The sequence below is a fragment of the Malus domestica genome, chromosome 10 (genome assembly GCF_042453785.1).
Source record: "Malus domestica chromosome 10, GDT2T_hap1".
NCBI classification, from domain to species: domain Eukaryota; kingdom Viridiplantae; phylum Streptophyta; class Magnoliopsida; order Rosales; family Rosaceae; genus Malus; species Malus domestica.
The window spans coordinates 27,118,576-27,179,473 of NC_091670.1; the positions used below are offsets into that span (position 1 = coordinate 27,118,576).

The following is a 60,898-nucleotide window of genomic DNA, read 5'->3' on the forward strand; positions in this document are numbered from 1 at the left end:
CTTGCTCTAATCCCATCTCTTGGTCCTTCAAGAAACAAAATATAATCTCCAAATCTTCAACTAAAGCTGAATATCGAGCTATATCCTCCACAACTGCAGAGATTGACTGGATCAAGTAATTTATGCTATTTCTCAGAGTTGATGTGCCTTGTCTAACTACTTTATTATATGACAATCTCTCTACCATAAAATTAGCTTACAATCCAGTTATGCATCAAAGGACAAAGCACATTGAAGTTGATATACATTTTGTCCAAGAGAGGGTTGCCAAGAAGTTACTTCAGGTGCATTTTGTTACCTCGAATGAACAATTTGATGATATCCTTACCAAGGGTTTGTCTACTCCTTTGTTTCAGACACATTGTTCCAATCTCAGGTTGAGTAAACCTCATCATGCGATTGAAGGGGGATGTTAACAGTGTATCAAGCTTAACAACTTATGATCATATGGTTGTAATTGTGACAAGTGTAAGCATCTTGTAATCCTTGTAATAGCTTAAGGAGTAAGCAACCTTGTTAGGTATATATACCTTTGATAACTGGCATTGTAATCTATTTAGGAAAAATAGTTAATGAAAAACTTCCTTTCTCTCCTTCTCTTTCTCTTATACCATCCACAAAACCCATAATACTATGGCCTTCCAAAAGAAGCTCCATCTGAAAATGCCATGTGAGATAGTTGGATTCATTGAGTTTCACATAAACTGAAGACGAAATTGATGAAATTAAAGAAGTAATAGGGGATTGGAGAATTTGCAATTGTGTAGCAGTCACCATGATCGACTACCAATCAAGATTCTGAAGAAGAATTCTTTGAGGTGTAAGATCAAACACCTGATATGCAAGATTATGAGCACCAAGAACCAGAGAAGAAGAGGGTGATGAGACCCTGAAATCGAATAGCAGAGCGGAAGTATAAGAACCAAGATCAAGAAACTGTTAAGCATGAAGCTCTTCTGGCGAATGATACCATGTAAACATAACAGCAATGGTGGAAAACTATATCTTTGCGGAAGAAGAAAGAGTGTTCGAATGAGAGAGAGAGAGAGAGAGAGAGAGAGAGAGAGAGAGTTTTCCATTAACTGTTTTTCCTTAACATATTACAATGACAGTTATCAAAGGTATACATACCTAACAAGGTTGCTTACTCCTTAATCTATTACAAGGATAACAAGATGCTTACACTAGTCACAGTTACAACCATAAGATCACAAGTTGTTAAGCTTGATACACTATTAACACTCTTAAGGTTCTTCTATTCCTCATTCTTCTTGCATTTGTAGAGATTTTATTGTCTATTATTTAATAGTTTATAATATAGCAGTTGTTCCAAAGTTTTTTTTCCAACAAAACTTATACACACTATGACTATTAATTTTCGTATGTCGACAGATAGATTGATATGGCATTTTCATGAGCGCTTATGGCAACCGGTGCTTGGAGGAAGGAGTGCATTTCGTTTGTATATAGCACACATCGAATTGCTTGTAGTTTGTGAAGGTCTTTGGTTACCAAAGCGTATGAGGGTACAACAGATTATGGTCGAGAGTGATTATACTCATGCTCTTGCTGCGATTAACGACCAGTCTAGGGATATATCTGCTAATGGTATGATTGTGGAGGATGTGGTGCCGGTAGTGGCTGTATTTCAATTAAAATTGTTCATGTATGTCCCTAGAAGTTGTAATAGGGTTGCCCATAGATTAGCTCAGTATGCCGTGTGAATTAGCAATGAATAGTTTGGCTCGAAGATCCACTTGACATTCTTCATTATCTCATCATCCAAGATTTGATATAACTCTCATTTGAAGTCATTATTATATCGTCTCTTTCAAAAAAACAAAAACAAAAAAAAAGAGTTATGATTTGTATACAAAATAATATGTTAAATTTAGTTTAAGATAAGTGTAGTTGGCACTGAAAAGAAAAACAAACCTCTTGTTTAACTACTAGTGAATGGAATTTAAAAGTTTTGTGTAAACTAAAAGAAGTAATACTAAGTTACCAAAAAAATAGATATAATACTAGATTATTTAGAAAAGGGTGAAAGATTGAGGGTAGGCTTGGCCTCCTAGGCCTATGCTGGCCCTATAGTGCCTCCGCCGCTGATCACAAAGTATCTTGATGATGAACTCCTAAAAAGCCATGCTTTTCTCAATTATCAATGTAGTAATATTACTTCTATACCAGTACGAGAACTAGGTGTTGAAAGAGACGGAGCTAGGATTTAAAAATGGACAGGGGTACATGTGCTAGATTATTTTACTTTAGTATAACAATTAGAAAACTCAGATGGTGACTTTCATGTTCTCGCTTTTTCACATGCAGTAGCTTTTTTAATTAGGTGTTGAGTTTAAGTTGGAAAGTGGTGGGCAGTGTTTTAGAATTTGGGTTGACCACAAAGTGTGGAGCGAGAAAATGAAAGATAACATCGAGTTCAAAAAGAGTTTTACATCACCTCTCATCTAAATTTACCATCGTATGAAAAGATGACATAATACTTAAAACATAAGATGATATTCTACACATGGACCACAAATCCTTATTTTGTCCTAAAACCAAAAAAGAAACTTCTATCGTTCATCGTCCCATACCACTTAAGTTCTTACTTTTCTTCGAACTCTTCATTTAATCCAGATTAGGATGGTCAGGCCTTGTCATTCAAAATAATTTCGAGGTATTTGGACTTGTGCTTTTTTGTTTCAAGTCCACGTCAACGCTGAGAAACTCAGGTCGTCCAACGTTTAATACATCGGTTGCTCAATCCCATTTCAAATATGATACGCCTCCTATGTATAATCTCTCTGTCACATCAATTTCGATAGGTTCAGTGTATATAATATTAGATATAATGGTCCATTGCTGGACTGTGATTTTGTAAAAAGAAAACAAAAAGCAACTTTCCCTTGATTTCAGAAAGACGTTTCAAATGCAAATAGCTAAACATGGCTAAAACCAATGCTTATATAGAGACAGTGTGATTAAGGGCTGGTTTGGTATTGCTGTGCTTTTGAAAAAAGCTGCTGTGAGAATAAGCGGTTGTGCTGTGAGAATAAGCGGCTGTGAAATAAATCAGCAGAGTGTTTGGTAAACTTTTTTGTAAAAGTGCTTTTGAAAAAAAAAGCAGTCTGATAGTGGGTCTTTTCATTAAATGAGCACTGTAGTTCTGTGTGCTTTGAAAAAAAACCAGTTTTCCAAAGCTACAAATTGCAGCTTCAGCTTTTTCCTTTGATTTCAGCTTATTCTCACAGCAGCTTCCAAAATAAGCTTTTTTTTTTAAGTTTACCAAACACCAAAAACACTTCCAGCTTTTTTTCATAGGAGTTTTTTTTAAAATCACCTCAACCCCAAACTGGGGCTAAGAATGGACAACCAGCAAAGCCAACTCATACAACTAAGGGAGAAATCAAAGTGATTAACAATATGGGTTGTTTAACGATTTCTTTTTGAGTTTTTGGTTTTTGATTTTCAATTGTCATTGAAAACGAAAACCGAAATCTTATTTAGTAACTATTTTTATTTTTTATTTTTTATTTATTTATTAGTTTATTTTCTTGAAAATTGAAAATTGATGGTAAATATGTAACATCCCACATCATCCAGGGGAGTGATCTTTAAATGTATATTCTTATCCCTACCTAGCACGAGGTCTTTTGGGAGCTCACTGGCTTCGGGTTCCGTAGGAACTCCGAAGTTAAGCGAGAAGGAGGCTAGGTCACTCCCAGGATGGGTGACCCACTGGAAAGTCGCTCGTGACTTCCCAAAAACAAAACCGTCGCTCGTGACTTCCCAAAAACAAAACCGTGAGAGAATGGTAAGCCTAAAGCGGACAACATCGTGCTACGGTGCTGGAACGTGTTCGGGATATGGTGGACCCAGGCCGGGATGTGACAAAATACTTTCAGTTTTTAATTTTGGGTAAATTACATAGTAGCCCCTCAGGTTTGAGCTCTATTGCAATCTCATACAACATCTTTAAAACATTTCACTTTCATACCTCAAGTACTATTTTATTTCAATTTCATACAACCGTTAGATTTTCCATCCATGGATCTGTTAAATGCTGACGTGACTGCCACATATATGACACGTGGCTGCCAAATGTCTGCCACGTGGCAAATAAAATAATTTTTTTATTTTTAAAAAAAAAAAAACATATCTTCCACTTTTTTTTTTCTCTCTTTCTTCTTCTTCTCTCTCTTTCTCTTTCTCTTTCTTCTTCTTCTGGGTTCGGACCTCCTTTTTTTTTTTTTTTTTTTTCTTCTTCTTCTTCTTCTTCTTCTCCCTCCTCCTCCTCTTTCTTCTTCTCTTCTTCTTCTTCCTCCTTCTTCTTCTGGGTTCGGTCCCTTTCTTTTTTTTTCTTTTTTTTTCTCTTTCTTCTTCTTCTTCTTCTTCTCTTTCTTCTGGTTCGGACCTCCTTTTTTTTTTTTCTCTCTCTTTCTTCTTCTTCTCTTTCTCTTTCTTCTTCTTCTTCTTCTTCTCTTTCTTCTGGTTCGGACCTCCTTTTTTTTTTTTCTTTTTTTTTTTTCTTCTTTTTCTTCTTCTCTTCTTCTTCTCCCTCCTCCTCCTCTTTCTCTTTCTTCTTCTTCTTCTTCTGGGTTCGGACCTTTTTTTTTCTTCTTCTTCCTCCTTTTTCTGGGTTCGGTCCCTCTTTTTTTTTTTTTTTTTTTTTTTCTTCTTCTTCTTCTTCTTCTTCTTCCTCCTCCTCCTCCTCTTTCTTCTTCTTCTTCTTCTTTCTCCTCCCTCCTCTTTCTTCTTCTCTTTCTCTTTCTTCTTCTTCTGGGCTCAGACCTTTTTTTTTTTTTTTTTTTTTTTTTCTTCCAATTTCAGGTTTTTAAAAAAAAATTAAAAAATTATTTTATTTACCACGTGGCAGACATTTGGCAGCCACGTGTCATATATGTGGCAGCCACGTCAGCATTTAACAGATCCATGGATGGAAAATCTAACGGTTGTATGAAATTGAAATAAAATAGTACTTGAGGTATGAAAGTGAAATGTTTTAAAGATGTTGTATGAGATTGCAATAGAGCTCAAACCTGAGGGGCTACTATGTAATTTACCCTTTAATTTTTATTGAAAATGAAATGATTAACAAACGACCTCTAAATAAATAAAGGGTGAGCATGACTTAGGGTGATAGACGGAGAAGATCGGATACATTAATAATTAGGACTCTATGTATATCAATGTGACCATTGGATTATTTGGGATTTATTGGGTTTTACGAAAGTGTTCTGTATGGGCACTACTGGTTTTGTGTTTGTAAAGATTTTATGAATCTGATGCACGTGCCTTTAATATGAGATTATTTGATTACTTCGAAAGAGGATTTTCTCCTGATTTTCTTGACGAGGATTCTTGGAATTCTTTAATCGTGTCTATTTATCGTACGCTGTGCGATCAGTAATTATTTGAAAATTTTTTATTTAAAATCGAACACAAATAGTACTTGATAAAAACTGATCGCACGATTTACGATGAATTGTTACAATTAAATGATTATCTAAATCCTCACAAAGAGGATATGGAGAGGATCCTCATTCGATTACTTCATGTATGTTATCAGTATATATGTTGTTTCATTATGTTCTGAAGTGACAATCGTACATTCGATATCGTACCCATCACATGATCCAGCTGTTAGGAATTTTTTACTAGACATTTCATTGTCCCATATTGGTCATCCCCAAAAAGATCTCTCACTTTATAAGATTTTGTCATTATTAAAAATTGATTGAAGTAATAAACCATAAAAAACAAATCTGAGCTCAACCTTAGGTTTGAGTTTTAGAATATGATAATTAATTACTTATTAATATATATTTAATTATTAAAAAAAAAAAGGACCTAGGGCTCGGGCTGAGAGCATATGAAAAGGTCGTAAGACTGAGGTGACAACACTCCAGTGGGAAAAATAGGGACGTGAACATGATTTGTGAGCTTCACTTCAACCTTCTTCCATTGTTTCTCTCCGTCGATGTCAACCTGCGGAGGATTTTTCAAATTAATATTTAATTAGTTTCCTAACTATAATCATACCATGATGGGAAAAAGTACTTTCTAACATTCAAAAGCAATTATAACTATTTTTGGCAAAATGAATTTCAAAAGCACTTAAAAATTATAATAAAAATTCCACTATACATTTCTAATAAAAGCATTTACACATATGTTAGAAAGTGTCTTTTAATACCAGTTTCAAATAGACTTTTAATTTAATGTGACTAATTATTTTATGTAAAGACTCTCGGTTCTTATTTTAGATTTCTATTTATGCATCTTGCGTTTGAAAAACTCTCATTTCAGCTTTCATTAAAAATAATAATAAAAAAACAAAATTTGATAATCGAGATGTTTAAATTTCAACATCTCAAATAAAAGCATATGAACAAAATTGAGTGAGAGAGAGAGAGTACCATGATGGAGTAGAAGCGTGGGTTGATGTGGAGGAAGACATCCTGAAGTAATGACATGATCTTTAGTTCATTGATTGGAACCTCCACGGACAAGGATTGGCTGCCCTCCCTTTTTCCATGCCCTTCCATACTCTTCTGTTTTGTGTTGTCAGGGTTAAGCCACGTTAATATTTTATATTATTTTTTTTATAAAGATAATAAGACAAAAATAAATAGTAATATAAAATGTTGACGTAACTTAACTGTGACCACACAAATAGGAGGGTATGGAAGGGCATGAAAAAAGGGAGGGCGGACAATCCTTGTCCAACCTCCACCACCGGAGCCAAGTTCAAGGCTCCCCCTAGACTATAACGTAGGGAGAGTTTTGGTTTTTAAGTTTAAAAATATTAATCTTTTGGACTATTTTATGATTTTTAATTTTCATATTCCACTTAGTAAATGAAACTAAAATCTAAATAATGTTAAATAAACTCATAACTTTAACCAATATTACAATTTAAAGCAATAAATTAAAACTAAGTTTTGAAGGCTAGAAGGCTAGAAGCCTAGAAAACATAGTATACCTTTCTTGATTCAAATTATTACCTTCAGGTTTACTATAATATAATTTTATGTAAACAACAAATGATTAAAAATTTGATTTCGTAGTAATAATTTTAGTTTAACTCACCCATCAAATAATTCATGACTACGCCATTGAAAATCTCAGACTCCAAAACACCAAGAACTGACATGGATAACACCGAGGTGTTGAGGCATTGCCCAGTAGGATTCGCCGGCTCATTGTAATAATCTCCATCATCAGCCTTAATAAACTCCATCTTTTTTTCTCTCTCTGTCTACGTTAACAACAAATTGTCGTAGTTTAGTTCATCTGGGGTTTCTGCATGCATCTTAATTTATAGGCAATCTCTTACGCATGCATGCATGTGAGTAAAATTGTCATTCGATTCAATTAAGGATTTGGATCCTATTCGAATCTAAATTGTGGGAATTCTACAGATCCTCACATCGTAGTCATTCATCATGCATCATGCAATCATAAATTATTTGATTTTTTTTATTTAAAATTAAACACAAATAGTATTTGACGAAAACTGACTGCACGATATACGATAAACGATTATGATGTGAGATCTCTAGGATCCCTAGATCTGAAGAGGATCCTCTTCCTTCAATTAAGGTACGAGAAACAATAAATTATCAAGCAAAGGGACCCCCTTTTGTTAGTCTAGTTGCTTTATAACCCCATGAGAAATTAAGAACACGATGTACGTAGTTGGTGGCCAATGTTTTAAATGTTTTTTATTTTATCCAAGTTTAAAATGTTTTAATTAATAAAAATTTGCTGTGCATTTTTATCCTTGTTCACACACGTCGAGTACTGTACTGGACTATGCTGCCCAGCCGATGAGAAAGACTTGTATGGACAACCTGTTTGCTCTTAGGCAAGGCAACCCACTAACTGATTAATATATGGGACAACCTGTTTGCTTCAAACATTATGATAATTAGGCACTCATTACTACGGCTTAGTAATATTCCTCTTTACTTGAAAGTGAGAGGTTTTAGATTCGAATCTCATTGATGATGAATTCGATACCAAATTAGATTGCCCATTCTGTGGCTTAGCCGAACTCCTCCTTCCCCTAGTGTAAAAATATCATTGTACTAAAAAAAAATTACGGTCATTAATGTTTTTAGGCAAGCAAAATTTTCAGGAAAAAGAATTGGCTTCTTAAGCCCCTTAGTATCACAGTCTAGTTGTATTCTTATTCACTTGTAAGTGAGAGGTCTTATGTTCGATTTTCACCAAAGACGAATTTGAACCACATTATTGCTAACCCATTGTGAGGCTAAGCTCACCCACTCCCCCCTTAGTGTAGATAATATCGTTTGTTAAAATAAAAAATAAAATTGGCTCCTTAAGGATTTGTTCCACGTCTGTGGAACACAATGTTTTACCATTTTAAGACAAATATACCCCATGTCTTTTTCAAAAATTACACCTTCGTTCCGTCCCGTCCCGTCCCGTTCCGTCCCGTCCCGTCCCGTCCCGTCCCGTCCCGTTCCGTCCCGTCCCGTTCCGTTCCGTCCCGTCTGCGTACCAAACGCACCCTTAAGGATTGAGGAAGCACTACTCTTCAAGACACCTTGTAACCAATTCATAGAACTTTATACTTATAATTGAAACCTTTATATTATAAGCCACCACATACAAATTATATTTGAAATTTTTTTTTTTAAATATGAGATCATTTCGTCATTGAATTGTAGAAAAACAAATGGTCGGCATTAAAGTATTATGAACTGTCTATCTATTTACTATTATGACTAAATGAAAATAGCTTTAATTGATTTTTTGCAGAACTGATCTTTATAGAGTAACTTATAATATGAACGGTTTTAATAATAAACACGAAGTTTCACAAATTGATCATAAACATTGGTGGAACTAGAATTTTACGTGAGGATATGCCTCACATAAATGTTAAAAAAAAATTAAAAAATGGATAATAATTTACAACAGAGTAGAAGTTGTGAGCTAATTAAATTTTTAGGGCGATAAATGTTTTTTTTTTCTTGTTGAAATTAACATTCCAATATCAAGTCGACATAGAATTTTTTTCACATATTATTATGTTATTGACACAGAATTCTATTGTAACAACTAACCAATGCCATGTACAAGTTTTTGCGTGTAAAAACCATTTCTTTGCTGATCAATTCAAAAAACAAACAACAACATTACTAACTTCTCTCTACCGTGAGAATCTGCGATGATTCCCACTGTATCCAAACCTATCCCCCTCATTTGAGTCTCACCACACCCCTCTGTAACCGAGCCTCTCCCTCTCATTAATTCCCACTATATCCCATTTCAGATCCGTTCTCGCTATGACATGTCAACAGTGATGGTGGGTAGGGGAAACTTCAATCCTCAACCACCCATGACTGTTAATGAAGAGGAAGGAGAACCAGCTACCTATAGACCTGGAATTAATGGCAAGAGGAGCACTAATTAAATTTACAAGGAAAAGGTACCTGCAAACTTCAATTTTTTTGTGATTTTTGTGTGCTTACAACAAGAGCTACAGAATGGTGCTGTGCGAAAAAAGAAGGGAGTTTTAACGAAAAGCCAGCGGTACACTTTAACGAAAAACCACATATTTACACTTAAAAGTCAAATCTGGTACTATTCACTTTACCCTTTATTTTGTCCTTATCGTTAAAAGTCAAAGTTTTCAAGCCCTTTTCATTAGTTTTCCTACAAAAGAAAAGTCAAATACCCAAATCCAAAGCTTGGGAGTATAGCAGTAAAGATTCTAAACCAGGTGCCAAGGGCAGTAATGAAACAAAATTTCTCTGTTAAAAGGTGGCCATCGGAACTCGTACTAGAGGAAATCAAGATGGAATTAGTTCCGTTTTGGGTCCAGATCAGGGGTGTCCCTCTGTATCTTAACTCGGAAGCAAATGTCAACCCCCAACAAATGAAATCGGTGAATTTCTGGAGTTTGAAGAGCCTTCCAAAGCTCGTGGCATCCTCCGTGTTAAGGTAACTTTCAACACTTTGAACCCCCTGACCATTGGTTGTTGGCTCCAGGTTCGGCCCAGGCCCAGTGCCACCATGGCGGTTGTTCAGGGCCCAAAATTGAAAAGGGCACAAAAAAAATTCAAATAATTAGGTATAAAAAAAAAAATTGTCCAGAGCCCAAAATAGGGGCTAGAGGGCAAGAGCCCAAGTTTGACAAAAGATAGAACAGCCAAGGTTTTGGGCATTAAATAAAAAAATAACATAAGAGGGACCGCTCGTCCCCCAATTAACCCTAAGTTCCTAACACATCAACCATTTGTCCTGATTCCCCACCCCACTTTGTTTCCCACTTTGCCCGCTGCCCTGCCATCCTTGTTCTTTTCTCCCAATTCCATTGGAAGCAAGTGCAACATTTTAACTCCCAAAACTCATTGTTTCCCAATTCCCAATTGCAAGCTGCTATACTGCAACTTTCAAGCCCGACAGGTCATTCTCAACGTTGCGCCATTCACCATTTAGTGCATTCACCAAACCTTTTGAGTTTTGAGGTAAACTAATTTTTAAAAATTGAATTATTAATTCATAATTTAATATAAAATTTTGCAAGTGACATAGAATTATATGATAATTGATGTATAGAATTGTTGTTGTTGATGAATTGAATTCTTGATTAATTGAATTATTTGATTTCATTTCAAACCCAATTTTTAGGTTCAATTTTATCAATTTTTATATGTTAGACTATGTGTTAGTGCTTTTATAATATATAATACATGCTAGTGTTTTTATAATATATAATATGTGTTGGAATGATAATTTTGATAGGAAATTTTTGTTATATCATGTGTAGGTAATCTTTTCAAACAAATTATCGAAACCATGTCTTTTAGGAAACAACTCTCTGGTAATATGAAAAGGAAAAAAAAAGGTAAAGGATAACGAAATTGCTGAAAGTTTAAGAGGATCGCTTAATTTATTTTTTCTATAAAGAATGAGTCAGTTGAAAATTTGAGAGAAAATGATGTTGGTGAAGAGTCACAAAATGTTGTTGGGGAGTCTCATAATCATGAAATTGGTGGTTATGTGGAGAAAGATGTTAATGACAAGTCTCATGACCATGAAAATGGTGGTGATTTAGAGGACAATGTTGGTGATGAGTATCAAGACCATGAAAATGGTGGTGATGTAGATTTAAATGTTGATGATGATTATATTGGTGTAGAGGAAAATATTGAATCTCTTGAACCTATTTTCCATTTAAACATTTATGATCTAAGAGTTTGGGATGGTCTTAATGCAGAAATGAGAGACTTACTTGTAGAAAAGGGACCAATTCGAGAAACTAATCTCACTTATCCTAAGGACAAACACTCTAGAAAATTTTCCTCACACTATTATGATCGAAAATTACGAACGGGTGAAATTTATGATAGGAAATGGCTCGTGTACTCAAAAGAGTTGGATAAAGTCTTTTGTTTTTGTTGTAAATTGTTTAAAATAATTGCCTCAAGAAGTGAGTTAGCAAAATATGGAACTAGTGATTGGGGACATCTTGGTGAGAAGCTTGACCAACATGAAAAAAGTAAAAAGCATCTCACTAATTCGAGAACTCGGGTTGGGTTGAAAAGTAGATTGACAAAGAATTTCAAATGCGAATCAAGAATGAGACAAATCATTCGAAACAAGTGATGCTTAGATTTATTGTTGTCGTGAAATGTCTTGCCATACGTAATTTAGCATTTCGTGAAACAAATGAAAGACCTTATGAAGACTCTAATGTCAACTTCTTAGGTTTACTTGAAATGATTGCAGAGTTTGATCCAATAATGCAAAAGCATTTTCGAGTCATTGATAATAAAGAGATCCATCATCACTATTTGAGCCACAAAATCCAAAATGAGTTGATAGCTAATTTAGCTTCAAAAGTCAAAACATCATTAAAAGGTAAAAGAAGCCAAATTTTGTTTTCTATCATTCTTGATTGTACTCCTGATGCAAGTTATGTGGAACAAATGACTTTAATTTTGAGATGTGTTGACTTGTCAAGTAGGTCAATAAATATAAGGGAGTATTTCATGGAGTTTTTAAGTGTGGAAGATACATCAGGACAATGACTTTTTAATGAGTTGCAAGATGTCTTAAAGTCTCTTGATCTTGATATTGATAATGTGAGGGGATAAGGTTATGATAATGGATCTAACATAAGAGGAAAACACCAAAGTGTCTAGAAAAGATTGCTAGACATAAATCTCAAAGCCTTTTACATGCCATGTGATTCTCATTGTCTTAATTTAATAGTTTGTGATATGGCAAGTTCATGTCTTAAAGCAAAATATTTTTTTGGAGCATGTCAATGCATATATACGGTGTTTTCCAACTCTACAAAGCGTTGGAATATTTTACTTGAACATATTGATGGTTTAACTTTGAAGTCATTGTTAACTACTCGATGTGAAAGTCACATTGAAAGTGTTACAGCAATTAAATCTCAAGTAGCCCAGGTTAGAAATGCTTTGTTTAAGTTTGGTTATTTGGTATGACATTTTGTTAAAGATTAACACAGTGAGCACAAAATTACAATCTGAAGATATGTGTCTTGATGTTGCTATAAAGGCATTGGAAGCATTTGTTACATTTTTTGAAAACTACAGATAAACTGGTTTTACTTTTGCCATGAGTGATGCTAAAGAAATTGCACTTGATTCGGAAATTGACCATGTTTTTCAAACAAAACGTCATAGACCTAGAAAAAAACATCATGATGAAGTTGATGATAATGAGAGGGAACAACAGTCTGCTGAAGAATAATTTTGAACAGATTATTTTCTTGTTATAGTGGATATTGCTCTTTTTCAACTGAAACACAAGTTTGAACAGTTAAGGCTTTTGAATCTATTTTTGGCTTCTTGTTTGATGCATCGAAGTTAATTTCATTAGATGATCAAGAGCTAAAAGAAAATTATATGAATCTTGAAGCACATTTGAAACAGAGAAATACCATGGATGTAGATGGATCCGACTTATGTTTCGAATTACAAGTTTTGCAAATGATGTTACCTGAAGAAGCATTTCTATCTAATAACCCTTGGACATCCATGGAAATAGAAAACTTTGTAAAAGAAACTGACATCTGTCCTAATGTCTTGATTGCTTATCGTGTACTGTTGATTGTACCCGTGACATCTGTAGAAAGAAGTTTTTCAAAATTGAAATTATTAAAATCTTACTGATAAGAGCATATTTATGTGACCTAGTTAGCTTGTTTTCTTGTGTTTTCGTAGTTAGTTTGTGTTTATTATAGTGATTTAAGCTATTTTCGTGTGTTTGTAGGTCCAAATGACAAAATTGGCAAGAAAGTGCATTTTGGAGCAGTTTTGGAGCAGTTTTGGGCACTAAATGGATAGCACATGTATGGGCCAAGGTGGATGGACATTTTTGGAGTTCAAAAGGCTAGGAATCTGATAAGGAGATGAAGAAATTAAATTAAAGACAGAAGATAAGGAATCAGCTCAAAAGAGAAAACATTATCCACAACCTTATCCAACCATATCTTATCCAAACTAACCTTATCTTATCTTATCCTTTCCTAATCTAGCATTATCCAATCCTATCTTATCCAAATCAGTTTATGCCTTAATTCCAACTATTTATAAGGGATAATTATGCATTTAAAATACATATTTCAGATTCTAGAAAGCCTTATCCCATCTCCCTACAAAAATGGCACATATTCCCTTCTAGAAGGCTTTTGCCTTGCCTTGCAAGCAATTCCCATTCCCTCCAAATCTGTGCCACACCTTTCCTCACCCAATTCCCTTTGGATTCTGATTTAACTAGCCTTGTCCCTAGTGGATTTGGGTTATGCAAATCCTTTTCAGAAATTAATTGGGCTAAACCTCTTCCTTAGTGGATTTAAATCCTTGTGACGCACCTTTAGGCCCTAATCCTTAAAATCTGCTAAGTTCTCACCCTAATCTGATTAACCCTAGCCCTTGCCATGCCTATATATATATATATATATATATATATATATATATATACGGGGAGCTTAAGGGGAGGGATCCCCATTTTTTTGAAAAAATGGGGAGCCTTCTCCTAACCGTTGGATGAAATGGGTGGTTGAGATTAAATGAGGATCCCCATCTTTCTTTTTCCTTTTTCTTTTCTGGTTTCCACCTCTTCTGTGCGACACAGGCGCACATCATCTCCCACGAACAGAGCGCAATACCAGCCAAATCACAGGCCATCGCGAATAACCTTTGAGATTTCAGAGATTTCAGGTATGGGTCTCCTCCTCATTCACTATTTTAGGTGATTAATTTGGAATTTGGGTTGAACAATTGGGGTTTATATTTTTCAAATTCTAAAAGCAAAAACCTATTGCGTTCTGATTCTTTTCTTCCATTCTTTGATGGCCTTTGTTTAGTTGGTACTACGACGGAAATAACGAGGTTGTCTTGTTATCTTTTCAGTCTTCAAAACTTGGAGTGCTGTCTGTTTGTCCTCTTTCCATATTTCTCGTGAGTGATCTTTTTGGCCCTTTTTCATCTTATGTAAATTAGTTTTAAGGCCTTCTCCTTATACGCAAATTGACGTAGAACTATCATCTGTTTAGTTACATGCTTGCAGAAGGTCTTGGTCTGTTTGGTATTGTGTCAATATTGTTCACAGGAATGGTAAGTGGAAGAACTGTACATTTTTTTCTTTTTAATATATTTTACGGTAAAGCTGTGCCATGGACAAACTGGTGTTTTGTTTTAGGTCATGAAGCATTATACGTATTCAAATTTATCAGAAAACTCTCAAAGATTTGTTTCTTCCTTTTTCCATTTGATATCATCACTAGCGGAGACATTTGTGTAAGTGAGCTTTTCATTGTCTTGATCACATATCCAGTATTTAAGCTGTTATTTACACATGACACACCACGCTTGTTTTGAAATGAAAACCTTAATTTTTAGGTTTATATACATGGGTTTTGATATTGCCAAGGAACAACATAGCTGGTCACATGTGGGGTTCATTTTTTTCTCAATTGTATCCTTTGAATTAGTAGTCTAATGTGAAAAGTTCTTATACTGTAGCAACTGAAACTTCATCTTTTTCCTTAACTTGGTGCGTGATTGCCTCAGATTTTTATTATAGTTGCAAGGTATGCTTTCTGTATGTTTACTGTGATGAGACTTTGGTCATAATCTTACTTTATTAGTCTTTCAATTTCTAGACATTTGTTATTTCATTTTCCTTGTCCGTTTGTACAAATCGCTGTATTTTGGTATGAAAATCTTAATCAGTTTGCCGAATGATTTTGTGCAGGGCAGCTAATGTTTTTTCTTGTGCATATTTGGTCAATGTGGTTCGACTTGCACACAGACAGATACCTTTAAAACACCAGAAAGCACTTTGTGTCGAGTCTTAAGATGGAAATTTAAAGGAACAAAAAAGAGAGGGTTTAAGGTTTAGGGTTTTAGGGCAAACAATGTTGTTGGTGCTCTTTAAAAATGAGTTATTGATATGCAGATTGAAAAGGAGACTAATTTGAAGGTGGGAGGAACCTTTTGGTCAAGCTAACCAAATTATACTTATGTTTATACATATGCATGCTTGTACTGGGATTTGATTGTGTTTTGAACTAGCATCTTGTCCTATTAGACTGTCTTTATGCCATAGTTCCTCATAGTATGCCGAACTAGAATCCTGCTGAAGAGTAGATGAAAAGAAATCGATGCTGCAGAGGAGATGAAATGAAACCAATGCTGCAGAGGATCTATGGCACTGCATGGGAGAGTGAAGATCAATTGAATGCATTTATTCATTTCAAAGAGGAAGCTAAACGTCAAGATCACAAGAGCCTTGGTCAAGCTTGACCTATTTGTAAGCAGTATATTAATAAATAAGCTACTGCAACACAGCAAACCAACACAACCCTAGGATTACCAACTAATATCATATTCATCATAACTAGAGAAATACCAGTTTATAGTCTGCAAGACACTTACCTGAGGGCATCGACATTGAAGAAACAATAGAAGAAGAAGTCTTCTACTTCCAGCACACGAAAGTCTCTCTTCTAAGTGAATAGGGTTTTAGATAATATTGAGAGAGTACATGAGGAAGCAGGGACTTCAACTATATATATCCATCCATATAGCTAGAGATTCACTCGGTCCAGCCTATTATCATAAAGAGTGATAATCTCTATCTCTTAATAAGTTTTAGTCCTATCATGATTCTATATACTAGTATATATTTGATAAGGATCAAAATAGAACAGCTGCAATGTATAAAACTCCACAATTCTTGTCATACTAAAGCTCTCGGACTCCTTGTGTTTCGCATAACTAGTATAACTAGTTAAACGCCACCCAAGTGGTCCAGTTGCAATCTCATTGTCATTCAAACAAGTTTTACATTCTCCCACTTGAATGTCAATGATATGCCTTAGTATTACAAGAATCATGATGATCATAGAGTTCACAAAAGCTTGCAACTGATCCTTCTTAGTAACTTGTCATTTTTAAGAAAAATATAGGACCACAGAAAACAAGGCACGTACAGCTTGCACTTTGCACTCTGTGATCACATACATATTTAACTTAAAAACACTATGTCACTCTTAAGAGTCATGATGTCAAGAACTGACAATTCAGAATGTCAGTTCTCCATAACAAACTGAAATAATTCCAGTACCAAAGTTGTTTGCAGAAACATGATCAGCCAATTTAAGCAAATTATTAAAGATAACAAATTTGCAAGCCAACTAACAACTGTCAATCAATAAACAAAATAATTGAGACAAACTCATCACAGTTTAAGGAGTGCTTACTCCCACTCATTAACTGAATCAAAAACCTCTCTTACTCCCATGGTGAAAACATGTTTCTTGAAAACTCCCACTGGTAAAGCCTTTGTCATTGGATCAGCAACCATTAAACTTGTGTTGATGTACTCAATTTCGACAGTTCCTTTCTTCACTTCATCTCGTACTTTTAAGTATTTGATGTCCATCAATATGCTGGCATAAGACCTCTTGTTATTCTTCGAAAAGAAAACTGCAGCTTTGTTGTCACAATACAACTTGAGAGGCTTTTCAACACTGTCAACAATTTCCAATCCTTTCATCATGTTTATAAGCCAAACAGCTTGTTGAGTTGCTGCATAGCACCCTACAAATTCAGCTTCCATAGTTGAAGATGCAATACCTTTCTGTTTTGCACTCTTCCACGATACTGCACCATTAGCCAACATAAAGATATATGCATTAGTTGACTTTCTGTCGTCTACGCACCCTGACAAGTCCGAATCCGTAAACCCCACCAATTCCAGCTTGTTCCCATGACTGTAAGTTAACATAAAATCTCTTGTTCTTTTGAGATACCTCAGTACCTTTTTCGCTGCAACCCAATGACATGCACCAAGATTTGATTGAAACCTACCAAGCACGCTCAGTGCAAAAGCCAAATCCGGTCTTGTACATACCTGAGCATACATTAGACTCCCTACAAGAGATGCATAGGGCTTGTCTTTCATTCCCTCCTTTTCTAATTCATTTTTGGGACATTGATCACTGCTCAGTTTGTCTCCTTTGCCGATAGGCAATTCTCCATTCAAACATTTGTCCATATTGAATCTTTTAGCAATTCTATCGATATACTGCCTTTGAGAAAGACCAAGAGACTTCATAGCACGATCTCTTACTATTTCTATTCCCAGAACAAATCGAGCTTCCCCCAAGTCCTTCATGTCAAAGTTTTGTGTGAGCATACTCTTAGTTGCCTGTAGTAGAGACATATCGGAGCTAGCTAATAATATATCGTCTACATACAATACTAAGAATATGACCTTCGCACCAAGGACTTTCAGATAAATACACTCATCCAATTTGTTCTCTTGGAAACCAGAAGCTGCCATTACCTGATCAAATTTCCTATTCCATTGCCTCGAGGCTTGTTTTAAGCCGTATATAGACTTATTCAGTTTACAAACCATCGTTTCCTTCCCCCTTTCAACAAATCCAGGTGCTTGTTGCATGTAAATATCTTCTTCAAGCTCTCCATTTAGAAATGCCGTCTTGACGTCCATTTGATGAAGTTCTAAATCAAAATGTGATGTGAGAGCGAGGATTATTCTCATGGAATCTTTTGTTGAGACTGGGGAAAATGTCTCATTATAATCAATGCCTTCCCTTTGTGTAAAGCCCTTTGCCACTAACCTTGCTTTGTGTTTGTCAATGTTGCCTTGTGAGTCTCGTTTTGTCTTGAACACCCATTTACAACCAATAATTTTTGTTGTTCCAGTTGGCTTTGAAACTAAGCTCCACACACGGTTTTTCTCCATGGACTCTAGTTCTTCATGCATGGCTTGCTTCCATAGTGTGGATCTTGAACTTGTTATGGCTTGATTGTAGGACAAGGGATCATCTTCATCACCTATAGTATGTTCTGCCTCATTTAGGTATACGAAATCAGGCAACAATGCTGGCTTACGTACTCGCTGTGATTTTCGAATAGTTGATTCGAAAACTGCAGTTGCTGGATCATTCACAAGGTTTTCTTCAGTTAATTGTACTGGTGCATGTACTTCATGTTCCTGGACGTCTGCATGGGGTGCATACTCCTCATTTGTTGTATCATTTTCATGAACCGTATGTGAACTGGCATGAAAAGGGTGTGGCTGTAGGTCCACGGGAATGGAAATAGTAGGTGCATGCGGATCAATAACGTCGTTATCAAGTGTAATTTCATCGAATTCTGATAATGTAGCTGCTGATATTCTGATGTCAGTTTCATCCTCATCTTCAAGAAATCTTGCATTATGAGTTTCCATAACCCTCGAGTGACTGTTAGGGCAATAGAACTTATACCCTTTAGACTTCTCAGAATACCCAATGAACTTGCAACTGGTGGTCCTTAGATCGAGTTTTTTCTCTGTTGGATTATAGAATCTGGCCTCAGCATTACAACCCCATACACGAAAGTGATGAAAGCTCGGTTTCCTTCCAGTCCAAGCTTCAAATGGAACCATGTCTACGGACTTGCTTGGTACACGGTTCAATATATAGTTTGCAGTTTTCAGTGCTTCACCCCAAAGAAACATTGGAAGCTTTGAATGTGCAAACATGGATCTGATCATGTCTTTCAGGGTTCGATTCCTTCGTTCAGCAACTCCATTCTGGTGTGGAGTCCCAGGAGTGGTATACTGGGCCACGATGCTATTTTGTTCAAGATAAGCTGCAAACGGTCCTTTGTTTTGTCCAGCCTCAGTGAACCTGCCAAAATACTCACCACCTCTATCGGATATCACAATCTTAATGTGTTTTTCTAGTTGTTTTTCAACTTCCAAACGGAATATTTTAAAACAATGCAAGGCTTCAGATTTTTCAGAAATCAGAAATACATATGCAAACCGTGAAAAATCATCAATGAAAGTTATAAAATATGATTTTCCACATATGGTTTTAATTGGAAAGGGTCCGCAAATATCAGTGTGTATAATTTCTAGTAGAGATTGGCTACGGTTTGACCCTATTTTCCTAGTATTGGTGAGTTTTCCTTTAAAACAATCAACACACTCTTTAAAGTTGGTGAAATCAAGCTGTGGCAACAAGTTTTGTTTGGTAAGTGTGATGATTCTTTCTTTAGAAATGTGCCCCAACCTTTTGTGCCAAAGCATGGAGGTTTTTTCATGAGTGAGCACTTATTTTGAACCAACACTTTGAACATTAAAACATTCAATCTCATAAGTACAACTCATTTGCCACATATCAACTTTAAGAAACGCTTCACCAAGCAATTTATTCAAGTCATTGGAATGAAAAAACTTTACACTTTGACTGTCACCCACAAATGTAAAGCCGGACTTAACTAACTTAGATGCAGAAATCAAATTCCTTCTCATGGAAGGTACATAGAGTACTGGACTTAAATTTAAAATAAAGCTAGAGGAAAGAACTAATTTGACACTTCCTATGGATTCGACAGCAACTTTGCTGCCATTCCCTACATAAACATTGTAGACTTCATTGTTTATCACCCTTGTTTTTTAGAAGCCCTGCAAAGAATTAGTTATGTGAATAGAGCAGCCTGTGTCAAACCACCAACTTTGAGGAGGAACATAAACTAAATTAGACTCAACACACACAAAAATATTTATTTCATTACCTTTCTTAACAAGCCAATTCTTGAAGCCATTGCAGTTCTTTCTTAAGTGACATGTTTCTTTGCAAAAATAACACTCTTTTTCTTTCTCAGGTTCAAAGTTAACAGGCTTTAATTTATGAGATCCTTTAGAGATGATGTTAGTATTTTTAAAAGTAGAAGAAATTTCTTTCTTCTTCTTCTTACCAGCAGCCACGGTTGAACTTTGAGTGAAGTCCCTTTTGCGTTTTTCTCCTTGCACAAAATTCACATCTACTGATTTGTCACTCTTGAGCCGATCTTCTTCTTGCGCACACATAGTGATCAGTTCATCAATGCCCCATTTGTCTTTCTAAGTGTTATAAGAAACCTTGAGCTGCCCATATTTTGGAGGCAATGAGTTCAAGGCCATGTGAACTAAGAACTGGTCAGTCATGGGTACTTCGAGATCCTTTAATTTCTGAGCAAGATCAACCATCTTGAGAATGTGTTCTCTGACACTTCCCTCACCATCAAATTTCATAGAGGTAATTTGAGTGAGAAAAGTCCCAGTTTCAGCCTTGTCAGATTCTTTAAATTTTTCCCCAACTGCAGCCAAGAAAGCTTTTGCATTGTCTTGTTTCGGAACACCCCCTTTAACTAATGGAGCCATAGCCTTCCTCATTATCATCAGGGACATTCGGTTTGTTCTCTCCCATTTTTCAAACTTTGCCTTATGATCTACAGTGCTCTCTGCAGTAATTGCTGCAGGTTTTTCCTCCCTTAATGCCAAATCGAGATCCATAAGGCCAAAAACCATTTCAACATCCTCCTTCCACTTCTTGTAGTTAGAACCGGTCAGAGTCTCAATATTGTTGAAATTGAGAGATGTCATATGAGGAGCTGCAAAAAACCAAATATTAATTTTATAGTTGTTAGTCATTAAGTGTCAGCAAACAAAAGAAAAGATTACATATAATCTCTTCTCAACACATAATCGTATAAGCACAGCATCATCTTTGGACAGAAACCATTTATACTAGATTTGCATAGCCAAAATATTGAACACAAGGGCAATTTACATAACTCCAACACTTTTGAGCAGATGAAGAAAGCAATCTTGTCAATTCAATATTTCACTATACATTGATTCATTTGTTTAACTTGAATAAATAAACACTTTTGAGCAGATTATTATTCACTTGATACAAATAAATCACATGTCCAATTACTTAGACAGCAAGCCAAAATCAACAAACTAAACACTTTTGAGCATATTAGTTGTTGAAATTCTTGTTTATGATTCAAATCTCAAAATCAGTTCGACTTTTGACAAATAAGATATGAATCCAAAAGGTCTTCTTGATTGAGTTCCCAGTATTGTAACTATTCTTGAATGTTGTTCTCTGCACAGAATAGCAAACACAACTGGGGGAATATATGGTAATAATTGATTATACATCATGATCATACGATTTAATTGTCAGTATGCAGCGGAAGCATTTAATGACACAAGAGCAAAACATATAGATCATTCATATCAAGAGTTAACCATATATTGAATAAGGAACCCTAGCCATGTTGGGTTGGCTTTGATACCACATGTAAGCAGTATATTAATAAATAAGCTACTGCAACACAGCAAACCAACACAACCCTAGGATTACCAACTAATATCATATTCATCATAACTAGAGAAATACCAGTTTATAGTCTGCAAGACACTTACCTGAGGGCATCGACATTGAAGAAACAATAGAAGAAGAAGTCTTCTACTTCCAGCACACGAAAGTCTCTCTTCTAAGTGAATAGGGTTTTAGATAATATTGAGAGAGTACATGAGGAAGCAGGGACTTCAACTATATATATCCATCCATATAGCTAGAGATTCACTCGGTCCAGCCTATTATCAGAAAGAGTGATAATCTCTATCTCTTAATAAGTTTTAGTCCTATCATGACTCTATATACTAGTATATATTTGATAAGGATCAAAATAGAACAGCTGCAACGTATAAAACTCCACAATTCTTGTCATACTAAAGCTCTCGGACTCCTTGTGTTTCGCATAACTAGTATAACTAGTTAAACGCCACCCAAGTGGTCCAGTTGCAATCTCATTGTCATTCAAACAAGTTTTACACTGTTTTCATATCTTGGTTAACAAAAGGAAGCCTCACTCATATCATGAATTTCCTATTTGAGTTGCTGAGTTGATGAGTAGCAACCAACAAGCAGCAATATGAAAAAGAAGTTGCGGATGTCTTCCATGTTGACTCAAAAGTTATTTATCGGCATTTTGTAAATTGTTATTGTTTTTTACTGTGTATGAGAAGCACTGTAAAAGAATTGGATTGATATTCATGAAATAAAAAAAAAACCATTTGATGTCTTCCATGTTGCCTCCAAAGTTGGTATGCTATTGTTCTTTATCATTGAACTATAAATTTCTAAATAAAGTCATACAAAATACGTGAATTCCTTCAAGTTCATGGCCAATTCCTCCAAATTCATAGAATAAACTTATGCAAAACAGAGGAACCTCATTAACACCATGCAAATTAGGAACAAAAAAATGAGATCAGCTTCCTATGGACAATGAGTGCTCCTCATCCTGCAAGTTCATGGCCAATTCCTCCAAATTCATAGAATAAACTTATGCAAAACAGAGGAACCTCATTAACACCATGCAAATTAGGAACAAAAGAATGAGATCAGCTTCCTATAGACAATGAGTGTTGCTCATCCTGCAATTAACCAAAATAGAAATCATAAAAATGTTGATTAACAATAATAATGCTATTATACATCAAAGACAACAAACGCATTTCAACTATTGATATATTAATTGCACGATATACATAGAAAAACACGTGGAGTATGTATTCTTACCGATTGTGGAGCTCCGGACAATTTCTTTTGTCATGATTAACTCCATATTGCCCACACCCATGACAAAGGTTACCATTAACCCTTTTCTTGCATTTTCCTTTCTCTTTTCCCTTTTTAAGTCTTTTTCCAGATCCTTTGGTCTTAACAGGATCAGGTTCAAGAAAACCAACATCATCTACTATCGATTTTCTTTTTGCACGACATTCCATATCTCCTTTGGTTGCAGAAAGTTCCACATTTTCATTGGTACCACCAACCAATGGCTTAATCTTCTCATTCACAGCATCCATTGCCTCACAAAAGAGTTTACTTGCCTCATCATTTAGAATGACTTTATCAATCAAATGCGAATATTGTTAGAATAATTTTCCACGCCTTTCAAGTACGGATTTGTCGACAGATATCTCCACATTAGAAACCGTACCTAAAGATTTTGCAGATTTAGTCCATCTCTTCAAAATGTATTCATCCGGCAATAACTGAAATTGACGTATTCTATGCAAATATGCCAAAAGATGGCTGCATGGGATTCCTGAACTATCAAATTGTTTGCAGCTACATGATGCAAAATCCCTGGATTTTTCATACAAAATTTCACGAACTCTACCCTTTTCGTCATCAATGGGCAAAACTTTAAACATGCTGCAAGAATCATTTTCGCTTGTAAGCTCAATATTATAGCTGTAACTTTCCCACAACTGCTCTTGAAAATCAAGGTAAGAGCTACATGTATAAATATTGGCCATTTGCGCATCCATCTTAATAAGGCATTTGAGTTTTGGCCTCTCGTTCAAATCAATATGATCTGCCTTCAACTCCGAATGGCGTTGGCGTACCAATGCCCTATTATATTTAACCATAAACTCGAGGAAGGAGTTGTTCTTGGAAACATATTTCTTTAGAAATGAATGTCCACTCTCAGCTCTTTGACTAGTTGAGCAATTTGCAGAAAAAACATGATTCACATAGGATGGAACCCAAGTAGATCGAATCCTATATATCGATTGCAACCAGCCATTACCAGATAATCCACTTTTTGAAACAACGGCCATCCATTTCACATCAAACTCTTCTCTAGTCTCTGACTCCCAAATACATGCTTTGAAATCTAAATAATGATCTCTGTATTTCATCGCAGGAAGCTTGCTCGAGAACTTATCCAAAATATGCCACGTACAGAATCTGTGAAACGTGTTTGGAAAACAGTAAGGAATGGCTTTTGTCATTGCCGGATCTTGATCAGTAATAATCATTTTTGGAGCATCACCAGGCATGGCATTCAAAAATTCTCTAAATAACCAAACGAATGAATCTATCGTCTCGTCACTTAGAAAGGCACCAGCAAAAACGATTGTTTGACCATGATTGTTTATACCCATGAACGGGGCAAATATCATACTATACCGGTTGGTGTTGTATGTAGTGTCAAAAATGACCACATCACCATAAAGCTTGTATGCTTGCCTAGAACTTGCATCGGCCCAAAAACATTGAGTAATCTTGTGTTCTTCATCTGCTTGAATCTTGAATGTGAATTCAGAATTTCTTTCTTGCTCTAGCAAAAAATGATCATGCAACATTTTTCCATCATGCCCCTTCATCTTGTTTCGCACTTTTCCTTGATAGTTATTTAAATCTTCTTGTGTACAACCAACATTTTCAATTCCACCTACCTGCAATCCAAGAATGTCAAATTGTTTGTGTGGAGGTATGTTTGCCATGTCTAGCTGATCAGCTAATATTTTATGACACTTAGTAACCTTGCGATGAGACTTTAGCAAGTGGCGTCTTCGTGGGGATGTCATTGGATGATTATGACCCTCGTCAAATATGGTGATTGCATACCCACCAAGTTTAGATCTCACAACTATCAATCTTGCTTTACAACCCTCTTTGGTTAATCCACGACGCTTTTGTTCGTCACCAATCCATTCTTTTGTATTACTTCCCTCTTTGTTGCACACAAACTCCTTTCTCGTGATCTCACCATCCTTATTTTTCTTACTTAAATGCATTCGGACACTAAACCCAACCTCCCTTGCATAATTGTTGTAAAATTCAAGCACTTCGTCTAATGTTTCGAAACGTTGACCTATGGTAGGCTTGAACTCATCTGTTACTTGAGGATAGAAAAAACAAATACCAGCTACAATTTCTAACTGATTTTCCATTGGAACTTGCATTTCATTAGCTTCCATAACTTGAACAGGCATTTCATTAGTTCCCATAACTTCAATAGTCATCTCATTAGCTTCCATAGCTTCCATAACTTGAATAGGCATTTCATCAGTTCCCGTAACTTCAATAGTCATCTCATTAGCTTCCATAACTTGAACATGAACATTAGCACAATCAAACATCCACACCAAAAAGAATAATAAAAAGCATCAACAAAACTTGAAAAGAAGAACAAAACTCAAATTATTCAAGAAAAATCTGTAACCAAGTTGAATTAGAACTCAAAAACCAACCCGAATTTCTATTTTCTATCTCGTCCACTGCCTCTCGATTTTCAGTGAACTGTCTATTTGAGTAACATGCTTTTCCAAGGCGATAAACCTCTTCAAGGTCAGTTTTCTTTAGTGGGTTTCCAAGACAATCCCAATTATTACAGCAGCGTATATCGTTAATGAAGAGTTCCTTTTCAATTTATTTCAATTTGTCTTCTTAGCTGCTCTCACAGGCTGCCCACCTGCGATGTCAACTCTTCCAGCCTCCATGTTTGCCCATTCTTCTCACAATTTCTATTTACTTTAACTAGAAAAAAACCCACATGATTACTAAAAAGGATAAACTTGGCTCCTTGGTTGTTAATGAAGAGTTCCTTTTCAATTAAAGGGTATTCGATTAGAATTTTGTGAGTTTTAAGTATGATCGACTAACGCACACCGAAACACAACTGCTTCTCTGTTCGTGGGAGAGGAGAGAACCAGAAAAAACCCCATTTGTTCAATCCAAATCCAAATTAATCCTCTAAAATAGTGAATGAGGAGGAGACCCATACCTGAAATCTCTGAAATCTCAAAGGTTATTCCCGATGGCCTATGATTTGGCTGGTATTGTGCTCTGTTCGTGGGAGATGATGTGCGCCTGTGTCGCACGAAAAAGGCGGGAACCAAAAAAGAAAAGGAAAAAGAAAGATGGGGATCCCCATTTAATCTCAACCACCCATTTCATCCAACGGTTAGGAGAAGGCTCCCCATTTTTTCAAAAAAATGGGGATCCCTCCCCTTAAGCTCCCTGTGTGTATATATATATATATATAAATGTGTGTGTTTTAAAGCCAAAATTTGTCACCACCCTCATACCAAGCCAAAATTCGTCACCACCCTCATACCATTCAGAAACACATTGTGCCGCAACCTATACACCATTATACACCATTCTACATCATTCTACATCAACATACATCTTTGCCGCACCCTTTGGAGAAGAAGGAGATCCTTGTCGTGCATTTCATTGATGAAGGAGGACCTTGTGCACAAGCCACCTGCATCCTTAGGAGTTCTAAGAGTTATTTCTTCACTCGTTTTAATTTCAATGTTTATTTCAATTTGCTTTTCAATTGTTATGAACATGTGTAACTAAGTTCTTATTAGTTCATGGTGAATTTGAAGCCATGGACATATGTTAATATGAATTGATTCCTTTCAGTTATTGTTACGTAAAACATGAATGTGATTTACTTATCTATTTGATTGATAACTTATTCTTGTGTGTTGATTAAGGATGCATACTTAGTTTGCATGCATGAATCTAATGCTAAATTATAAGGGACTTTCACCTAATTGCTAGGAACTTATAATTACAAGTAGTGGAGATTGTTAGTCACAATCGTGTTAAGTAGATTCTTGGCAAGAGTATCATGCAGTTCATAGTTATAATTGTCTTGTCAATGCTTATGATTTCCATGGAACTTATTGATCTTTGAATGTATCTCTATCATGTTGTTCATATAGGGAACTTGATTAGAATAATTTGGTTGCGATGCGTTGTCCATTCAATTCAATGAATTTAGGGAAATCTGAGAGTTAATTTGTGCATTCACGATTAATTTGGGGCATTGTCATTCATGGTTTAAAGAAACAATACTGGAAATCGATTTATGTTGCATATGTTTATGTGTGGAGAATGATCCTCTAACTAGCCTATTTCACCATTTAATTCACCCCATTTCATATCTAGTTTGCTTGTTTTGCAATTTGTTTAGTTTCATTTCAATTTCGTCAAAACCAAACCCCTTTTTCTATTTGGTGTCTTGTGTTTTTAAGTCTAGTTTAGTGTTTTAGAGTTTAATTTAAGTAGATTAGCAGCCCTAGTTAATCCCCGGTTTAGAACGATCCCTACTTTCATATACTACAACTATCTTAATAGGGTTTAATTTGTGTGTCAAGTAATTTTCACATCACTTACTTGTTGGAGCAATATTAGAAAATATGGAAAATAACAATATAATTCCAATGATAATAATCATAAAGAAATTCACAACATCAATTATATATGAGATTAATATAAACAACTAGGGACAAAGTTAGAAATACTAACAAACTTGGAGATTGAGGCTCGCATAAATGCAATGTCTTAAAAATAAAATTTCGCCCCTACTCTTATGCTTGTAGTTCGGTAGGCGTTCATCTCCAAGGATTCAACAATCTATAATCCGAAGTCAAAACACTTCAATCTTCGAACTCTGGCGAACTTCATATATTTCGTACTCTCAAAACACGACTCGGAATTTGACACACGAAGCATGAGAGAAACAAAGTGGGGAAACCCTATTTCTCAAGAGTAAAAATTAACTCTAATTTTCTATGTTTAATACCAATGATTTCATGAGTTTATATAGAATCCAACTTCTACTTATTAAAGAGATGTAACTTTTCATCTATAAGTATACATCACTTATCAAGTATCACCTAAACAACATAACCTTTCAAAGAAATTGGTTAACACTATTTTTCATTCAATTATTAAAATTATATATTACAATATTTCATATTATAATATATAATTTCCAACAATCCCCCACATGAATGAAAAATCAGGAAGAATTTGAGAGTACAGGAGAACAAGGGATGCATCGGGAGAGGTGTCTTTTAGACTTGAACCTACCCTAGTGAATACTTATCGGATTTACTTAGTGACGCAGTGAATATAAAATCTTGAACTGTTCACCGCAGCAGTAAACCGATACAATAAGCAACACACATCACTAATCCTAATATATTACGATTCATACTCATTTTGGTCCTGAACAAATCCCGGATTCATGAGAGCTTTAGAGAATTTAGCCATCTCATTCTCATAGAAGCGACCCACTTCTACTCTCACATAGGTGACCACTGATTAAGAATAGTCTGCTCTATTCCTCTGATTTATAAGATATCACTGTCATTAAGTATAAATATACAACCTAAAATGTCTGCAGACAACACACTTCTTCCATCATAGGAATGAGGTATATAGTGTGTTAACTTCTTTGAATCATGCCCAACCAGTTTGCCTATTGAACTTAGACCATGGGATCTCCAATCAACTAAGTTAGGTTTCCGCTCGGCTGATTCATTAGTTATGTTGTCTTTAGCCTCATTCCCCTCGATGATCAACTTACTCTATAGTCTAACCTTTAATAATTGGATCCACCACTAGGTTAACTGTCATTAATGGAATGCACAATTCATCTTATGAAATTATATATCATACGAGAGTAGTTGTTTGACATTGTCAAGTCCTCAAAATTATATTAGGACTTCATTAAGTAATTTGCTAACACTAAGTACTTGGGTAAACTCCCCCACATTTAAGGTATTTGTAAGAAGATCTCTAACCTTGCCATACCTTAAACAATTACTCATTACAAGAGATGACATCTTAAATGTCGTTCAATTAGCAAATTACTTTTAACCAACCCCTACAATTCTTTCATAATTGTAGTTTCTTGTAATGCTATCATTAAATCGATCACATTTTCCACTTTAAGAAGTAATGAACAACTAAGATAGACTTTATCTATCTTTTTAGGCATTCACTCTTCACTAAGCTGTTACAGGAAAAGCTTTTAAAGGTTTTCACACTTTATCATCTAAGTTTTTAAATTATCATGGGACTAGAATCCCTGTCAAAGAATGTTAATTCCCGCCAAAGAATGTTAATCTTAAATTTCAATTGACTCTTCCTCGCTATGACTAGTAACAAGAGAAAGCAAAACTCTTATCATTGCAAGGTATTCCCAAACTTCCAATGTCTAATTCTTCTCAAGGGAATTGGCTTTGGTTTCATACATGACTAACATGAAAATATCCAAGCCCACGCTTGCTTATTATAAAGCCATATTGGGTCTAATGCATTTTGCAAAATGCTCCCACATTTTTAGTGTCTTGTCATTTCTTTCAAAAAGATCCCCACACTTTTAATCCAGTCATCGTCTTTTCAAGATGATAATAACTCATCTAAAATGAGTTCAAAGATTTAACTTAAATACAGTATCTTCTTTTGTTATCAAAAAAGCTTTCTTGCCATGAGTAACCATTGATAAAACACACTCATTGGTTGCCATTGCTTACTAAATAAGCAACATAATGTCTTTCTGCAAATTTACAAAAGACCCCCACATTTTTGTTGTCACATTTAACTATTAATAGTTGAACAAGTCACATTCAGGAGACTAAATTCTCCTCCATCATCCTCTTGAAATATAATTATCCCAAGTGACTTGGTTGGTTAATTTCTTTCACCAAATATGTTGCCCAAATGTAATAAAAACCATGTACATGTGGTTCGTAAACAAGGTATAGATCAATCTGATTTATAGACATGATTTGGCCTCCCAATCATATCTTTGGCCTTTGATTTCACATATGGCCAATGATCAATCCAAGTTTTTCCTTCGGCCAAAATTTCAATGTGCTGCCACCGCAAATGGAGAAGTCCATTCAGACGGTAGCCATGTCTGGTTTTAGCAAACATACATATTGGTAATGTACCATTCTGAAATTTAGAGATCGTTCCCAAACACTCGCGCATCAAATTTATGTCATAACTTTGATCTGAAAAGTTATTATCCAAGAAACACAATTAATCGGCCAACGACGACAACCCTTCGTAAAGAGTTACTTACACTTTGACATTTCCACGTATGTCCTTCATTTTTCTTAGAAATATCTTTTGGTTTGCAATTACGACGAACAAACTTTTCTGGAAAACCAAAAACTTCCAGAAATCGATGTAGGTTTCCGAACCGCACTTACGCGGCTGATTTCACAAGCCGTGTTTGCATGCCTTCCAAGGAACACAACTTCCCAAATAAAGACTTTCATAACAGGTGTCCCACCTTTTCATATATTAACATGGAAAGATTGCAATCGATTATTCAAATATATCATTGTTTCAGAGAGAGAGGACAAACATGCATAAGAAACTAAGTGCATATTAACCGTTTGGCTTGGAATTTTGTTTCCAAGATTTTTTTTTTTCTTTTTTTTTTCTTCACTGCTTTCCTTCTATGTTGCCGTCTATATCAGTTCATGTCCTTTTCTTTCCCAGAAAATAAGTGTATGCACAAAGTAAAACTATTTTATTAAAGCAACATGCAAACTATTTTATTGAAGCAACATGCAAACACTACTCTTACGTATACATGAATATATTTATATTTGTATCATGTTTAACAATACTATTATGTATACCGAGTATACATCAATAAGCAAATAAACTGCAGCCCCACTGAGACATACCTTTTTCCGTAGAAAACCATAGTTTCTCCGACTTAGGGTTAGGGTTACGTTCAAAGTTGTTGATCTTAAAATCTTCTAACACTCACATTCATACATACTTCTAATATTGCATAATAATTTCTATCTTTAGATTGTTGGAGCAATATTAGAAAATCTGAAAAATAACAATATAATTCCAATGATAATAATCATAAAGAAATTCACAACATCTATTATATATGAGATTAATATAAACAACTAGGGACAAAGTTAGAAATACTAACAAACTTTGAGATTGAGGCTTGCATAAATGCAATGTCCTAAAGATAGAATTTCGACCCTACTCTTGTGCTTGTAGTTCGGTAGGCATCAATCTCCCAGGATTCAACAATCTATAATCCGAAGTCAAAGCACTTCAATCTTCGGACTCTGGCGAACTTCATATATTTCGTACTCTCAAGACACTACTCAGAATTTGACACACAAAGCATGAGAGAAACAAAGTGGGGAAACCCTATTTCTCAAGAGTAAAAATTAACTCTAATTTTCTATGTTTAATACCAATGATTTCATGGGTTTATATAGAGTCCAACTTTTACTTATTAAAGAGATGTAACTTTTCATCTATAAGTATACATCACTTATCAAGTATCACCTAAACAACATAACCTTTCAAAGAAATTGGTTAACACTATTTTTCATTCAATTATTAAAAGGGGTGTGCTATCCACACACCCCTTTTTACTTCTCACACACCCTTGTTAATTTATGTCCGTTGATCTTCTTTAATTCATCCGATCCGACGGCCAAAAATCAAAAAGATGTGAGAGAAGTAAAAAAGGTGTGTGGATATCACACCCCTTATTAAAATTATATATTACAATATTTCATATTATAATAAATAATTTCCAACATTACTTACGGACCACTATGACTCAAGATAGGCTAAATGGATTAGCAATCTTATGTATTGAAAATGATGAGATTGAAGACTTGGAGTATGATAATATAATTGATAATTTTGTTTCAAAAAATGCTAGAAAACAATTTCTTAAAGGTTGAAATTTCAAGGAGCTTTGCTAGGAGTGGTTGTATATGATTGTACTTTTGATTGTCGGGGTTTAGGTACAATGCCCCCCCCCCGGTTGTATATTTTCTCAAGTAATATAATTTGGGTGTGAGGGCTTAGCCCCTCAACTTCGACTGGATTCCAGCCCTCGTTAAATTTTTTTTTTTAAACATATGTTTCCGTATTAAAAAAGGGCACATTTTGAGCTTTCGTACTGCGCACCAAAAAAACTCAAGACTGGCCCTGCTTAGTAGTGGGAAGAGAACTTCTCATCAAGGTGGTTGCTCAAACTCTTCTTGCTTATGCAATGAACTGTTTCTTACTGCTGAAGACTTTTTGAGATGAACTTCATAAAATGGCTCGGTTTTGGTGGGGGAGTGACCCAGATGCCCTAAAAATACACTGGTGGTCAAGGGCGAAATTATGTAAACCTAAAAGGAAGGGGGTATGTGTTCACAGATTTGTATGCTTTTATTTTGGCCGTGTTGTCTAAACTAGGGTGGTGTTTAATCTACCAACCAGATTCCTTGGTTGCCAAGTTGTTTAAAGCTATAACTATCCCATGTCATCTTTTTGGGATGCAACCAACCCATTCTATAGCTCCTATTGTTGGATTAGTATTCTTAAGGCGCGTGAGGTGCTTAAGGGGGCTTCTAGGTGGAATGTGGACAATGGAGAGACGATACAGGAGTAGCATATAATCGGTCGCTTCTGCGGCCGAATGCATTTAAAGTGTTATCAGTGGCACCAGTCTCTCGCAAACATATGAAGGTTCAAGAACTTCTTGATCTGGTAAGCAAATCTTGGCAGCTCGAGGTGATATCAAATTTATTTTTGGAGGAAGAAGTGAAACTTGTACGCATTATGCCTATTAGTTTTCATATGCCGGCGGATAGATTGATATTGAATTGGTCGGTATGATGATATGGGCTTCATGGCAGAAATGAACTCTTTGGTGTAGGAAGGCAAAAGCGGACAACCCTTAGAGGTGGTGCAACGAGATCTTTGTTAGTATCAGGAATTTCGACAGGTCAACACCAAACCGAGTTTGCCTAAACAGCCCATGCCAGCAAGATGGCAAGCACTTAGGGAATGTTGGTTTAAGATTAATGTTGACGGAGCCACTCGGTTTGCATAACTTGGTGTGGGGGTCATAATTCATGATTGGCATGGGCACTTTATGGCAGTCGGTGCTTGGAAGAAGGAGCGCATTCGTCTGTAGCACACATCAAATTGCTGGTAGTTTGTGAAGGTCTTTGGTTAGCAAAACGTATGGGGGTACAATAGATTGTGGTCGAGAGTGATTATACGCATGCTCTTGTGCAATTAACGACCAGTCTAGGGACATATTTGCTATTGGCATGATTGCGGAGGATGCACGTGGTGCGGCTGCATTTCAATTTAAACAGTTCATGTATGTCCCTGCAAGCTATAAGAGCAACTCTAACGTTGCTTTAATGCCTTGGGGAAAGGCAACCCAATCCATTCCCCCCCCCCCCTCTCCAAAACACTCCAGACCACTTGGGCAATTGGGCTCAAGGCGAGACCAATGGAGAAGTTAGGCAATAATCGTCTGACCTAGCGTCCTGCCTATGTGACGTAGCCACAATTTAAATTATTTTAAAAAAAAATTTAAATACTAATTAAAAATATAAAAAATTAGAATTTTTTTCTATAAAAGCCTAACCATGTTCTTCCAGTTTACATTACATTTCAATATTTACAAATACTTCGAACTAATCTTTTATTATTACATGAAATTAAAAATAAAGTTATCTTTTATTATTTTATAAAATAAAAAAATACTAATATTTTAATACAAATTACTTGGACTATTTAGTTTAGAGGTAGAGATGTACTTAGCTAGTTACTGTTCATTGTAGACCCGTTCATTTCAGCGGATTGAGTCCATTGCCCAAGAGGCCCTTACTACACTAGAAGTGCTCTAATGGGCCATGGATTTGCTCAATTTGTCATGTCATTGGGCAACAAGATAGTTTGGCTCGAAGGTTCACCTAATGTAACTCTCATTTGAGGTCATTAATATATCGTCTCTTTTAAAAATAAAAAGTTATTGATTTGTTTATAAATAAGATGTTAAATTTAGTTTAAAGTGAGTGTTGTTGGAATTGAAAAGAAAAAGAGACCTCTTGTTTTACTACTGGTGAATAGAATTTAAGAATTATGTATAAACTAAAAGAAGTAATACTGATTAAGTTAACCACAAAAAAAGAAGAAGTATAATACTAAATTATTTAGAAAGGCTGAAATAGTGAGGTAGGCCTAGCCTCCCAGGCCTATGCTAGCCCTATAATACCTCCGCTTTTGGTCACAAAGTATCTTGAGGATGAACTCCTAAAGAGCCGAACCTTTTCTCAATTATCAATCTTGTAATATTACTTCTATACCAATACGAGAATGAGGCGTTGAAAGTGACGGAGCCAGAATTTAAAAACGGACAGGGTACATGGGCTAGATTATTTATCTTACCTTAGTATACCAATTAAAAAATCAATTGTAGCTTTCATGTTCTCGCTTTTGCATAGGCGGTAGCTTTCTTAATTAGGTGTTGAGTTTAAGTTGGAATGGGGTGGGCCGTGGGCTGCGTTTTAGAATTTAGGTTGGGCACAAAATATGAAGCGAGAAAATGAAAGACACCATCGAGTTCAAAAAGAGTTGAGCACTACCTCTCACCCAATGGCGTAATCATAAATTATTTAGTGGATGGGCTAAGTTAAAATTATTACTACGAAATCAAATTTTTAATCATTTGTTGCCTACATAAAATTATATAATAATAAGCCTGAAAGTAATAATTTGAATCAAGAGTATACTATGTTTTCTAGGCTTCTAGCCTTCAAAACTTTCAAGTGAATAAAATAAGGAACCATATGCGTTATGGAAGTTTTAATTTATTACTATTAAATTAGATAGCTGATAGACTCATCTCATTGTCTTATTTTTCCACCCACATTATAATCTCACCCGCCTTAAAAAATTAAAAAATTGAAATGTTATTTCCCCACCCATTATTATTCCAAAATTAACTAATATTATATATATGGGTAAAATTATAAAATTATCTGCCTGCAAAGAAATAAATCTGTGTGAATAAGAACCACAGACGCAAATTCAAGTGAAAAAGTTTGATGGCAAAGATCAGTACTAATACTAATCATAATATAGTAGGCAAAATTAAATATAAACTCAAAGCCAAAAAGGTATACAAATTGAAATGAAAAACCATCGAGGCATGCAAATTCAAATGAAAAAGTTCGACAACGAAAACTTCAAATGTATGGATGCAACGAATTCAGATGATCCACACACAAAATTATTCTTCTATCTCTTCAATGAAAACATAATCTTCTATCTCTTCTATAGAAACGTCATTTTCTACCTCTTTAATGAACAAGCCATCTTCTAAATCCATTGTTTTTTTTTTTTTTTTTTTTTTTTTTTGCTTTATGTGAATGAAAGATGGAAAGATGGAAAGATGGAAAGATGAATTAACATTTAAGGTAGACAAATCGTCTCTAAACAAAACATGAGAGTTATCAGCAAAAGAGGGTAAGTAATGTCCCTATCAGTCAATTTACAAATGAACAAATTTGTAATTAAAAAAATATTAAAATATGGGTGGGAAGATAAGACACAGGAGTGTAAACAACATCACTCTTAAATTATAATATTGGTTAAAGTAATGAGTTTATTTAATATTATTTGGCTCTTATTTTCCTTAAAGACAGACTTAAGATTCAAATTTATTTACTAAGTGAAATATGACAATTTATAATCATAAAATAGTTCAAAAAAATAAAAAATTTAAGCTTAAAGAATCAAAACTCTCTTTATGTTATAGTCTAGAGAATCTTGTACTTGGCTCTGTCAGTGCTCTCATCTAAGTTCACCATTGTATGAAAAGACAAAAAATGACAAATTACTTTAAACATAAGATGATATTTCTATCTACACGTGGACCACAAATCCCATTTCTTGCTAAAAACAAAATAGAAACTTCTATCGTTCATCTTTCCATACCAAGTCCTTTCTTTGCATTTAATCCAGATTAGGAGGGTTAGGCTGTGTCATTTATAATAACTTCGAAGTACCTTTTTTTTTTTTATGACAAACGATAGATTTTGTTAGATTATATGTTAAATTAGTCACTGACAAAATATGAACTCACACCGTCATTCAATGACTCAACATCTTTCCACCACTATAGTAAAAAGTCACTTGCATAATTTCGAAGTATTTGGTCTTGTGGCTTTTTTTTCTAAGTCCATGTCCACGCTGATAAAGACAGGTTATCCAACGAATGTATGTTGCCTCTCCCTTGTCTAAAATATATGTGCTACTGCCACTTAATTTTACAGTCTAGTGGTATGCTTTTTATATGTAAGTGAGAGGTCTTAAGTTCGATTCTCGCCAAAGGCAAATTTGAATCCTACTATTGCTAGCTCATTATGGGTCTAAGCCCACCCCCTCCCATTAGTGTTGATTATATCGTTTGTTCAAAAAAAATAGAGTGAAGTGTCAATTTAGTCCATAAACTATTATTTAGTGAAAATTAGGTCTCTGAATTATTTTTTCGGTAAAATAAATCCCAAATTCATTAAAATTTGCTACTTCCATCCTTACTTTTATTTTCAAAGCTGTTTTATCCAATTTTTCGTCAACTTAAGTCACTTAACACACTTTAGTGTAATACCGTTTTTTTTCTCGCCTATAAGCCCTTAACATTTCATATAGGTTGCGAATCTAACGTCTAATTTACCCCCAAATGTAACTCCTTTCACTATTTCTTTATGTAAAATTACCAATATACTCTCTAATGTTTATTAAATGCAAGTAACGTAACTTAAATTGATGGAAAACTAAATATAGTACCTTCAAAAATAATTTAAAGACCTAATTTTTACTCAGGTAATAATTCAGAGACTAATGGCCAATCCACCCAAAAAAATATATGTGCTGCTCAATCTAGGATTACGCCTCCTATGATCTGTAATCCTTGTAGAATTCTATGTGTATAATCTTTCTGTAACATCAATTTCGATAAGTTTAGTGTATATAATAATTATAGAAAGAAATTATAATCTCATCCCTCTTTTTTCAACTCTATTGATTGAAACCTTATTCATTTTCAATCTTTCATCAAGGTCCCTCGGTTTTAATAAACGTCATTAATTATTTTAATAATAAAATATTTTACATGTCAAGATAGTTAAATTTTATTTCTAAATATATTCATTTAGTGTTAAAAACGTTACATTTTAATATATATATATATATATATATTTATGGCTTAATTTTGTATCATATATTTTTTATTTTTACTTTGTATCCATTTTAATTTGAAACCCTTTTTTTGAATTGTACCAATTTTCTTTTCAATTTAGTTTGTATACATATTAATTTTTTTTTGTGTACATATTTTTCAAACTTTTATTTGTACTCATTTTTTAACCTTTATTTGCACCAATAATTTACTAATAACGTACTCATTTGTCTTTCAAAATGAATCACTTTGTTATATGTAAAATGTATTAATTTTTTTTTGTAAGTACCATTTTTTGGTGTAAAATGTACCCGTTTTCTAATGTACGACCTTTTTTTTTTTTAATCTAAAACGTATCATTTTTTTTATATAAAATGTACCCATTTTTTTTTATACAAAATGTACTCATGTTTTTTTATATAAAACATACCAACTTTTTATATGTAAAATGTACCGTATAAAAATTACCAATTTCTTGTATGTAAAATATCATAATATAAGTAATGACAAATCATGGATTTTATTTAAATATAATTTATCTTAATGACAAATCAAGTCATTAAGATAAATTATACTTTTTATATAAGTATAATTTATTTTTTTTAATATTTTTAATCCCACAAATCTTGAATTTTATTTAAAATCTCATTAATATAAGTAACTACAAATATCAAATTTTAATTTAAAATTATAATAACCTACATAGAAATACATTATTGCATTAATTTCAGGGACTTCAATAAAAAAATGAAAACCAACAAGGTTTCAGTCAAAGATAATTGATAAATAGAGACCGCATCCACCAAATCAAAGTGCTTAATAATATGGGCATTTAACCATTTCATTTTGAGTTTTTTTATTTTTACCTTTCAGTTTTCATATTTGTTAAAAAATTGAAAACTAAAATCTTATTTGATAACTACTTCAAGTTTTTAATTTTTAATTTTTTAAGTTTATATTTTATTTTTAATTGAAAACTGAAAGTATTTATTTAGGCATTTTATATTAGCACCCCACAAAATGTTGAATTACCCCACATTAAAATTTAATATTAATAACTTATTTACCCTACTATGCAATTACAATTTTGACCTTATTAGGTTTAAAAAAAAATAAAAATTTCTAAATACACCCCAAATCACTTTTAATGACACACCCCATCCCGAAGAAGGGCATGCTGGCCGTCACGTGAGAGTGACGTAACCATTTACACAGTTCGGAAGCTTTAAAAAAAATACAATTACTAAGATGAAACACCCGAGGGTGAGTTCTACTTTTCTGAATTCTGTCAGAACACCGTACCCTGTCCCGAATGAGGGCATGCTGGCCATCACGTGAGTGTGACGTAACCATTTACACAGTTCGGAAGCTTTAAAGATACAATTACTAAGATGAAACACCCGATGGTGAGTCCTACTTTTGTGAATTATATGAATTGATATTTGATGCATATATATATGTGAATTGGTGTTGTGGATGCACAAGTGAGTATCATGTGAGTTTATGTTATTCATGTGAATCATTGATGATGTGAATTGTGTTGAGAGCTCATAACCTGCACCTCTAGTGTTAGTGCTTATATTATTCACCGCACCGCACGCTCACCTTAGATCCAAGTAGGTGCATGTTGTACAGACCATGAGAGGGTTCCGACATGCTAGTCGTACAAATCACTAGATGTGGTTCCGACTAGTAGGTGACCTTAGATTATGTGCACAAATGATTAATGAGAGAAGCACTAGAGCGTATTATTTCACCATTCTTGTCGTACAGACTACTTCAGGTAGTTCCGACTTATGTGCAGAGTAGCGCCGTACAGGTCACCGTGGTGACTCCGGCTGTATTGGATATTGAGCTATAGAATTAACCATACAGGACCAACTGCAGGGTCTCCGGTTGATTCATTATGTCACCTGTTATATTGATGCATCCATATTCTGTCATTGACATTATTGCATGGCATACTTGCTGAATTTTGGTAAAGATTAATGTTTTGAGAGATTTGAACAAATATTATGCTATTATGTTATTTTCTGGGAAAGTATACAGGTTTTACGACGAGGGGTTAGAAATGTTTTAAATGAAATGTTTTCGAAAAACTTTGTTTTACTGACCCACTCAATTTTGTTTTGCGCCCCTCCAGGTTCTTGATAGCAGAGCTTTGGTGGCCACGAGGAATCCAACAGTGTTCTGACAGAATTCACAAAAGTAGGACTCACCCTCCGGTTGATTCCTTATTTCACCTATTATATTGATGCATCCATATTCTGTTTTTTGACATTATATCATGGCATACTTTCTGGTTTTGATAAAGATTGATGATTTGAGATATTTGAAGGTATATGCTATTATGTTATTTTCTGGGAAAGTATACAAGTTTTACGACGAGGGGTTACAAATGTTTTAAATGAAATGTTTTCGAAAACTTTGTTTTTACTGACCCACTCAACTTTGTTTTGCACCCCTCCAGGTTCTAGATATCAGAGCTTTGGTGGCCACGTGGAATCCAGCGGTGTTCTGACAGAATTCACAAAAGTAGGACTCACCCTCGGGTGTTTCATCTTAGTAATTGTATTTTTTTTAAAGCTTCCGAACTGTGTAAATGGTTACGTCACTCTCACGTGACGGCCAGCATGCCCTCCTTCGGGATGGGGTGTGTCATTTAACGTATTATTTATCTACTTCAACTATCAAAACCCTTCCCACCTTCCATTGTTGAATAAAACCCTAAGCAATGAAACTATAAACATGTTGATTGAGAAAAAAAAAATTGACCGGAACATGAAATCGGTGTTTCAAAAGCTTTACTGAGGTAAGACTTAATATTTTTCTTTGTTTTAGTGATTTTGATGACATCGATAATTATTTAATCTCACTCAATCTAATAATTCAAGAATTAGCACTTATGAATCTCATAATTCAAAAACCATGGCATGCAAACTGATTGTAGATTGAGTCAATGGCATTCATAAGGTGCTTTCTTGCAGGTCGACTTGGTTCGACCAAAATATGCACAAGAAAATGGAAACAACATGGTAGCTTTGAAATCATTATTATTGTTATTGAAAAACATTCAAATGAACCTAAACATTTTTTTCAAATCATTCAATTTGAAATCATTCGGCAAACTAACGTTCAGATGGTTTGAAATAATTCGGCAAAATTAAAAATGAGTGTTACAAGATTTGAGAAATGTGGGGGTGTATGTAGAAAGTGTAAGGTGTATATTAAGAATGTGGGATGTGAGGGTATTATGGGAAAGGAAGTGGGTTGTATTAAGATAATTTTTAATTGAAAAAGTAAATGTGGGGTGTATCAAGTATGTGGGGTTTATTCAACAACTTGTGGGGTGCTGATATAATTAGCCTTTATTTACCATCTGTTTTTTTTTTTAATTTTGATTGAAAATAAAATGTGTACAGCCAAAAGTAATTCCAAAAATTATGCAAACGGCACATGAACTTTTTCTTGAAAAAGACAAAAATGCCCTCATTAAATGGGCATGACCCATAAATATTCTCACGCACAGCCTAGCATCTCTAGAGGCTTGAGCAACAAACTAGGACACCGCCAAACTATCCTAGCCATGGCAATGAGAAAAGTCAAATGCATTAAAAATATGATTGATTATTAAAATCATATCTTTAATGCATTTCTGATTAAAGATCAACTCAAACAAGTAAGGAATCCTTATCCTAATTAGTCAAGGATACTTCCATCAACATCTCAAGATATTATCTCATAATTAATATCTTTGAGATTATTCTTCATCCTACAAATGACACACCTTAGTCAATGGAAAGCCGCCACGTGTAAGGCAAAAGCCTAAACCTATGGCCGACCACCTCCCTGTAAATACCTCATCCCAACCAATTTATGGTAAGCTTTTGCTATTCACTTAAGCACTAAACTCTCTCTCTTTTTTTCAGAGAAACTAACTTAGGCATCGGAGGTCCATTGGCCAAATCCCCTATCCCTCCCCCCTTACAGCCCCCGCCCCCTAAAACCTTGTAGGCGCGTGACGCTTTGCCTTTGATCAAATGTGTTATTTGTTTTGTGGGTACAATTTTGCCAAAACTGAATACTGCAGAATTTTACCACCACAAATTGGTGTTTTCATTGAAAACCCCGATTTAATATTCACGAAAAAGGCTCTTGCTTCACTTTTGGAATTTTCTGTTATGTTGAATTTCTCATACGCAATGTCATTGAATTTCCCTTAGAAATTCAATCCCTGGAGAAAGGATATAATGGTAGAAAATTTTGAAATCATGACGAACGGAATACCCTACGTTCAAAGATATGGACTGAAGGATGGTGACCAAGACATGGCCTGGCGTCGTCACTTCTTGTGATTCAATGCAACATCAAGATGAGCCCTAACGCCACAAAGCACAACCATCACCATGGCTACTGCCCAGTAGCCATTACAGGGCCACTAAACGACAACCCAATGTGTTGTCTAGCAGCTCTTGCAATGTGCAGGAATAACAGGCCCAGGGCATGAGGCCAGACCATCGCAGCAGTTGTTGTAGGCCAAGCGGCTTAGACGGCCCAGGCCCAAGCAACACAGCAGACACATCTCTCGCAAGCCCAATGCGCTCCAGCCCACGAACAAGCAGGCCAAGCAAACCCAACTTCGTGCCTGTGTGCCCTACCCACTTTCTAACCCGGCTCTCACTCCAGATCGATCCGAGATCGGTTCAGCCAAACAGGTAACTTAATCAGGGTATTTTCACCCCGTTTTTCTATAAGTGTGACCTGTCCAGGCTTGAATTCTGCACCCAAATTCCCAGCCGAATGCAAATATGACAAACACCCTCGAGCAGCAAACGACCTTGCTGAGTTAGCTCTTGGAGCACATCTAGACACAGTGTGCCCCTGACAAGTTATCCAAAAGCAGGACGAGGGCAGATGATTATGATTATTTCTAGCGACGTCCTAGTAAGCAGCCACTCAACCAGCCACAAACAAAGCGTTATGGCAGTATACACTCTCGTCTCAACCCTTGGGAAAACGTATCATTCTGCCTTAGCGCACAGATGAGCATTCACTCCTGACTCGATCAACGAGCCAATGTGCATTCACTGCTGAAGCCACACTTCGACGAGCATTCCAAACATTCTAGGCGAATTATCCATTCTCAGCTTAGCTCGGAAGGAGTTTTTCCTACCAGGCACATAAGTACACAACATGGGGGACGAAAAAAAGCACAAACATAGTCCAACTTGAGTTCAACTGACAGCCTAAGCCAAGCGCCACCACGAGCAGCTCGCTCGGCACCATAGACGAACATCATGCACCGTAGTCATGGCATAAAAGAGCAGTATAGAATTATCATTAGGGTTGTCCGTATTTCAAAAAAAAAACTACATACATAGAGAATTTTATTGTATTAATATTATACAACCATATTAGAATAGCATAACTTTCTGGTTTTTATTTCATTAACCACACAGTTCAGATGATTAAACGAGACGCCTTCTTATTTGTGTGCACACGTACACACACACACACACACACACACACATATATATATATATATATATAACCCCTCTTAATTTTTCTGCATAGGAATTTTGTCTAGTATCATCTCAAACGCATTTTTCAAGCATGACTTGAACTTTTGAGGATCAATAAATCCCTTCTTAGTTCCAAAGGAAATCCTCAAGTCTCCCACATAACTGACTATTGTTATGATAAGGTCCTGCAAAACCATTGAAATCTCAAAACGTTTAATAAGATGTGTTAACTTACAAGGAGAGAATGAGTACACTGTTGTAACCAACTTGACCCGTATTAATTATATATCCTCAAAATTGGACACATTGTCGTACTATAAAGATACACTTAACGACATACCTGAGGTATGCCTAAAACCATGAAGTATACACCCTTGATTGGATGACCAGCCAAAGCTGTTTTCTCGGTAGGCCCTATCATATTTGATATCATGAGGCTCGACTTCTTCAGTCTTTTGTGCATGTATCGTGATGCTACCTGCAACATCAATACCATTTCAAGGAGGATTACTTTAAGTATACTATATATATGGTTGATGTTGTTTGCAACATCGACTATAAATATAGTATGTCTACCCATATTATAACACGTGAATTAATAACACCACATAACAACATGACCGGCCTTATATTGAAAGTGTATCAAGAGATGATTACCCATCTCATGGCCTCTAAGTTTGCTCGCAATTTCAAATACAGCTTGTTATTGAAACAAACAGAAAAAATAACTCATCTTCCTCTTAATACGTTTTTGTGCCTTGAAGACGAAGTCCAGCGAGTTCGAGATTTCAGTTAGCTTGGGCATGGAAACTGGCATGAAAGCAATTCGGTTCCCCCACGGCATCTCAGAATTGGGTCCGATCATCTGCTTCACCAGCTTGTAATCACCATGAGTGATCGTAGTATTGACCAACACCAACGCCCGGCAGCTTGCAGTGCTGCCTGATTTTTTGTTATCATTAATCATCTCTTGCATGTATAGTCTAGTAGCACATAACACTATTCCACATATCACATCATTTATCGTCTGCCACAGCAAAGAAGAAAAAGTTTTGATCACACGAAATGATATATTGTAGAATTATCAATGAGACAGGCCAAAGACCCATTTCCCACAACACCGATATTGTCCTCAACTTGATAATTACCACCTGTCAAATCTGTTAAGTGTGGGGTTTTATCATAAAAGGCCTCAGTGTACGTTGCAGTAGGGTTAGGATATTTAAACTTTTCTTTTCTCATTGAAGTACGGGCTAGCTCTCTGGCTTTGATACCATGTAGAATTATCAAAGAGACGGGCCAAGGGCCCACTTCTAACAACACCGATATTGTCTCCAACTTGGTAATTATCACATGCTCAATCTGTCAAGTGTGGGGTTTTATCACAAAAGACCTCAGTGTTAGTTGAAATAGAATTATGATATTTAAACTCTTTCTTTTCTCATTAATATGGTCGATCTGCGACATTTCAACATATATATGGACAAAAAAAAAATAGCAACCTAGCCAATTATAATCATAGTAGTTTTACCACGTTGAGCTTATTCTTGATTTGTTTGATTTCATCAAGGGAAAAGTCAAGCTTGATATATCCATGGGTAGAAACTCAACTCCAAAATTCCCAGATCTTATTAGTGTTCGATCATCTTCATCGAAAACGTTCCAACCCAAATCCTTCACAGCATAAAAAGCTGAGGCCAAATTCTGAGACAACCACCTCAAAGCACTCTTATAATAATTGTCACGTCCCTTTCTCTCCGAACCTCGGCGCGACGAAAAAGTTAGAGGAAGAGAAGAATCGTCAGCTCTTTGTACACAAGAAAGAAGAGGACTCATGAAGGAGTAGCCATCGCCAAATGCATGGTGAAGCTTGAATATTACGTTACCAGCTGCAGTGTAAGTTGGATATTTGACTATGTGAACTTCCCACAGTGGTTTGTCTTTTGGGTAATTTCCAGTACTACTTTTGATATGTAGTCACCGAGATATGTACACACTCCCTTCGCCCACCCCCTCCTCCTATTACTTTTGGTGACTTTTCTTGCAGGTGTGGCTATGGAGGTTTGGGCTTTTGGTGGATTGACTGTACTTAATACTCTTGATAGAAAACTTATGATTATATTTCTTAATCAATAAGATTACAACAGATGGTTATATATACAACCAATAAACCTATGAAAAATGACAGCTCACCTAACTAATTTACAGCTCATGAAAATTAGCCATAACAGAAAAATATTTTTTAAGTTTTATCTTTTACAATATTAGCCTTAATATCCCCCCTCAAACTAAACTGAGGGTGGCGAAGAGCAAGTTTGTGCCGGAGAAAATGAAACCGAGTCTTGGACAAAGGCTTTGTGCAAATATCAGCAAGTTGATCCTGTGTGCAGATGAAATGGACTAAAAGCTCTTTAGACAAAACTTTCTCTCGGATATAGTGGTAATCAAGTTCTACATGCTTGGTCTGAGCATGAAAGACAAGATTATTAGCAAGATGCAGAGCATAAATATTGTCACACCAGAGCTTAGGAGGAGAGGGAAGTTGCAGACCGACATCAATCAAAAGCTTGCAGATCCAGGTTAGTTCAGCAGTAGAATTAGCTAGCGAGCGATACTCAGCTTCAGTTAAAGAGTGGGCCACAGTAGGCTGTTTCTTAGCACTCTATCTAAGTAAAGAGGTACCTAGAAATATACAGAAACCACCAGTTGATCGTCGATCCAGGTGACAACCTACCCAATCAGCATCAAAAAAGGCATTGATACTAAGAGGTGTGGCAGTTTTAGAAAACCACAGACCAAGCTCAAGAGTACCCTTTAGGTACCTAAGAATTCTCTTGACAGTTTGAAGATGTGATTCCCGTGGTTGATGCATGAACTGACACACCAAGTTGACTGCAAAGGAAAGGTCAGGCCGAGACCAAGTAAGGTATTGCAACCCACCAACAATAGATCGATATTCCGTGGGATCAGATAAGAAGGGAGACTCATGATCCAGAGAATAAGTGCTGAGGGGAGTTGCACAAGGTTTGGCACCATCCATTTTGGATTTCTGAAGCAGATCCAAAATGTATTTTTTCTGAGAAATAAAAATACCAGAGGATGATCGTTTTACTTCAATGCCAAGAAAATAGTGACGAGGGCCCAAATCCTTGATAACTTGACAAGCTTGAGCATCAGGACCGGTAACAAGGATATCATCAACATATACAAGAATGAATACCAAGGTAGGATCCTTTTTAACAAAAAGAGAATGATCATTCTGCGAACCATGGAAACCAAGAGAGGAAAGAGCATAATAGAGTTTCTCATACCATGCCCGAGGGGCTTGTTTGAGCCCATACAAGGATTTATGCAGTCGACAAACATGAGTTGGCTTTGTAGGATCTTCAAAGCCGGATGGCTGAACCATAAACACAGATTCAAGGAGAGTCTCGTGCAGAAAAGCATTGCTGACATCCAATTGATTGAGAAACCAATCGAATTGAGCTACCATAGTAAGAAGTAACCGAATAGTGACTGGTTTTGCAACTGGACTAAAAGTCTCTGTATAATCCAAACCTTGTTATTGATGAAACCCTTTGGCAACAAGCCGGGCTTTGTACCGGGCAATAGTACCATCGGGGTTCCTCTTGATGCGGAAAACCCATTTGCAACCTACCAAGTTTTGAGAGGGCTAGGATGGAACAAGAGACCAAGTCCCAGTGTTGAGCAAGGCATTGTACTCTTCCTGCATAGCCTGTCGCCAATGAGAGTGTTTGGAGGCTTGTAAGTAGGTATGAGGAACTTGAGGTGGCAGAGAAGGGGAGGAGGGTGAGGAAGGAGGGGGTGCAGGATTAGGATTAGAAGAAGAGAAAGAAAGGGACTGAGACAAAGATGTGGGAAAAGGATTGGTAAAGGTTAAAGATGTGGGAATGGGATTGGGACATGTACTTAGAGGGGGAGACAGAGATGGAGAGGTGGGAATGTGATGAAAATGAAAGTGGAGTTCATCAAAAAGCACATGACGGGAGACATAAATCCTTCGAGTAACAACATCGAGACACTTGTAACCTTTATGTTGCAAACTGTACCCCAAAAATACACAAGGCTGACTTTTCGGATCAAGTTTCGAGTGAACATAAGGTTTTAACCAGGGAAAGCACTTGTAGCCAAATATTTTGAGTGTGTGATAATCCGGAGATTTGTGAAAGAAAGATTCCTAGGGAGAACACTTTAAGGCAGTGGGAAGCCGATTAATCAAATATATAGTTGTAGCAAAGGCATCAATCCAAAATTCATGGGGAACTTTAGAGGCAGCAAGAAGGGTTCTTGCGGTCTCAACGATATGTTTGTGCTTCCTTTCAACACAACCATTTTGTTCCCGGGTGTGGGGACAGGTAAGTTGATGTATGATACCATGTGTTTTCAAGAAACTGGAAAACTGAGTACTGGTAAATTCCCCACCAGAACCGGATCGCAGAGTCACAATCTTAGTGCACAGAAGATTCTCAACCATAGATTTGAATTGAGTAAACACAATGAAAGCTTCAGATTTGTATTTAAGTGGAAAGAACCAACAATATTTGGAGAAGTCATCAACAAAAATGATATAGTATCGGAAACCTTGAACAGAACTAACTGGTGATGGTCCCCATATATCAGTAAGTAAAAGCTCCAAAGGCTTGCTTGATGAACAAGAAACAGAAGGAAATGGTAATTTTGAACATTTTCCCATTGCACAACTGGAACACAAAGACTGATGGGAACTACCAGTGAAAGAAATACAAGAAATGGAAGCAATCTTATTCATTATTCTAGATGAAGGATGGCCTAATCTTTGATGCCATATATCCTGAGAAGCCTTGGATATTGCTGCAAAAGCATGTTGAGTACCAGCAAAAGAAATTGTAGTAGGAAAGGGATAGAATCCGTCGCGTACAGGTCCGTTAAAAAGCACCTTCTCTGAAGAAAGGTCCTTCACAAGAAAGTGGAAATGATACAAATGAACGGAGCATTGATTATCAAGAATGAATTTGTTGGCAGAAAGCAAATCTTGCTTTAATGCAGGAACATGTAAAACATTCTTAAGATCAAAGTAGTGAGTATTAGTAGAGACACGAGAAGAGCCAAGATGAAGAATAGGCAAACATTTGCCATTGCCAATGTAGACCTGTTTAGGATCAGAGTAGGATTCAGGATTTTGCAGTTTGGCATAAGAGTTTGTCATGTGAGAAGAAGCTCCAGAATCAAGCAACCAATTGTGTTGAGATGGAGAAGTAGTAGCACAGAAAGCAGATTGGGATGGAGCACCAAAATTAGGGTTGAGGTGCTAAGAACACATCATAGCTTCATGGTCAAATTGCTTGCAAATTTGACAAGTCAGTCTTCTGCCAGAAGTAAAGGAATTGGAATTGGTGCTGAATCTGAAGCCACGATTCTGAGAATACCATTGATTATTAGGCCTGGTGTAGTGATTACGTTGATTGTTACCCCTGAAATTTCCTCAATTCTACGAATTTCGGAGATGCGAGCCACGGCCTTGATTGGAGGAACTCTGAGCAATGTAAGCTTGAGAATTAGGAGGATCAGTAGGTGTAGGTAAAATACCAGTAGAAGTATTGAAGGCTTGGATCAGTGCAGAGGAAAATTTCTTCCGATTTTCGATCTGAATTTATTTGCTCAACAAAAGACCATGTAGTTCATCAAGAGTTGTAGAACCGACTCGGAATTGAACAGCATCAACAAATGAGTCAAATCAGGAGGTAAACCATGAAGTGTGACAGAAATTAAGTTAGAATCATCAACCGGAGCACCAGCGCTGGCCAAAGCGTCAGCAATTTCTTCAATTCGTTGAAGAAACAAGGCGGCGGAGGACTCGCCTTTGGTAATGGTGCGAAGCCGAGATCGGAGCTCATGAATGTGAGAGTGCGACACCGTCGCAAGTCTTGATTCAAGTTTAGACCAGAGCTCGCGAGAAGAATTGACACCAACAGTATAAGGAATCAATGAATCAGAAATAGTCGAATTTGTCCAGATTAGGATATTCTGATCATTTTCATACCAAGAAACAAAATCAGGATTCAAGGTAGAAGTGCGATTTCCAGAGGAATCACAGAGGTACTTCGGCGGAGCCACCTGAGATCCATCGACAATACCGGTGAGATTGTAGCACCGGAAGATCAAAGCAAATAGCGCACTCCAGGTGAGATAGTTGGTGGTAGTGAGCTTAATCGGCACCATTGAACCAATATTCTGGATAGTAATAGAAAAATGTGACAAAGAAATGGTTGGAGAATGAGGAGAAAGAGAGACATTATCAGAGGAAGGAGATGCAGACGCCGCCATTGATGACGATTAACCTGTGAATCCGATTAGGGTTACGATTTGGGGAAGAAAGAGGCGGTGCGAAAGCAGTTTAGGGAAATGATCGAGAGAAAGTCGTGAGACAGATGGCGAGAGATACCATGATAGAAAACTTATGATTATATTTCTTAATCAATAAGATTACAACAGATGGTTATATATACAACCAATAAACCTATGAAAAATGACAGCTCACCTAACTAATTTACAGCTCATGAAAATTAGCCATAACAGAAAAATATCTTCTAAGTTTTATCTTTTACAATATTAGCCTTAATAACTCTCAGATCTAGTTTTTGGTTAGGGTGCATTTTTAGTTTGATGTCTTCCTTCGCAGAGGTAGCAGCGATTGTGGCGGTGGTGGCTAGGTTTTGGCGCTTGGAGATTAGGGTTTTTCTGTTCACTGCTTCTTTTGTAGCCTACGGGCCTAAATTTGTGTGAACCTCTCTTTGTGGCTGGGGTTATAGCTCTCATTTTTTGGGCTTGTTTTCTTGGTTAATAAAAGTTCCACCGTACATTTCTAATAAAAGCATTTATACATATGTTAGAAGTGTTTTTTAAATAAGCAGTCCCAAACAGGCTTTTAATTCAATTTAACTAATTATTTGGTGTAACGACTAAGTCTTTATTTTGGGTTTCTACTCATACGTCCCGAGTTCGAAAAACTCTCCTTCCCTCTCTGTTAATAAGAATGAATTCAAAAAAAAAAGATAATCGAGATGTTTATGACTAAATTTCAACATATTAAATAAAAGCATATGAACAAAACTGAGTGAGAGAGAGTACCATGATGGAGCAGAAGCGTGGGTTGATGTGGAGGAAGACATCCTGAAGGAATGACATGATCTTTGATTCATCGATTGGAACCTCAGATTCCAAAACACCAAGAACTGACATGGCCACACCGAGGTGTTGAGGCATTGCCCAGTAGGACTCACCGGCTCATTGTAATAATCTCCATCATCAACCTTAATAAACTCCATCTTTTTTCTCTCTCTGTCTACGTTAACAACAACTTGTAGTGGTTTAGTTCATTTGGAGTTGCTGCATGCATCTTAATTTGTAGGGTATCTCTTACGCAAGAATGTGAGCAAAATGGTCATTTGATTCAATCAAGTAATGAAAAACGATCAAATATCAAGCAAAGGGACCCATTTTGTTAGTCTAGTTCTAGTACGATGAAATATCAAGCAAAGGGACACATTTTGTTAGTCTAGTTGCTTTATAACCCTCTAAGAAATTAAGAACGCAATGTACGTAGTTGGTGGTCAATATTTAAAAAAAAAAAATTTATTTTGGTTGAAATGTTTAAAATGTTTTAATTACTAAAAATTTGCTATGCATTTTTATCCTTGTTCGCACACGTCGAGTACTGTACTGCCCAGCAAATGAAAAAAACTTGTATGGAACAGATACATCGTTACATGATGTTTCGTGCATTATAAGAACATGTGATGGTTTTTATTTTTCGAGTAATACTAGGGAGACTAAATTTGTAGACAAAATTTGCAAACTAAATGATGTGTCACCAATAGAAATGAACACGTTTATCAACGCTCAAGTAATAATCTAATCATCAACTTCCATGTCATTTAGTTTACATTATTTTGTCTACAAATTTAGTCTCTCTAGTATTACCTTTTTTCACATTATTATACTGACCACGCGAGGAGAAGGACTTGTATGGCACAGGTACACGTGGTGTCCTGTACCAATAATACAAGAATGTGTGTTTGGTTTTTCCACATACTTTCATGTTATTAGCACGAGATGCCACCATAACAATGAACAAGTGCCATAAACAAGTCTTCTCTTAAGCGAGGCGACCCACTAACTAATTAATATATGGGACAACCTGTGTGGAATCCCCATGAATAGTATCAAACCTTATTCCATGGTATTTACATTGAGATTTTTCTTTTCTATTCTTAAACATATCCCCGAGAGGGCTTAGTTGGTTACCTTTTCGTTTGTTTCGAGAAATATTGCTCCATGATTCAAACTCAAATATATATAGTTCCAATAGTAAAACTTATGATCATTAATGTTTTTGGGCAAGCAAAATTTTCAAGAAAAAGAATTGGCTCGTTAAGGATTGAGGAAGCACTACTCCTCCTAAAGACACCTTGTAGTCAATTCATAGAACTTTATGCTTATAATCGAAACCATTTATATTATAAGTCACTATTTAAAGGTTATCTCTGCAAAACATTAAAAAATATGTGATTTGGCAATCAAACTGTATAAAAACAAATAGTCTACATCAGTAAAAGTATTATGAACTTTCCGTCTATTTACTATTATGAATGACTAAATGACAATGGTTTTAATTAATTTTTTACAGAACTAATCTTTACATAGTGACTTATAAGATGAACGGTTTTGATAATAAACACGCACAAAGTTCTGCAAATTAGTCATAAACAGTGGTGAAGCCAAAATTTTACATGAGAATATACCTCACATTAATGTTAAAAAAATAAAATAAATAGTTATAAGAGTGTAGAAGTTGTGAGCTAAATAAATATTTTAGCGCTGCATGTTTGTTTTCATGTTGAATTAACCTTCCAATATCAAGTCGATATAGAGAGTAATTAATCAAAAATTAAAGAGGATTAAGAGAAATTAAACTCCAATATCAACTCAATGAAAAATGGTAGGGAGACTATGTTTATAGACGATATTTGGATATTACTTGATGCAACGATTGATGATTGGATTTCTTCTTTAAAGCAACGGATACATCGTTACATGGGGTCTCGTGCAATATATGTGTTAGTTTTTTTTTTCACACTATACTGACCAAGCAAGGAGAATGACTTATACATCACAAGTACTTGTCCACGCGTCGTCCTATACCAATAGCACAAGGATATGTGTTGTTTTTTTTTTCACATATTTTTATGTTAATAGCATGGAACGCCATGATAACAACAAATCAAAGCCATATACAAATCAATCAATGCCATATATATACAAGTCTCCTCTTAGGCGAGGAGACCCACTAACTAATTAATATATGGGACAACCTGTTTGCTCCATGATTCAAACTCAAATATAGTTCATGTAGTAAAACCTTACGATCATTAATGTTTTTAGGCAAGCAAAATTATCAAGAAAATGACTTGGCTGCTTAAGGATTGAGGAATGACTCCTCCTCAAGATACCTTGTAGCCAATTTATAAATCTTTATGCTTATAATCAAAATCATTCATGGTATATATCATTGTGTAAAGATCATCTTTCCAAAAAATTGAAAAAATATGAGATTATTTGGTCATCAAACTATATAAAAACAAATGGTCAATATCATTAAAAGTATCACGAACCGTCTATCTATTTACTATTGTTGAATTACTAAACAATATAATTTTAATTGATTTTTTTTGCATAACTGATCTTTACAGAGTGACTTATAATATGAATAGCTCTGATAATAAACACAAAGTTCCGCAAATCAATCAAAACAGTGGCAGAGTCAGAATTTTACATGAGGATAGGCCTCATATAAATTAAAAATAAAATAAAATAAATAGATAGTATTTGCAAGAGTAGAGGTTGTGAGCTAATTAAATTTTTGAGGTGCTAAATGTTTTTTTTCAAGTTGATATTAACCTCTCAATAACAAGTCAATATAGAGAGTAATTAATAAAAAAAATTAAAGAAGATTAAGTAAAATTAACTTTCCAATATCAAGTCAATGAAAAATGTTAGGAAGACAATTTTTTTAGACCATATTTTAGATATTACATAATATGGCGGTTGATGATTGGGTTCCTTCTTGAATGATTTAAAGGACTTGTATGGAACAGATACATCGTTACGTGGCGTCCCGTGCAATATAAAGACATGTGCTAGTTTTTTTTTTCGTACTCCTCCATGTGGCATCTTGTGTCAATAATACAAGAACATATGTTGATTTTTTTTTCACATATTTTTGTGTTATTGGCATGAGAGGCTGTCGGAACAATGAACCAGTGCCATATACAAGTCTCCTCGAAATCGTTTATATTATGAATCACTACGTAAAGATTACCTCTCCAAAAAATTGAAAAAAATATGAGATCATTTGGCCATCAAACTGTATAAAGACAAATGGTCGGTATCAATAAAAGAATTATAAACCGTCTATCTATTTACTATTGTTGAATTACTAAACAACATAGTTTTAATTGATTTTTTTTTTTTGCAAAACTGATCTTTATAGAGTGATTTATAATATGAACAGTTCAGATAATAAACACAAAGTTCCGCAAATCTGTCACCGTCACAAAGTATCTTGAAGATAGACTCCTAAAGAGCCAAGCTTTTCTCAATTATCAGTTACTTCTATACCAGTACGAGAATGAGGTGTTGAAAGCAACGGAGCTAGGATTTAAAAATGAACAAGGGTACATGGGCTAAATTATATATCTTACTTTAGTATACCATGCAATTAGAAAACTCGATGATGGCTTTCATGTTCTTGCTTGTTCACAGGCAATAGCTTTCTTAATTAGGTGTTGAGTTCAAAAAGAGTTAAACACCACCTCTCATCTAAGTTCACCTCGCTATTTAAATTTACTTTGTTTAAATTTTCAAGTGTATGAAAAGACAACTTGTATCTACACATGCACCACAAACCCTTATTTTTGCTCGCGAAAGAAAACTTCTATCGTTCATCTTCCCATGCCACTTTAAGTTCATACTTTTCTTTGAATTCTTCATTTAATCCAGATTAGGATGGTTAGGCTTTGTCTTTCATAATAATATCGAAGTATTTGGTCTTGTGCTTTTTTTCTAAGTCCACGTCCACGCTGATAAACTCAGGTCGTCCAACGAATGTCTGTTGCCTCTTCCTTGTCTAAAACACATCTGCAGACTGCTGCTCAATCCCATTTCAAATAGGATACGCCTCCTATGATCTGTAATCCTTGTAGAACGCTATGTATATTAATCTTTCTGTAACATCAGTTTCGATAAGTTCAGTGCATATAACATAAATATAATGGTCCATTGCTAGATTGTGACTTTGTCCAGAGAAAACAAAAAGCAACTTTCCCATGATTTCAGAAAGCCGTTTCAAATGCAAATAGCTAAACATATGACTAAACCCTATGCTTATACAGAGACAATGTGACTAAGAAAGGTCAACTAGCAAGGTCAACTCATACAATTAAGGGAAAAATCAAAGTGATTAACAATAAGGCAAGTGGTCTTTTACCACAGTGGTGAAAAGGAGTTCAGCCCTTGCATAACGACGTGGGTTCGAACCCCGTTGGTGGCTAATTTAACATCTAATCTAACAAAATCTATCGTTTGACCAAAAAAACAATTGATTAACAATAAGGGCGTTTAACCATTTCGTTTTGAGTTTTTGGTTGTTTGGTAACTACTTTCAGTTTTCAGTTTTCAATTAATAAGGACCATTTAACTATTTCGTTTTGAGTTTTTAGTTGGTTGGTATTTACTTTCAATCATTGTTCTAAAAATCCCCGTCTAGCGCCATCTAGGCCCTGTCTAGGCGCTAGGCGGCTGACCACCGTCCCGATTAATGTCTAGACATTTGAAAATTAAGAAATGACGCCTAGACCTTAGGCGCCTGCCCAAACCCACGCCTAGCCTGCCCAAACCCACCTAGGCACCCGCCTAAACTACAACTCACTTAGATAGAAAATAGATAACTTTCATTTTACATTATATTTTTGGGAACTTTAACGAAAAGCACCTGGTACTGTTCACTTTAACGAAAAACCACATTTTTACACTAAAAAGTTATTCCTGGTACTATTCACTTTACCCTTTATTTTGTCCTTATCATTAAAACTCAAAGTTTTCAAGCCCTTTTCATTAGTTTTCCTTATATTTTTACTTTCAATAAATTGTAAGAGATTTGTTGAATACTTGAATGAACACATATTATATGCTTGTTCCTCATGTTTTCATTATGTTCCAATATCGCATAATATATATGTCATTCTATTTTGTAGTTTATATTGAAATTATATATATTTTAAGTATAAATAGACACTTATTTATACGAAATATAGTAGATTTAGTTAAATCCGCCCAGTCCGCCTAAACCTCGTCTAGTCGCCTAGGCGTTAGGCCCCAGCCCGCTGCCCGACTAGCACTTAGCGTCTTTTAGAACCTTGCTTTCAATTTAGTTTTCACTCTTTTTTTTTTCTTTTCAGTTTTCAATTTTTGGAAATTGAAAATTGAAAGTATTTACGCTCACTGGTTCCATCGAACGCTCCTATCTTTCAGCAAAGATCGTGTGAGTGTGCAGTTATGCTTCAGATGCTTTGCTATAGAATAGATCGACCCAGTTCCAGTTCTTTTCTGGTACACTCGCTTTATAACTCCAACACACAAGGAAGGACACGGTGGGGAGGAAGCAACCCCAGCGTCTGTCCGGTTGACCATTCCACTGGCATCTTGCATTCACGCCACCATTTGACTGCCGTTTTCAATTTTCACTAATAATGAAATGGTTACCAAATGACCCTAAATAAATAACGAATGAGCATGACTCGTGGTGATAGACGGAGAAGATCGGGGCATGATAGATGAAGGTGCTAACGGATACATTAATAATTCCGACTGTATGGATGTCAATGAGACGATTGGATTATTTGGGATTAATTGGGTTTTACGGAAGTGTTCTGTATGGGCAGAACTAGTTTTGTGTAAATAAAGATTTTATGAAACTGATGCATGTGCCTTTAATATGAGATTGTTTGATAACTTCTTGTGTGTTATCAGTGTATGTGTTGTTGCACTATGTTCAGAAGTGACAACCGTACGTACGTTTGATTCGTAATTGTACCGATCGCGAGATCCAACGTGACAACTTTCTCATTCTTTCATACAAGCAATAGTCTTCACCAAATCTCAAAGCTCATCACATGCCCATTTCCTAACTCTGCCTCCTCAGTAGCAAAGGTACTAACTTTCTCCACTCAATGGCTTGTTTTGTTCTTATATTTCTTCATTCCTGGCTTGTTTTCCTGAGTTTTCCGGTCATCTAGCTCTCTGGGTGATCCGTATGCATCTCAAACGAGGGAGATTGAATCCATGTGACGAAAAGCATTTGCTTCTCTCTACAGATTTCTAATCGTGACTGTTGAACATTGTATAAGCATCAATCAAATTATAGCAGAGCACATTAGCAAAGTACATCAGGGAAAAAATAAACATAGACCATTCGATTCTTATTAACGTATGTTCTCAAACCAATGGTGTACACCATTGTGGCAGTATTTCAAATCAATCACGTTATTGGTTTGAGATACCACAACAACCGATGTAGTTAAGACCTTCATCCTTTATAAATCCAGTTACATTCTCAACCAAGATAACAAAAGCACAAATGCAGGACAAGGCAGTCAACATAAGGCTCGACAACATCATTTCAAAACAAACAAGTGTAAATTATAATTCCGACGGTCAAAAGTACATTAGGACAGTAAATCGTAGCTCACGAAGTTACTGAAAAGCCAATACATAGCGATAAGCTTGTCTTAAACACATAGTACTCATCTACTTAACATCACAAAGGATCCTAAACCAAACCATAGCTTAATATATCAATCTGTTGTTACTCATTCATAACAGGCTTATTCTCACTGGCCTTTGGTCGATTCTCCTTGGGCTTCTGCTCTTCCAACTTCCTGTAGTTCCAACAAAATAAAAACGATATGTTAGGCCGCATCTCATGAAAACAAACCCATTGCCACAACAGGAAAGGAAAAAAGAAACATGGTAAAAGGTAGTGCACCGAATAGAAAAGGAACTGACAGAGCATAATAGCCTATGCAATTCTACATGTTAAAGTTTCAAGGAGCACAGCAAGGACTGAAGGAACACAAAAAATAACTATATGAAAGGGGAGCCACGTTACTGAAAGCTGTTACACCCTTCAGAAGCATTCATCAAGAAATTTACACCCCTTTATTTCTTATTAGATAATACACCTTTCCAAAAATTAACATGATAAAGTTTAATAGTATCCAAAGAGGATTATTCAAGACAGCTCCAATTAAGTAAAATGAGATACACTAGTGCAGTTAACGAACAAGTTTGTGTCAGAGCTAATGGCATAGTTGACACTTGACTCTCAACAGGTAATGTTGGGCGACTATATGAGCGAAAAGAACAAAGGAGAGCTGCACCTTAACAACTAGCAACCCATCAGAAATGCAACCGTCACACGTGGCGTAAATGCTCCTTTTATACATAAAACCTTGCACTCGACAGATTGTGTATACTTTATGAATAAAACCAATTGTTATAATTAACCCAAATGTGAAATTGAGTTTAGTAATGCCAGCCGATGCTAAAGTTCGACGAAACAAGACTGCTAAGGAAAACCCATGAATGAATCATCAACTCCCCATCCACAGATATAACACAAAAACAAATTTTTTTTTTATAGAACACACAATTGACATACAAAGTCGAGCACAAACTCAGCTGGGACAGCTAAAAAGAAGCACCCATAGAAGAAGGAACAGAATGCATGAAATTGAACAAAATTTCTTATTCCTTGGGTTGATTGAAACCCCAAATTATCAACAACAAATCGTAGTCTTTTCATCAATTTGATTTCAACAAAATAAGAATGCCAAAATCAAAACAAAAAGTCCCAATTTCACACGAAAGGAACAAGAAAGATAAACCCTAAAAGCATAGATAGACAGAGAGAGAGAGATTGAGGAAAAGGGAAACCTCTTGTCGGAGGAGCCGCCCTTCTGGCTGAGGAAGGATCGGAAGAGTGGTGAGTTGACGTCGTAAATCATTGTCGCGATTACTCTGCTTAGCTGATTATGCACTGACGATAGAAAAAACCCTAACCCTAATTTCCTCTCTGAGTCGTTTGGCTTCCGCAACCTTCGGTTAGACTGCGGTATGGCAGTGTTTTATAGTGTGAAAGTTGGTGGGCTGGGTTTTTTAATCGGGTACCCGCATCAACATCGTATTATCAATGGACCAATTATCTGACATAAAATTAAAAAAGCCCAACTATTTTTGGATAATAAAGAGAAACCCAATTTCATGCTTGGCAGCTGTTTCTTAAACAGAAATTATTTATGCACACACATTTTCACTTGTTCTACTCTCTTCTTTTTAGCGATGGGATAACCAATTCAAGATGATACAGGTCAACTCCTTCCAACTATACACTTTTCAGACTGAGAAAGCAAAACTGCTTGACGTTGCACATTAGAAGTCATTAAAGCCCGATTTGCATCATTATGCTCGATAAAAGGCATTAGCGAAGTTAGCCAGCTATATCATATGTGGGAATTGAGTCGTACAACAATGAAAATTAAGAACCAAAATAAGAGGGAGTGTACAGAAGGTGAAAAAAAGTGTATAAATCACTCCCCAACTGAGAGTCCTTTTTCCACACATAAATTCAATTAAGGAAATTGTTCGTCTTCTAACTTCAACTTGGATCATGATTTTGGAAGTTGTTCATTCTTGCTCCACGTACATTAAAACTAGTGATCCAATTCATATACACCAATCCTAAACACGTGGTCAATTTCTTATAGTTTGAACGTAAAGATTTGTCACAAATAATTGATTATCTTGCTAGTAATTGTAACAGTCTATGTTTCTTATATTGTTGGACACGTCTCACCTAACAAAATATGCGTACATAAGAGCGAATGCAATCTATTACTGTTCCATATCAAAACCTTGTATGTAAAGTGCCGACTACGCCTACTTTCCAAGGATTGGAATTCTCTTCTTTCATCTTTTCATCCCCTTCTCTCATCTCCTCTCACATTATATTTTTTGTCTTTTTCTTTTTATATAAAATTAATATAAGATTTTAACGTGATTTAATCGTGATCATTCAAATAGGAGATAAGAGAAAAAAAGGGAAAAAAAACGAGAGGAGATAATTTTACTCCACATTCCAATGCTAGCTTACCTCTATGATCATCACATCATGAAAGATTCAGACGATCGGAGATCTTGTTTTGTTTGCTGAAAACTTGCATATGATTTGACTAGACTCTAATCGCAGCCATGCTATCGGACGGCCAATATGTGGCTATCATGTTATATGTGGTATGTGATTTCATGCGTCCGAGATAGAGTGGGCCACAACACGCAAAGGACCAAAATTCGCCACCTGGGCATCTATGAACAATGCAAAGTTGAAAATGCTCAAGTACTAGAGTGACTCAACTGATATTTTTTGAACGAGGATTCTCTACTGATTTTCTTTGTGAGAATCCTAAGAATTTTTAAATTATGTTCGTTTATTGTACATTGTGCGTTTAATTTTCATTGGGTACTATTCATATTTAATTTTAAATAAAAGTATTTAAATTTTCTAGTCGTACGATGTACGATGAACATATATGATTTGAGGATCCCCAGGAACCTCATTCATATTTTTTTAGTACATTGTGGGCAACATTTGAATTAGTGTAGTTTGGCCTAATTTTTATCTTAATCCTTTTAATTTGACACTAATAAGTAGTTGGCCAACATGTGTGATCGAGTCCTTTGTTAGTTATTTTTAGTAAAAGTTATTCGGAATCACTTACGGAGTCACAATAGAGTTGGTCTATGCAATTGCACATACTCAAATATAAAGTTATTAATGAGCATGATAATATTGGAGCACGATGTTTGATGAAAAACCTCAAAGAAGTAATAAATGACAACTAGGTAAGTCGGGCCCAAATGCTTCATTTTGACCTTGTAAAAATACCTTAAAAAAAGGAAGTCGAGTACATACTAAACCAAGTCACAACTTACATAGTACGAGTTTATCGTTATGTGGCGTTTCATGCCAATAAAATAAAGAAATTTGAATATAAAATTTACACATCTCTACGCATGACACAAAATATCATCGTTGTGATGTACCATACATGCTGTATAAATTCTTCTTTAGTATTTTATCTAACTTCAATGGAAAACTTTATTGAGAGGGACGTTAGTAACTAAGGTTCTCCAACTCCAAGAGCATTGTTATGGGAAGAAATTGTAGTTTCACCAAATACGTTTATCAACTCTTCCACGAATTATCTCATAATGTCACTTTTAGAGAGTTACATGAGATGATGTTCCAAATCTATCACTTGTCGTGATGTGTTTTATTTTTTTTTCCATAAATTGTCTCATAATTCATTCAAGATACTACCACTTTAACGCTCATATTTCATGCAAGTCATTTTTCCTTTAACAATGTTGATGATCGCCACCAAGTTCAAGGGAGAACCAAGTCATGTGCAACAATATGTTGGTTTGTTAAACACATTGATTACTCATTATGGCAATAATTAGGCATAACATACAGTAAAATTTCTCTAAAATTATACCGTTTGGACCAAACTAATTTTATAAGTTTAGGAAGGTTATTACTTAATGGAGTTCTAATTATAAATCATTATTTATTGACTTATTTATCCTTAATGAATGTTTTATTTTCTAAATAAGATTCCTTGAGCACAAAGTGTTTTTTTTTTTCTTTTCATATCTTTGTATTCATTGACACTTTTAACCATGTTGAAACGTGTTTCCTTGAGACAAAACCAAGAAAAATAACTTATTACAATATAAAATTTATTTCAATATAATAACTAGTTACAAGTTGGAATCGAAATTTTTTATGACTTTAGAGAGATTTTACAGTATAACTTTTTGGTTCTTAAAAAAAAATTGATTTGTAGAAGTTTGGAATTAGGGGTGTGGTTGGCAGGACATTATCTACTTTCTTATTTGGCAGGCCGTCCCCCCCCCCCCCCCCCCCCCCCCCCAATCACCGTTTCGTCGGTGGCCATCGCTAGCTGCCAGCCAACCAACCCAACACTAACAGTAATTTTCTAACCCCACTTTTGTCCGCCCTTCGCTCTCCCTTATTACTGATTTACCCCCTTGCCCCTCGCACTGTTGCGTTATCTCATGAGCACGGCACTCGGACTTTCTGTTGGGATGACGGGATTACCCTTTATTGTTCAATTTTTACTTCAACGTTCTTGGGCAAAGGTTTATGAG

The 60,898-nt window shown here is 35.7% G+C and overlaps 4 protein-coding genes and 1 long non-coding RNA gene across 6 annotated transcripts; 1 reads left to right on the forward strand and 4 right to left on the reverse strand.

Moving 5' to 3' along the window:
- The first annotated feature begins 14,019 nt into the window (after positions 1-14,019).
- LOC103445537 (uncharacterized) lies at positions 14,020-15,626 on the forward strand. 2 transcript variants are annotated; one of them, XR_011572058.1, is made up of 4 exons: positions 14,020-14,633; positions 14,719-14,816; positions 14,919-15,109; positions 15,274-15,626. It is a non-coding gene; the product is annotated as an uncharacterized lncRNA (long non-coding RNA). The 2 variants fall into 2 exon arrangements; XR_011572057.1 differs by having other exon boundaries at positions 14,021-14,633; positions 14,719-15,109.
- A 4,819-nt stretch (positions 15,627-20,445) lies between these two features.
- Positions 20,446-21,817, reverse strand: LOC139188649 (uncharacterized). The gene is made up of 2 exons (XM_070806292.1): positions 21,802-21,817; positions 20,446-20,975 (listed from the first exon to the last, which is right to left on the reverse strand). Exons 1-2 carry the CDS (start codon positions 21,815-21,817, stop codon positions 20,446-20,448), a joined length of 546 nt encoding a protein of 181 aa, XP_070662393.1.
- A 742-nt stretch (positions 21,818-22,559) lies between these two features.
- On the reverse strand, positions 22,560-23,321 carry LOC139188342 (uncharacterized). Its single transcript, XM_070805625.1, has 2 exons — positions 22,964-23,321; positions 22,560-22,818 (listed from the first exon to the last, which is right to left on the reverse strand). The coding sequence occupies exons 1-2, from the start codon at positions 23,251-23,253 to the stop codon at positions 22,794-22,796; spliced, it is 315 nt and encodes a 104-aa protein (XP_070661726.1). The 5' UTR covers positions 23,254-23,321; the 3' UTR covers positions 22,560-22,793.
- LOC139188650 (protein FAR1-RELATED SEQUENCE 5-like) lies at positions 23,320-25,290 on the reverse strand. The gene has a single exon (XM_070806293.1). The coding sequence runs from the start codon at positions 25,288-25,290 to the stop codon at positions 23,320-23,322; it is 1,971 nt and encodes a 656-aa protein (XP_070662394.1).
- Positions 25,291-56,283: 30,993 nt separating this feature from the next.
- Positions 56,284-57,791, reverse strand: LOC103445383 (wound-induced basic protein). Its single transcript, XM_008384382.4, has 2 exons — positions 57,602-57,791; positions 56,284-56,544 (listed from the first exon to the last, which is right to left on the reverse strand). The coding sequence occupies exons 1-2, from the start codon at positions 57,670-57,672 to the stop codon at positions 56,472-56,474; spliced, it is 144 nt and encodes a 47-aa protein (XP_008382604.3). The 5' UTR covers positions 57,673-57,791; the 3' UTR covers positions 56,284-56,471.
- Positions 57,792-60,898: the final 3,107 nt, after the last annotated feature.

Coding starts and splice junctions, on each gene's coding strand:
- LOC139188342 (XM_070805625.1), bottom strand. CDS start 23,253: ATGGATGCTGTGAATGAGAAGATTAAGCCATTGGTTGGTGGTACCAAT. Junction 22,819..22,963: donor TGTCCGGAGCTCCACAATCG/GTAAGAATACAT, acceptor GGTTAATTGCAG/GATGAGCAACACTCATTGTC.
- LOC139188650 (XM_070806293.1), bottom strand. CDS start 25,290: ATGGAAGCTAATGAGATGACTATTGAAGTTACGGGAACTGATGAAATG.
- LOC103445383 (XM_008384382.4), bottom strand. CDS start 57,672: ATGATTTACGACGTCAACTCACCACTCTTCCGATCCTTCCTCAGCCAG. Junction 56,545..57,601: donor GGCGGCTCCTCCGACAAGAG/GTTTCCCTTTTC, acceptor TTGGAACTACAG/GAAGTTGGAAGAGCAGAAGC.